This window comes from Grampus griseus (assembly GCF_964374135.1).
Source record: "Grampus griseus genome assembly, chromosome: 3".
NCBI lineage: Eukaryota > Metazoa > Chordata > Mammalia > Artiodactyla > Delphinidae > Grampus > Grampus griseus.
The window spans coordinates 166,189,045-166,261,133 of NC_139019.1; the positions used below are offsets into that span (position 1 = coordinate 166,189,045).

At 39.7% G+C, this 72,089-nt stretch overlaps 2 protein-coding genes and 1 long non-coding RNA gene across 4 annotated transcripts; 2 read left to right on the plus strand and 1 right to left on the minus strand.

Moving 5' to 3' along the window:
- Positions 1-1,798: 1,798 nt before the first annotated feature.
- LOC309821110 lies at positions 1,799-5,214 on the plus strand. Its single transcript, XR_014296569.1, has 4 exons — positions 1,799-1,842; positions 2,475-2,585; positions 2,939-3,006; positions 3,638-5,214. It is a non-coding gene; the product is annotated as an uncharacterized lncRNA (long non-coding RNA).
- A 1,889-nt stretch (positions 5,215-7,103) lies between these two features.
- On the minus strand, positions 7,104-36,377 carry LOC309819970 (zinc finger protein 558-like; the record flags this gene model as incomplete). The annotated part of the gene is made up of 5 exons (XM_082650398.1): positions 36,308-36,377; positions 28,775-28,844; positions 25,929-26,011; positions 7,916-8,001; positions 7,104-7,334 (listed from the first exon to the last, which is right to left on the minus strand). Exons 3-5 carry the CDS (start codon positions 25,984-25,986, stop codon positions 7,104-7,106), a joined length of 375 nt encoding a protein of 124 aa, XP_082506524.1. The 5' UTR covers positions 25,987-26,011; positions 28,775-28,844; positions 36,308-36,377.
- Positions 36,378-42,739: 6,362 nt separating this feature from the next.
- LOC309821236 (uncharacterized protein) lies at positions 42,740-57,709 on the plus strand. 2 transcript variants are annotated; one of them, XM_082652424.1, is made up of 7 exons: positions 42,740-42,973; positions 43,055-43,118; positions 49,106-49,158; positions 50,044-50,170; positions 54,750-54,848; positions 55,237-55,420; positions 55,775-57,709. In XM_082652424.1, exons 3-7 carry the CDS (start codon positions 49,111-49,113, stop codon positions 57,231-57,233), a joined length of 1,917 nt encoding a protein of 638 aa, XP_082508550.1. In that variant the 5' UTR covers positions 42,740-42,973; positions 43,055-43,118; positions 49,106-49,110; the 3' UTR covers positions 57,234-57,709. The 2 variants fall into 2 exon arrangements, with proteins under 2 accessions (XP_082508550.1, XP_082508549.1); XM_082652423.1 differs by lacking the exons at positions 42,740-42,973; positions 43,055-43,118 and having other exon boundaries at positions 46,116-49,158.
- Positions 57,710-72,089: the final 14,380 nt, after the last annotated feature.

The following is a 72,089-nucleotide window of genomic DNA, read 5'->3' on the forward strand; positions in this document are numbered from 1 at the left end:
ATGGACCTTGAGGTCACTATGCTAAATGAAGTCAGACAGAGAAAGACAAATACCATGTGATCATATGACCTCACTTATATGTAGAACCTTAAAAAAACAAACTAGAATGCATGGATAGACAGATCTATGGTTGCCAGAGGAGGGGAGAGTGGGATGGGATAAATGGGTAAAGGTGGTCAAAAGGTACTAACTTCTAGTTATAAAATAAATAAGCCCTGAGTACATGCAATATACAATATGGTGACTATGGGTAATGATACTGTATTGTATATTTGAAAGTTGCTTAGAGAGTACATCTTCAAAGTTCTCATCACACACACACAAATCTGTAACTATGGATGGCGATGGATGTTAACTAGACTTAATTCGGAATAGATATACAAACACTGAATCATTATGTTGTACACTTGCAACTAATATATGTCAATTATATCTCAACTTAAAAAAACTTCAAAATGTGTGACTTTTAAAAACGTGTTACTTTTCAAAAAATCAATATAATGGAGAAATAACGGCCAACACTCTAGGTTAAAGGAGACTAAAAGACACAAAAAAATTGCCGTATATAAACCCTGATTGCATCTCAGATCCAAAGACACTCAGAAGTGTATTTCAGAGCAATGTGGAGGATTTTAGTTTTCACAGAGTAGATAGAAGGTGACATTATTACTTTAAATTTTCTTGGGGTAAATAATAGTTCTGTGGTTTAATTAGCACAATGTCCTTATCTTTAGGAGATGCATTACCAAGTATTTAAAGGTCAAATATTAATATATGGTTGCAATTTATTTTCAGCTTACTCCCTCGAATAACTCACCAAAAAATGTATTTATCTAGAGAAAGAGCGCAAACATGCAAAATGCCCAAAATGGGTGATTCTACTTCAACGGACATTAATTGTACCGAAGCTTCACATTTTATTTAGGTTTACGACTTTTCAAACGAAAAATGTGGGGAAACAATACTTAGACCAAACATCCTGTTAATCAGAAGTTCAATTATCCTAGATATAGGGCAAAAAAGCCTCCATCCGTTTTTCTTGGAATCCCATGTTTTGAAGTTTTGTAGGGAGGTACAGGTTTAGGAAGTTCAGATGAAGAGATAAGGGAGCATCCTTGCTTCTCTTTTGTAGAAAGAGTTGTGGCCTATATAAACTTATATTTCTATACAAAAAAACGCACTCCATAGGCATCCATGAGAGTACATTTCTACCCGAATGTAATGCGCCAAAAACAAAGAAGGCGCAAAGATAATGCCAAATTCTCAGACGAAACTTCTTTTTTTGCATAGAAAAGGAAACGGAGGCCCTTTCCCCCACTGCTCACCGGCATGTGCCGGAATCGCCGGGTGCGTGAAGGACTCGAGGACACGGGGCTGGAGTCAACGGACCCTAAAGGCGGAAATTCTTTACCTCTCGAAGAAAAATCACGAAGGCTGCTTTGGAGGCTTTTGAAGAGGGGAGCACAGGATGAAACCTAAACGACCCCGCGGAAGCGCCCTTAGGATATTTCGCCGGGGCGGCCTCTGGACCTGGCCGTTCCGGGAGGCCCGGAGGCCGCAGCGGAAGTGAGCGGCGTAGGCGTCTCTAAGCTGACCCCAGGGCGGCCCGGGACAAACTCGTTCTAATTCCACCTTCCATTTGCTTCCCTCTCCTACGCGCCGGCCTACCGGACGCCAGATTGGGCCGAACCACGACCAACCGGAAACTGCTCAAGAAACACCCAGCCAGCAGCGGAAGAGACTGCGGCGAACGAAGTTCGCTACTTCCGCTTCCGGCTCGGGAGGGGTCGGAAGAGGCGGGGTTTCCGCGTTGGCACCGCCGGCCACGTTCGATCCCTTCAGGTGGAGAAATTCTAGTTTTCTCTGGCGTGGGTACAGATGGGTTCCGGGTGGGCTAGGTGCGGGGGCTGGGGACCGAATGAGCCCCAAAGACAAGGTTGAGGCTGGAACCAGTCCTTAGATGGGGCTGCTGGTGGGGGACGCAGTCTGTTTCTGAGGCGGGGTTGGAGGTGGGATACGTTTTGTGCGTATTTAGATCGCTGAATACTGGCGCCTGAAGGGCGTGGCTGCGGGCAGGGACCCACCCCAAGCAAGCACATCAAAAGGTCTACGTGCCTCTCGCCTCGTTCCTAGAGCCATAACAGTGATTTTCCCATATCGATAATCCTGCCGATCCATGAAGTAGTCTGTCTCCTCCGGTCAATTCCACAAGGCAGGACACAGTGCTAAACTCAAATGCTGTCCCCTGCATCAGGGGGGTTTTTCATTGTTGTTAAATCAGTAAGCAATCGAAGACAGCATTACGTTTGCTAGACCTCAAAACTACTTGGCACGTAAGATTTAAAGTTTCCCCTTTCTTTTAGTAGGGGGTGGGGGGATTGCTTGTAGCTTCGTAAAGTCCCAGCCTTTATACTTAATTTTTTTCTTTTGGTCTCTTGTGTTTCCCTGGTTTTCTTTATTTCTTTTTTCTTTAGATATTTACCTGCTAAGCTCCTGGTGGTCCCGAGTGACCCCTGCTGTGAGCAGTGGCCTCCCTTTCTAGACTGTCCCTATCAACCTCAGGGGGACTAGAGTCTATATCCAAGGTGGGGGAATCCTTATTTTGTAACAATTTGGTTTTCAGGAGGATGCTCTTACATGTTGATAGGCAGCGGTACTCAAGAGAGCCCAAGCACACTGACCAGGAGATTTATAAACTGATTTGAGTTGAGAAACCTTCTGAGGTTTCTTGGGAGCAAGAACAAAATGTTCCTTCCCCTTTTCCTTTTTCATTAAACATTGAGCCACCAGTCTCTATGGATGAGATCCCTCATATCCCACTAGGTTGGAAATCACTACAGAAGCAAAGCAAGGCACAACAGAGAGATAGGTGAGGGCTGCTGGTGTCTTTGGTGGGGACAGCCACTGGGGAACTACTGATCTCTTTGTCTGCCACAAGGGATGTCATGGAGGAGATCTCTCTTGGTGTTGCAAGGAACATCATAACTAATATGGTGATGAAGAAAGGTAAGTTGTTTCTGGTTGTCCTTAAAAATCTGTAGGCATTAAATGTTATCCACTAGGTCAATAGCTCACATTTATATCAAGTGAATTAATGAACATTCATTATTAGGGGGAAAAGGATAAACACTATATAAGAATGAAAGGACAGTTTACCAGAAACATATAAAATGACTACATTTTTATGCATCCAGTTATACTGCCTCAAAATACAAGATAGAATTTAAAAAACAATCTGACTACCCACAGTCATACTGGGGCATTTTAACATACCTCTCTCAGTAAAGGGGAGATCATGAGATAAGGTTTTTAATGATACAGATTTTAAAAACACAATAAAATTTATCCATCAGATATACTGAAAATCTGTTACACCCAACAAATTATAGAATACACATTGTTTTCAACTATACTTGAAGGATTCTTAAAACTTGACCATATGAGATGTATCAGTTGAGACTGAAATCCACTGAAACAGACTCTTCCCACAAGAGTGTTAAACCAGTTAGTTTATTTTTTTCATGTTACAAGAAGTCCAGAAATAAGCAACCCATAGTTGCTTATACATAGCTAAATAATATGTCCTTATTATATAATCAGTAGTGTATAACTGTCATCCTATTGGTCTATTCTCTAGGAAAAAAGAAGAGATAAGACAAAGGGCAAATGGTAAAGTGAAAACGCCAGATGCGATGCTCCCATTTCCATGGAATTCTTTAGAACCCACAAGCAGTGACCTCTGCCTCCTTTCTCATTGGCCAGGACTGTGGGCTCATGGGCACTCACAGCTACAAGGAAAGCTGGGAGATGAATCCTTAAGAACTGTCCACACTGCTAATTTGAACACAGTTGTATTGTTACTTGAAAGAAGGAGGGGAGGAATGGATATTGGGACAGCAACTTCTTTTGTCTCACACATTAGGCCATGTAGCAAGTCTCTAATAATTTTCTGTTTGAATCTATGTCTTATAGAATCTGTGTCACGAAGACCATGCATTCTGTGCATAATGTAATTAATTTAGAAATCTATAACTAAAAGATAACTAAAATATGCACAGAGTCTGCACATTAAAATATATATTTCTAAATAACCTGTAGTTTGGTCCAAGACATCTTGATGAGAAATGGACAATATTTAGTACTTAATTACAATAAAAACATTATGTATCAAAACTTTTGTGATGTAGATCAAGGGGAATTTAGAGTGCTGTATAATCTTTAATACTCATCAATTAATGAGTTGTCACACTTTAAAGATTAAACACTCACTGATAAATACAATCACAGAACCATAACATTTATAAGGTTGGTCCCAGTATAACGTGACTTAAGAGTTGTGCCTGAAGGCTTTCTAAATTGGTCACAATAGGGTTTCTCTCCAGAGTGAGTTCTAAAATGAGTGAGATGTGAAGGACCTAAGGCTAGCCTGTAGTCATTTCATTCATATAGTTTCTGTCCAGGATGTATTCGTTTGTGCATTATAAGGTTAGTGCTGGTGCTGAATGCTTTTCCACACTGAATACATTTATAGGGCTTCTCTCCTGTGTGAGTTCTCATATGTACCCTTAGGCAAGAGGAATTCCTAAAGGCCTTCCCACATTCTTTACACTCATAGGTTTTCTCTCCAGTGTGAGTTCTCTTGTGCACAATAAGATAAGAGCCTGTACTGAAGGATTTTCCACATTGATTACACTCATAAGGTTTCTCTCCAGTGTGAGATCGTGTATGTTTCTTAAGGGATGACTGATCAATAAAGGATTTCCCACAGTCACTGCATTCATAGGGTTTCTCTCCAGTGTGTGTTCTCATATGTTTCTGAAGGGATGAAGGAACAGTGAAAGCCTTGCCACATTCCTTACAGTCATAGGGTTTCTCTCCAGTGTGAGTTCTTTTGTGCACATTAAGATGAGAGCTCTGGCTGAAGGATTTTCCACAATGATTACACTCGTAAGGTTTCTCTCCAGTGTGTGATCTCACATGTTTCTTAAGGGAGGACTGAAAAACAAAGGCTTTCCCACAATTGCTACATTCATAACGTTTCTCTCCAGTGTGAGGTCTCACACATATCTGAAGGGACAAGGGGCCAGTGAAAACTTTCTCATGTTCATTACATTTTGAGCTTTCCTCCACAGTACACATTTTTTTGTGGAAACTAAGGGAAGATCTTTTTCCATAGTCACTGCATTCACAGAGTTTCTCTCCAGTAGGTATTTGTTCATGTACTGAAAAGGAAGAGTGTAAGTTGAAGGACATAAGATGTTGATTACACTCAGAAGATTTCTCTCCTGTGAGAGTTAAGTGTTTCCTAAGGGATGACTCTTGATTGAAAAATTTTCCACAACCGTTAAATTCAATAATTTTCTCTCCAGTGTGAGTACTCACATGACTCCTAAGAGTTGAGGGATGGCCAGAGTCTTGCCCATATTCTTTATATTTGTTGCATTTCTCTCTCTTGCAATATCTTGGACAAATAAGGTGACAGTTCTTTCTAAAGAATTTTCCACAATGATTAAATTCCATTGGTTTCTCACCAGGGTGAGTTGCTGCCTACAGAATAAGGAATCAGTGGTGACTAAAGGCTTTCTCACTTTCATCACAGAGGAACTCACTCCCATGTGGATTCTGCCATATATATGAAGCATATTATTATAACTAACATTTTTACCATTTTCAGGGTGTGTGTATACATTTTGCGCTATTCTTTCAAGTTGAAATAGCTGAATACTCTTCCCAAGACCCCATGGTATTCATTCCCATCAGAGGGCATCCTAAATATAGTTTTTCTAGTCATGTGTGAAGAATGAATGAATTATTTATTAAATACTTAATAATTGAATCACATTTAAGTAAATGTTTACTTTTTGATATTCTCTGCAAGGCAGCAAGTGTTGAGGTAGGTTTGGAAATTTCTCCAATTTTATGGGATTCATAAAGGCTTTCCTGAAGCAGCTTTCTGATGAGTGAATTCCACTTGCCTCAAGTGTCTCCCCTTGTTTGGGTGCTGCTGCTGTTTTAATTCCTTGAAATTCACAGAGTTCTCCCATTCTAAAAAACCAGGAACCATTTCTAGTGAATCTCACCGTTTTTATGCCATTGGAAGTTTTTTCCCCAGGAACATTCTGTGTAAGAATTGCGTCTTTTGATTTAAGTTGAGTATCCTGGTCTGAAAGTGAATGGGGAAATTTTTTATAATTATTGGGAGAAAAAGTAGGGATGAAAGAAAAAAGGAGTCAGGCACCCTATGGATTTGTTTTCAAATAATAACACTAAATATAGGAGGAAAATGTGAAAGAGAAGATGCAACCAGTGACCAGAGAAATTAATTTAGGAACTTGGCTCTGGAAAAAGATGCCAATGATAGGGACAAGCAATGGAAATGAGAGGTATTTTACTAAGGATTCTGGAGGCTTGAGACAATAAAAGAAGGTATTATCTGGAAAGCAAGTGGGGAGAACTGAACAAAAAGTATTCAAGGAAATGTGAAATTGAAAGAGTAATTAAAATAGTTTTTCCTTTGAGACCAAATGGAAGTATGAATGAATGGAGAGATGGTGAAAGAAGGAAAGCTCATGTAATGGCCTCTGCCTTCTTTCCCACAATGACTGACATTCCCAACAGTATCAACCCTTGCAGGCTGTGGCTATTCCATACAATGACCCCTTTCTGCCTGGGGCTCACCTCTATAAGCACCTTGGAGAATTCGTCTCTGCTCTGGTCTCAGCTCTTCCTGCTCCACCTCAGTGAACAGACTGTGTTTGCAGAGATGATACCCTGCTCATGGGGAAAGACACATGATGTGGGGAGACTGTGAAGGAAACAAGAAATCTTTCCACAAAATTGATTCCAATACTTTGGTTTTAAAGGATTCTGAAGATAGGCAAGTGCAGCTTTAGGAGAAGCAAAACAATCAGATTATATAACTATTTCACAGGGCCCCAAAACAGACACGCATACTCCTTGTCCCACATGACCTGACCCTTGAATTCCAAGCCCAAGATCTGCAAATTACCTAAATTTTTTAAGGATCGAGAAAATACAATCAGTGCATTTTCATGGGAAGCCACAAGACTGCTCCACAAGGGCAGGAACCATCCATTCTGTGTTTACCATGTACTGCCATTCTTTTCACAGTTGCTGGAACAGATATGTGATGAAGAACTATTACGTGTAGGAACAAATGAATACGAAGGAATGAGGTCAACTTTACCCACTGAGGCTAGGTTCCTAAAGTTCTCCAGCATCACGTCTCTGTACAGGATTTTCTGAGCAGGGTCCAGCAGTGCCCACTCCTCCTGTGAAAAGTCCACTGCCACTTCCTCGAAGGTCACCGAGTCCTAAAACATCACATGTACACAGGTTCAGCCAAGGACCATCTCTAACTCTGAACCAGAAAGATGGCGAGTGAGGCTGACAGGACTTGGGAAGGAGACCCAATGTGTAGGAAGCTCAGACATGCTTCAGAGGTCTCATTATTTGACCCAAGGCTCAATTCTTGGAACTTTCCACTTTTGTCCTCACTCCCTGGACCATATCATCCAGCAGCTTAGCAGCTTTTCTAACACAGTGGAACTTATATTTCCACAACTAGGTTGTGAGGAATCTGCCAGTCTTATTGAAGATCAAGACTGAGCATACTGCAGAATGAGAAAAATAATTAGTGAAAAAAGTCTTTATTTTCCTTCATGGCACCCAGCAGAATATGGAACTAATACTCACCCTGGAGGATTATCTGAAAAAAAATTAACAAATGTTGAGGCCTTTCCTAAGACATCCTCTATCTCCTATTCTGAGAAGCCCAGAGAACTGGGGAAGCCTAAGGCCAGCCTGCCTGGGCTGTGAAGCTGTGGGTCATGGGCAAGAGATGTATCCTTTAGCAACAGCAATGCTTTTTTGGAAACAATAACTTCCCACATACCTGTGACCAGGTTGTCAGCAATCCTGCAGCCATTCTTCCTCTTGTGTCTCCCTCCTGGCCAGGCTCCTGGACTGGAGCATGCAGACCTAGAGAAGAAGAAAGAAGCCATGAGAGTCTTGACCTGACAGATATTCAACACTTACAGGCCTGGAAGCTTCCTCACACTAGCTTTAACAACGCACACACAAATGCACACATATGCACATATACATACAAACCATACAGTACAGATTTTATCTCCCTATCCAAGAACAGTTAGGAATGGGAATACTGTATGTACTTATTGTTATTATTATTATTTTGTGGTACGCAGGCCTCTCACTGTCGTAGCCTCACCTGTTGCGGAGCACAGGCTCCAGATGTGCAGGCTCAGTGGCCGTGGCTCATGGGCCCAGCCGCTCCATGGCATGTGGGATCTTCCTGGACCAGGGCACGAACCTGTGTCTCCTGCATCGGCAGGCAGACTCTCAACCACTGAGCCACCAGGGAAGCCCTGTATGTACTTATTTTTTTAACTTTTCCCTAGACTGAACTACCAAAAATGCCTAGAGTCACTCACAACTCAGGAGCAATGAGCGCTCTAGTGTTAAAATTCCTCAAAATGCCATCTGTCTGTATAAGAAACCAGGACTCCTTTGGCAAATAGCTGAGTCCAATATGGAACAAGAAATGTGCAAGATGAGCCTGGAACAGCTTATACCAGAAAGCAAGGAGCCTACCACACAGGAGAAAACTTAAAAAGATTCCCACTGGCTTAAGATGGAACAATTTAATAAAGAATAATGACTACAATCAGTTGAAATATACCAAATGTAAAACAAAGCCATGAGTATATAGTGTTACTAAAACAACCCTCAATGGTCACTATCGGAGGTGGCTAGGATATAATTTTGTTATTCTGAAAATTCGTGAAAAGAATCAAGGCTTCCCTGGTGGCTCAGTGGTTAAGAATCCACCTGCCAATGCAGGGGACGCATGTTCGAGTCCTGGTCTGGGAAGATCCCACATGCCACGAAGCAACTAAGCCCGTGTGTCACAACTACTGAGCCCACGTGCCACAACTGCTGAAGCCTGCGTGCCTAAAGCCCATGCTCCACAACAAGAGAAGCCACCACAATGAGAAGCCCACGCACCGCAAAGTAGAGTAACCCCCTGCTTGCCACAACTAGAGATAGCCCGCACACAGCAATGAAGACCCAACACAGCCAAAAATAAATAAAATAAATTTATTTAAAGAATGTAATTAAAGACTCAAATGTATCACCACGCTCCCTCCTTTATGAACAATATTTTATGATTACCAAATAGTTGCGATAAGGGAAAGCTCTTTATAGAATAATCATAGAAACTTTATTAGGAGCTTCATTTATTATGAAGAAAATGCTAGAATCAGAAAGTCACCATTCTGCAACCACTAGTAAATTAATGGACCTAGGCAATGACAAGAAATGGCTATTAAAATATTAGATGAAAAGTGAATGGGGATGTTTATTTTCAACTTTTAATTTTGAAATTATTTTGAAAAAATTTCAAACTCAAAAGTTGTGAGAATAGTGTAAATATGATGAACTTCCCTATACTCTTTATCAGTTGTTAAAGTTCTATCACATTTGCTTTCTTTCTCTCTCTGTAGGGGTGTGTGTGTGTGTTTCATCAAGAATGATATTGAGACGAATCTACTTGAGAGGAAATTGCAGATGTCATGACTCTTTTCTCCTACATTCTTCAGAGTATCATAGGAACTTAGAACTTAGAACATTCTCTAACACAAACACAATGATTGAAAGCAGGATTTAATATTACTATCTATCATACAATCCATATGCAGAATTTTACCAACTGGCCCAATAATGTCCTTTATAGCAGTCACTTTTTAAACTTCCCATCCAGGATCACGCCCTCAAAGTATGTTTCTTTAATCTTCTTTAATCTGGACCAGTCCCTCAGCCTTTCTTCATCTTCCCAGGTTTGAAAAGTCCAGGCCAGATGTTTTACAGACAGCCTCAGTTTTGGTTTGTCTGTTGTTTTCTCATGATTAGATTCACAAAGTTCATTTTTGGATGATGTATTATGTGATTGATGCTTGTCCTTCTCTGCATCACTTCAGGAGGCTTATGATGCCAGTCTTGTCTCATTATTGATATTAACTTTGATCACTTGGTTAAGGTGGTATGCATGTTTCCCCATTAAGTTACACTTTTTTTCTTTTGTAATTAACAAGAAACCTGAAGGAGATAATTTAAGACTAAGTACATGTGCTGGGGAACTTTATAAAGTAAGATCAAGCTGACACTGGGACCAACTGATAAATCTTAACATATCAAAAGAGACAACTGGACATCATTAGTTCTGATATGATGTAACAAAAAACAACACCAATTATAAAATATTTTTGCCAAAAAAAATCCTAACAAATCCTTTAATTAGCAGTTTATAGAAGAAGGGTAAGAGGAGACAGAGGACATGTTAAATGATATTATATACAGGACATAACCAGACAAATCCAGTTTGGAGGAGAAAGAGGAAGGGAGAACTCTTCCTGATTAAGAGACTTAAGAGGTGTAACAATCCATTGTAAAGTGTGGCCCTTAGATCTTGATTCGAACGACTATAAAAACACATTTGAGACACGTGGTGTTAACAGAACACAGACAGGATATTAGACGATATTGGTAAAGAGAAAAGCATCCTGGGTTTCGGAACCAAAAAAAAAAAGAGAGAGAGAGAGAGAGAGAAAGCAGTTCCTAAAATGCAGGAGCTGACCTGGTACTCTCAGCTAGGCCTTGCTGTTGTGATGAGCTGGCCTGAAACTCACAGTAAAGTCTGGGTGTTCTCTTGTTCAACACCCAAAACAGCAACAAGACAAGGTCACTCTGTGACCATGATATATTGAGACAAAAGCAAGAACACTCTGTAACTGTGTTTGAACATGGACAAAATATAAACATTATTTACACCTCAGAAATGACCAAACATCCCCCTTTTCTGGCTAATATGAGTGACTGCTCCATGTTTATCAATTATAATTTTAGCCTCTGTATAGTTTTTCCCCTTTGTAGGTAACATTTATTAAGATGCCCAACACAGAATAATACCCTTGCACCCTACAACATCCAATCCAGAACTCACCCCAAAAGCACCTAATACGAGCCCCAATTCTTTTTTTTATAGGTTAGAAAAATGTGTGAGTTTTTTGTTTGTTTTTTTATATTAAGGCTTTGTAGTTGCATTTACTAAGTTCCTGGTTTCAGCTGGCATCTTAAAAATATATCCCTTTAAGTTATGATTTTAGGTTCTCAATTGACAAAGGTCAACCAGACAATGACAAAGTCTAAAAAATGCCCAACATTGACAAAGAAATTAGTTTGAAAACTAGAAAATCTGCCTTCAAAAATAGCTATTTCTACCAAAGTGGACAAAAGGTATTGTTGTTGGATTAAACTACAATTTTATTTTAAATATCACCATCCCTCGGGAAATACCACTATAGCTTGAAAAATCACATTCACTTACAACTCACACTCTTGATCCTTGAAATGACATCTTATAATTCCGATACGCAGTATGCTTCTGAGTCAGTAGTTTTACCCTGAATGCCCTTTAAAGAAACCTTTTCAATGTTAAAATGATGTATGACTTTTTATTATACTAGCCAATTTGCTAGTATGTATATCAAGAGCAATGTTCCCCCCTTTTTCTTTTCAATATTTATTTATTTATTTGGCTGCACTGGGTCTTAGTTGTGGCACGTGGGATCTTCAATCTTCGTTGCAGCATGTGAGATCTAGTTCCCTGACTAGGGATCAAACCCAGACCCCCTGCATTGGGAGTCTTAGCCACTGGACCACCAGGGAAGTCCCTCTCCTTTCTTTTTTAAAAGTAATTTTAAAATTTATTTTAATTGAGATAACAATGATTTATAAAATATAAGTTTCATGTGTTCAAAACCAAAGTCCTTAATAAGTCTTTTCTAACACTCTCTTACTGAGATATTCCACAGTTCACCATTGTGTGCATTCTGTCTTGCTGCAGTAAGTAATAAATCCAACTTGTTTAACTCTGTGTGCCCCTGGTGGTCTTCAGCTAAAGACCACTGATAACATCAAGAAATACTGTTAATTTGGGGGGTGTGATAATGGTGTTGTGATAATGCTAAAAATGTCTGTTAAAAGTTTATGTAAGGGCTTCCCTGGTGGCGCAGTGGTTGAGAGTCCACCTGCCGATGCAGGGGACACGGGTTCGTGCCCAGGTTTGGGAAGATCCCACATGCCGTGGAGCAGCTGGGCCCGTGAGCCATGGCCGCTAAGCCTGCGCATCCGGGGCCTGTGCTCCGCAACGGGAGAGGCCACAACAGTGAGAGGCCCGCATACCGCAAAAAAAAAAAAAAAAAAAAAAGTTTATTTAAAAAAATTTTTAAATTGAAGTACAGTTGATTTACAATGTTGTGTTAGTTTCAGGTGTACAGCAAAGTCATTCAGCTATGTATGTGTGTGTATACAGATATATATATATACACACACACATATATATATTCTTTTTCAGATTATTTTCCATAATAGGTTATTACAAAATATTGAATATAGTTCCCTGTGCTATACAGTAGGTCCTTAATTTTTATCTATTTTATATATAGTTTTGTGCATCTGTTAATCCCAAACTCCTAATTTATTTAAATTAGGAATTAAAAGTTTATTTTTATTAAATAATTGTCTTGTCAACCCTCAGAATGGGAGAAAACATTTGCAAATGAAGCAACTGACAAAGGATTAATCTCCAAAATTTACAAGCAGCTCATGCACCTCAATATCAAAAAAACAAACAACCTAATCCAAAAATGGGCAGAAGACCTAAATAGACATTTCTCCAAAGAAGATATACAGGTTGCCAACAAACACATGAAAGAATGCTCAACATCATTAATCATTAGAGAAATGTAGATCAAAACTACAATGATGTATCACCTCACACCAGTCAAAATGGCCATCATCAAAAAATCTACAAACAATAAATGCTGGAGAGGGTGTGGAGAAAAGGGAAACCTCTTGCACTGTTGGTGGGAAATGTAAATTGATACAGCCACTATGGAGAACAGTATGGAGGTTCCTTAAAAAACTAAAAATAGAACTACTATATGACTAAACAATCCCACTACTGGGCATATGCCCTGAGAAAACCATAATTCAAAAAGAGTCATGTACCACAATGTTCACTGCAGCTCTATTTACAATAGCCAGGACACGGAAGCAACTTAAGTGTCCATCGACAGATAAATGGATAAAGAAGATGATGCACATATATACAATGGAATATTACTCAGCCATAAAAAGAAACGAAATTGAGTTATTTGTAGTGAGGTGGATGGACCTAGAGACTGTCATACAGAGTGAAGTAAGTCAGAAAGAGAAAAACAAATACCGTATGCTAACACATATATATGAAATCTAAAAAAAAAAAAAAAAAGGTTCTGAAGAACCTAGGGGCAGGACAGGAATAAAGACACAGACGTATAGAATGGACTTGAAGACACGGGGAGGGCGAAGGGTAAGCTGGGAAGAAGTGAGACAGTGGCATGGACTTATATATACTACCAAACATAAAATAGATAGCTAGTGGGAAGCAGCCACATAGCACAGGGAGATCAGCTCGGTGCTTTGTGACCACCTAGAGGGGTGGGATATGGAGGGTGGGAGGGAGACACAAGAGGGAGGGGATATGGGGATATATGTATATGTATAGCTGATTCACTTTGTTATAAAGCAGAAACTAACACACCATTTTAAAGCAATTATACTCCAATAAAGATGTTTAAAAAAAAAAAAAAAAGAATTGTCTCGTAAGTCTCTTGCTCTGTAACAGTTCTCCTTCTTCTTTTGCCCCCAGACTGGGTTAGGCTGGTTGTATCCTTATGATATCCTTTTCTTTTAGAGATACAACTCAAATTCTGGGTGAAATGACATGATGTTTGATATTTGTTTTAACATGCTCCAGGAAAACAAAACTCAGTTATTATAGTAAGTAAGGGGAAGAATTAAGAGTGCAAAATCATGGTAATCATTGAAGCTGGATAATGGTTACAGGGAGGTTTCATCATACACACTCCTGAGTATGTTTGAAAATCCATAATTAAAAGTTCTAAAGAAAAGAAATATAACTTTCCATACAGAAGGGGACAGAGAGAAAATGTACTGGTCTGGACCTTGGCATCCGATATAGTAGAAAAAGAAAATCTTACGTTTTGGTCCAAATTCACATTACTTGTGTAATCCAAAATTATTCCCTTAAGAGAATAATTTTATTTAAAGAAGGTTCTAGGTTTCATTAAAGAGGGTCCCCCAGGCAATTAGTGTGAGCAAATGGACCTATCTCTGGAAAACTCAACTTCAAGCCAGGCCTCAAAGAATTCCCACAGATAAAATTCTAAGTAAACTGAGGAAGTCACAGTTTAAAAAATTATGAAACACAAATATATAAAATACATAATGTACCATGAGTGAGAAGCAGTCAAAACACAGGCAGCAGGAAGAAGAAAGCACAATACTGCAGGTATTAGACTTTTTAGACATTATGTAAAAAACTCTCTATATTTAACAGGCTTAAAGAAATTAAGAGAAATATGGATGAATATGGAATAAGATACACTAGAAATGATGAAACAGTTTTAAGAAACAAACATAACTTTTAGAAAGGAAACTGATTCGTTGAAGTTAGAAATTCAATGCAACGATTAACTACCAGATTAGAACTTTGTTACACCATTTGATGAGAAACTAGCTAGGAATTTCCTAGAATTAGTAAAAGACACTAACCTTTGGATCCAGGAAGCACAATAAATCCCAGGCTGAAAGAATAAAAAGAAATCCACACCTACATTTATTTTCTTCTTTGGTGTTTGATTTTTTTTCCCCCCACAATCTTAAAAGTAGCCAGGGAAAAAACTCAGGTCACCTAAAAAGGACAGACAAACTGATGTCTTACGTCTCAAGAGCAACAAAGTATGTCAGAAGAAAGGATGACACCCTCAGTGTGCTGAGAGAAAAATAACAACTTAGAATTCTAAATCCAGTTAAAATATCTTCCTTAGGTTCAAGGGTGAATTTATGAAATCAAACCGTGAATCTAATCAAGCTTCTGGACTAACTAATTTTAATAGGAAATACAGAGATAAACAAGTTAAATAACACAAAGCAGCAGCAAACAGCTAAATCCATAATGTAGGACAAACGCCTTGATATCTCCAATAAGTCAGTGGATTAAAAAAAAAAAAAAGGAAAAAGGAGGAGGAGGGGATAAAACAAACTTAAGAGATACATATTCAAAAAAACAAGGTGGGTACCCTGTTAAGATCCTGATTTGAACAAACTGTAAAAAGATATTCTGGAGACAACTGGGGAACTTTGGAGTTTGCCAGGTGGGAAAACGCGGTGATGGTTATGTACCAGCCAGAGACGCATGCTTAAGTACCGATGAAAGGACATGACGTCCAGAATCTGCTGTAAAAACACTCCAGAAAAAAGAAAAAGCAGGTGACTAGGCTACCAGCACTGTCCAACTCTTATGTACACTATCTAATACAATAGCCACCATTTACATATGGCTATTGAGCACCTGAAATGAGGCTAGTGTTATTTAAGTAATTTAAATTTTAACTTAAATTTGAATAGCCACATATGGCTAGTGTATTAGACAGCTCAGGCCTACGGGATCCAAGAATGGTAAAATACTGATAATTGTGAAAACTGAGTGTTGAAGATATGATTCGCTATTTTATTTTCTCTACTTTTGTGTGTGCTTGAAAATTTCCATATGAAAAGCTTAAAGTTTTAAAAGGGGAGTAAAATAAAGACATTTTAAAGTAAAGACCCAAGAGAGCTTACCCATCTAAAGATCATCACTAAAGTAAATTCTCAGTATTCCAGGAAATAGGAATTTTTATGTCTGAAATATTAAGTGAACTTTGATTATATAAAATAATAATAGCAATATCTAATTTGTGAGATGGAAAAGCAAGCTGGAATGCTACTGAATAATAAAAATATATAAACTGGGAGGGATGTGACTAGTCTTATGCTCCTGGTATTCTTCCGTTAGAGAATAAAGGTATTGATTAGCTTTAGACTTTAAGTGTGCATGATAAAATAGCTAGGGCAACTACTGAAGAACACAGTGGGCTTAACTCACAGGCTAGAAGAAACAATGGAATGAGGAAAAAACTTCAATTATTACAAAGGCAACAAAAATAAGCAGGGGAAAAAAACAACAAAAGCAAGTAAAATAAACAGCATGTTGTAAGATGGCAGAAAATGTCTTAATCAATAATCACAATAAATGTACAAATAAATAGACTGAACTCTATAGTTTAAAAACAAAGACTGCCATGTTAGATTAAGGTAAATTTCAGCTCTATGCTGTTTCACGAGATGCACTAAAAACAAAACAACACAGAAAGACTAAATCTCAAAAATGGAAATGATATACCAGGCAAATATTAACCAAAATAAAGTTTGTTTGGCTAACTTAATTTCACACATTTTTAAGACAAAAGGCACTACAACAGGTAACTATATTAGGATATAAGATTCAATTAATGAGAAAGTATAAAGATTCTGAAGTTGTATACACAAGTAACATAGTCTCATAAAATTTATACACAGAAGCTAACAGAATTAAAGTAGAAACTGACAAATCTCCATCAGTGTAAGAGACTTTAACACACTATTCTGAGTAATGGATAATCAGAGGAAAAAAAGAGGATTTGAAGGTCTGAATAGTAAAATGAACATCCTTCATCTAAAACACTTATAGACACTACTCTCAATAGAGAATACATATCTTTCTCAAGCATAAGTGGAATGTTTACAAAACTGACCCCACTGCTATACTATAAAGTTAGTCTTAAGCCTTTCAGAGAAGAGGTATACAGATATGTTCTCTGACCAAAATGAAATTAAGTTATATATTAATTACAAAAGTAAATTATGTTGAAACATATGAAACTGCCATTTTTATAGGTTAAAAAAAAGGTTGAATGTTAGCAGTTTCACCATAGTTCAATCTAATAGAAAAAAGCCATTGACATCTGGAGTTTAGAGAACATTACTACACTTACGAAGAACTCATGGGTAAAAGATATAATTAATGAATTAAATTAGAAATTGAAAAGTACATTAATACTATGGTATTGATCAGTGCTAAGTACCAAAACTTGTAGGTTGCAGCTAAAGTGGGCCTTAGGAAAAAAAAAAGTAGGCTTTATGTACTTATATTAGAAAAAAAGTTAAAAATTAGTCTAAGTTTCCAATTTAAGAATTTAGGGAATTCCCTGGCAGTCCAGTGGTTAGGACTCAGCACTCTCACTACGAAGGGCCTGGGTTCGATCCTTGGTCAGAGAACTAAGATCCTGCATGCCACGTGGCGTGGCCAAAAAAAATTTAGAGGAAAAAAATCTCAAAATAAATTTTTAAAAATTGAAGGAAAGAAAGAATAATATGATGAACTAGAAAACAAAAATCCAGAAAAGATCAAACAAAAACAATTGATTCTTTGAAAATTAATAGGAAAAATCATGCAAGATTATTCAAGAAAAAAAGAGGGAGAAGGTGCAAAGAAAATTGAAAAGCAAAAAAGAACACAATTATAGATGCTGCAGAGAATAAACATGTAAGATACTGTGAATAACTGTATGCTAATCAAGCTCAGAAGTCACAGGAAATAGCTCAATTCCTAGAGAAATAAGACTAGAAATAACAAACTGAATAGTCCTAAAATAATTATCAAAAATGACCTGGACAGTGATAGTTGCACAACCCTGTGACTGTGACTAATGCCACTGAATTGTATGCTTTAAAATGTTTATAATGGCAAATTTTATATTGTATATATTTTACCACAATTTAAAAAAATGTATAAAAGTGGAATAATCTGGGTTGTTGCTGACCCCCTCAGAGAGACTCCAGGTCTCTCCAGCCCAAATAATTCACTGCCTAGATAGATTCTTTAAAAAACAAAACAACAACCAAAAAAACAAAAACAAAATAAAGAACTAGGCATATAAATTTCTCCCATGAAGAAAACACCAGGCTCAGAGGTTTTATATATCAGTTCTGCCATTCAAAGAAGAGAAAATTCTAATCTGACTCAAATCTTTCAGGGATTAGACACACTTATGCAAAACTCCAGAAATGTGCACGATCCAAAACGTCATGTGTGCACTTTGATTAATCTATGACAGTACCTTACATAATTACCATGCGGGGAAAGAAGGGGAGGGGATGGACAGGCCACTTTTAAGATGATGTCACAAAACAGTTTGCCTTATCAAAGGGATTACCTTGATTAAGTAGATAAAGGAAGAGGAATGTTCCTTGAGATTGGTATAATACTGATATCAAACATGACAGCCATTATAAGAAAACAAAATGATACTGAGGTCTCATTAATAAACATAGATACAAAGAGTCTATAGAAAATAAGTCCAAATCAAATACATCAAAAAATGAGAAAGAGAATACATCAGAACCAAGTCGAGTTTATCCCAGGAATGTAAGAGAGGCTTACTAGAAAATCAATTAATGTCATTTGTTTCATGAATAGATCAAAGTAGAAAACAGTATGATCATCTCAATAATACAGTAAAAGTGTTTGATAATACCCAACATTGCATGATTTAAAAATAATTTTGGCCAACTCTATTTAAAAAAACTCAATTTTTAAAATGGGCAAAATATCTATTTTTCTAAAGAAAATACAATGGCCATTAAGCATATGAAAATATGCTTATTATTAGCCACCAGGGACATGCAAATGAAAGCCACAAGATACCACTTGACACTCATTTTGATAGTTATAATCAGAAAGACAAATAACAATTGGTGAGTATGTGGAGAAATCAGAACTCATTTGCTGGTGGTAAAGAATAATGGTGCAGTCACTTTAGAAAACAGTTTGGTAGTCCACCAAAATGTTAAATATACGATTATCATATGAATCAGCATTCCACTCCTAGGTATAAACCCAAGAGAAATGAAAATGTAAGTCTACGCAAAAACTTTAACAAGAATGTTCATAACAGCATTATTTACAATAGCCCAAATGTGGAAATAACCCAAATGACCATCAAATTATGAGTGGATAAATAAAATGTGATGTATCTATACAAAAGAATATTTTTGGCCATTAATAGGAATCAGTACTGACACTTGCTACAATGTGGATGAACCTTGAAAACATTATAGTGAAAAAAGTCATTCACAAAAGACAAAATATTGTATGATTCCATTTATATGAAATGTCCAGAATGGACAAGTCTATAAAGACAAGAAATAGATTAGTGAGTGGTGGCCTGGGGGGTAGGGAAGTGGGAGTGAGTGCTAATGAGTATGGGATTTCTTTCTGGGATGATGAAAATTTTCTAAAATTATATTGTGGATTTCTTTCTGGGATGATGAAAATTTTCTAAAATTATATTGTGATGATGGTTGCACAACTCTGGGAATATACTAAAATTCACTGAATTGTACACTTTAGTTACATGTTAATTATAGTAAACGAGGAAAAGAGGAATAGAAGGAAATGTCTTTAAACCTGAAAATGTATCGAAAACATAGAGCAAGCATTTCAATTTACTAGATACAAGCTGAAGGCCTTTGAGACACAGAAAAAGAAGTGGCTCCTTCTACTAATCATGATACAGACAGTGCAGTAAGTTGGGGAGAGCGGAAAAGAATGGGGAGACATGATAGTTTGGAGGACTGTGAAAGAAGAATAAACCTGTCATTCATGGATGATATGTAAACATCCAAAAGCATCTATAGGTTAAGATTATTTGAAAACTAAGAGAGGTGTGCAACTTGCTGGATGCAAAATACACGTTCTGAGCGCTCAAAATAGAACGGGGGCAGTTGGCAATATCTAGGAATATTACACATGACCCAACAACTTTAGTTCTAAAAATCGACCTTAAAGTCCTAAGTACAGAAATATGAAGAAACATGCACAAGCCCATTCAGATGGGAACAACTCAATCGTCCACCAATAGGGGACTAGGCTGCTTCCACACACTAGAGAACTGTAAGACAGATCAAAGAAAAAAAAAAGGGCAGATCTCCGTGAACTGATGAGTACTTCAAAGAATGTCATAACGGAAGAAAATGAGGTACAAGAAAGGGCATCTTCTTAAGGAAAAGTAGTCAGACTTGGGGGAGGCCTTTTAAAGAGGGGAGGACAGGCGACGGAGAAAAGACCCTGCGGACGCGCCCTGCCCTTATTTCCAGACCCGCCTCCTCCCGGGGACAGACCACCCAAGCAGTCGTCCGGGAGACGGGAAGAAGCCGCGGCCCCAGCAGGCGCGAATGTAACGGGTCGGGGCTTGGAGGACAAGCGGGGCGTCTTGAGGACCCGGGCGGGAAGTCGCGCGTGAAGCCCGGCAGGAGGCCCCGCGGCCCAGGAGCAGCTGGCGCCGTAAACCTTACCCATGACCCCTCCCCACTATCGACCGGCCCTTCCAGACTCGTGGTCGGAACCTGGACTTGGGCCCAGCCGGATCAAACGCCAACGGATATGGAAACGGGTAAGATGCGCGAAGCAGCTATTGAGGACCAAGCCGCCAGCGGACGCGCACCTCCGCTTCGGGTCCCGGGCCTGAGGCTCCCGCCTCCAGTAGTTCAGTACCCCCCCGGAACTCCGATCGGGGAGCGGGGCTGGGAGGCGGGCCCGGAGAGAGTGGCTGAGGCCTGGTCAGGGAGCCTGGGCACAGAATTGAGGCGAAGTGCAGGCAAGTTTATTTTAAGCGAAGGAGGCTTCTCAAGTAGAGTAACTTACTCTTGATTGCCCATTTAAGTAAAATGGTGTGCAGGCACTTGAGCCCGGGTTTTTCACTCCATATGGTCTCCTCGATGGAAAAAGTAGAGGTCCCCAAGGTTTTGAAAAGGAGACTGAGCAGTCAGAAGGGAAAAGGAGTCCAAACTTCACTACTCAGCCGTTATGGATTCTCTTGCGGGGTCACTGCCCCTCCCCTTCCTAACCAAAGCAAGTCCCCCAGAAGTCAGAGAACTTTTTTGTCTGGACTCCAATTTAAACAATGATTATCCTGGTATTAAAAACAAAAAACAGTCTCGATCAGCACTTTAAGCTACCCGCCAAGAAATGGATTTTATCAGGGCCAAAAGAGGGCTGATTCTTAAATATGCATAACCGGAACCATGATTTAAAATGGAAATCTGGTAGTAAAGACAGATTTTAAGGTGCTTTGGGGTTGTTGTTACTACAGTTAGACAGCCCGAAATAAGGATTTTAAAAATTTCAATAGCTTCCTCTCTGTGCCTTTTCTAGACCCCCCATGAATAAAACATCTGCCTAGACATAAAAAAACTTTATCATTAGGAGGATCCTTATTATTTAATGGAATCACCCATATCTGGAGATCTGTATTTAAAAGCTCAACCCCTCCCAGCTGACCATGCCTCTCAGGCAGATCGGTTCTATAAAATATCTGCCCATGTAAAGAGGGGCCCAGGAATCTTAGGCACTTAATTACTAATATTAAAGACTAGAAGCATGTGTTTAAACCGGAAAAATATTAATCTACATTCCATTCCAAAAATATTTTAAGGAGGCTAGGTTCTTTCACCACATAATGAGCACAGCCTGACAAGGCAGTATCATGTGAACTGTGGACTCCAGGCTTTGCTCAAGGAAAAAAAGCAGGATGTTTTGAGGCAGAAGTGCCCACTAGCCTTTCTCAGCTCCACTGTAAACACATGGGGGTTAGTGTCCCCAACCCTCTTCAAAGTTGAAAACACCAGTACAACTTAACAGTTGGCCCTCTGGGTTCTGTACCTGCAAATACAACCACCTATGAATGGTGTAATGCTGTAGTACATATTCATTGAAAAAAATCTACATATGAATGGATCTACATATGAAGTTCAAAATCTTGTTGTTCAAGGGTCAACTGTAATGACGCATATCCATTAGAGTATCATACAGGGTATTTTTCACTGCCCTAAAAATCCTCTGTGCTTTGCTTATACATTCCACCCATCACTCTCACCAATCCCTGGCAACCACTGATCTCCACAGTTTTGCCTTTTCCAGAATGTCATATAGTTGGAATCATACAGTATGTAATCTTTCCAGATTGGCTTCTTTCACTTAGTAATATGCATTACCTAGTATATGCATTAAGGTTCTTCCATGTCTTTTCATGGCCTGATAGTCCATTCATTTTAAGCACTGGATAATATTTTGTTGTTTGGATGTGCCAGTTTATCCATTCACCTTCTGAAGGACATCTTGACTGCTTCCAAGTTTTGGCAATTATGAATAAAACTACTATAAACATTCATGTGCAAAGAAACAAAAAAACCCCAAAGCATGCATGTACTGGTTTTTGTGTGGACTTAAGTTTTCAACTTACTTGGGTAAATGTCAAGGAGTGTGAATACTGTATCACTTGGTAGGACTATGTTTAGTTTTGTAAGAAACCACCAAATTGTATCCCAAAGTGGCTGTACAATTTTGTATTCCCACCAGCAATGAAATGAAATTTCCTGTTGCTCTATATCTTCACCAACATTTATCATTATCAGTGTTCCAGATTTTGGCCATTCTCACAGATTCATAGATTTGTAGTGGTCTCTTTTTTTCATGTGGGCCATCTTTTCAAATGCTTATTTGCTATCTGCATATCTTCCTTGGTGAGGTGTCTATTAAGGTCTTAGTCCATTTTTAATCAGCTGTTTATTTTCTTATTGCTGAGTCTTAAGAGTCCTTTATCAGTTGTGTCTTTTGCAAATATTTTCTCTCAATTTGTGCTTGTCTTCTCATTCTCTCAACAATGCCTTTTTTAGAGCAGAAGTTTTTAATTTTAATAAAGTCCAGTTTATCAATTATTTCTTTTATGGATCATGTCTTCCATGTCATATTTTTAAAAGTATTGCCACATCCAAGGTCTTCTAGGTTTTCTTCTATGTTATCTTCAAGGAAGTTTATAGTTGTGTGTTTAACACTTAGGGCTGCAATGCATTTTGAATTAATTTTTGTGATGAGTGCAAGGTCTGTGTCTAGATTTATTCTTTTGCATGTGGGTGTCTGGTTGTTCCAGCGCCATCTGTTGAAAAGAATTATATTTACTACATTCCATTTCCTTTGCTCCTCTATCAAAGATCAGTTGACCATATTTATGCTCAACATCATTAGTCTTTAAAAGTATGGGTCTACCTTGAAAAAAAACACACAAAGAAAGGCAACTCATTTAAATAAAAATTTACTTGGTTTTCTTTCCCAGTATCAATTTTCTTGTATGCAGTAAGTGAAAACATGTACTCCAAAACTTTCCCAAGGTGTTATTTAAAAACCTCTTTGTAACAAAGGTTTTTCATTAAAAAAAAAAAAAAAAAACTTTTTAGGATTTTTATTTATAAAAAATATATAAAAAATATTCATTGAAAGCATTCTAATTGTTTTTACATTCATACATAATCTCTCCAGTGTGACTTTTACAATAAATTAACATAGCCTTTTCCACACTCCCTATATTTATAATTTATGGTTCTTCTCCAGTATGAATCATGTTTCCTAATGACAAAGAACAATCAAAGGCTTTCCTATATCCCTTTCATTCAGGGGATTTCTCATTATGTGTGCTTTCATACTTTCCCAAAGCAGAGAATAAAAACTAAAAAAAATCCTATACTTTTTACATTCGTAATATTTTCACACCCGTGAACTCAGAGCTGAAAATTAAAGTATAAGGCAGAGCAAAAGGCTTCCCACATTCCTTACAATAAGGTTACCTCCACTATGAATTAGTACATGTTCAGTAAGTGTGAAAGTATCAAAGGCTTTCCCACACTCTTTACAAGTGTTCAGTTCTCTCTCAAATGTGACTGTGTATACATTCAGAAAGGCATGAAGTACTAAAGGTTTTCCCACATTCCTCATATATATGGCTTCTCCCCACTGTGAGTTCTTAAATGTTTAATAAGACATGTGGATCGAGTAAAGGATTTCCCACATCCCTTACATTCAAAAGGTTGTTCACCAGTGTGAGTTCTCATGTGTACTGTAAGGCCTGATGAAATAGTGAAGGCTTTCCCACATTTTTTACATTTATACACTTCTCTCCAGTATGTGTTTCTTTTATGTTGACTAAAGTACGAGGATTATCTAAATGCTTTACCACATTCCTTACATTCAAAAGGTCTTTCTGTGCACTCTTTATTTTTTAATTTTTAAAAATTTAATTATTTTTGGCTACACCAGCATATGTGGGATCTTAGTTCCCCAACCTGGAATAGAACCCGTGCCCCCTGCATTGGAAGCGTAGTCTTAACCACTGGACCACCAGGGAAGTCCCTACACCGTGCATTCTTAAATGTCAAATAAGAAATGAGAATCAAATAAAGGCTTTCCCACAGTGCTTATAATTATAAGGTTTTACCCCAGGGTGAGTTTCCAGGTGACTTTTAAAGCAAGATGAAATACTAAACATTTTCCCACATTCCTTACAATGATAGGCATCTCACCAGTGTGAATTCTTTGTATGTACAGTAAGGTACGAGGAACTAACAAAGGCTTTTCCACATTCTCCAGTTTAAATTCGCAGGTGACTACTGTTTTGAGAAAAGTAAACTCTGGGCTGCACTCCTTACAAACACAGTGTTTCTAGTATAAAATCTTATATGCTTAGCAAGATCTGGGGAATAAGACAAGCCTTTTTCAAGTTTCTTACATTTCACAGGCATCAGTCCTCTGTGAATTCTTAAATGCTGAATAACATGAAGATTGAGTGAAAGTCTTCCCACATCCTTTACACTCATAGGATATTTCTCTAGTGAGTTCGCATATGTACAAAAAGGTTTGTAGAATGTGAAAGAGCTTTCCTACGTTCTTTAAAAGCATACGTCCTCTCTCCACCATGAAAAAAAAACGTTCCCTAAGGTACGAGGAAGAAGGTAAGCCTTTCTTACAGTCAGCGCATTTATAGGGTTCTCTTGAGTGTAAGTTTTCTTGTGAACCAGGTGTAAATTTTGTTTGAAGGCTGTTTCACACCGATTATACTCAGGAGCATTCTCTCCAGAATGGGTTTGCTTGTATAGATCAAGGGCACAGTTCTTTATGAAGGCATTTTCACACTGGTAACACTCACAAGTTTTCTTTCTAATGTAAGTTTTCCTTTGAGCCTTAAGGCATGAGTGTTCACTCAAGGCTTCTTCACAATGGTTAAAATTGATTTCTCTCCAATGTAGTTTCTCTCCTGTTGATGAAGAGATTAATGATGACTTAAAAAGTTTTCCAATCTTGTTATATTCAGAGATTTTCCCCTCTGCCTTGAATTGTTTTTCTATACAAGAAACAAATTAGTATGGCTGAAGTTTTTTATTTGTTTTTGTTTTTCTTCCATTTTCACTGCAATGCATGGTTCCAGACCCTCAGTGCTTTCAAGCAGAATGAAGTGATCATTCTGCTAGAAAGTTTTGTTGTATTCTTTACTTTCAAAGGGATTTTTATAGAGTTTAGCTGATAATTGATCAAGATGAAATTATTTATCAAAAACTTCATCTGGGGCTTCCCTGGTGGCACAGTGGTTGAGAGTCCGCCTGCCGATGCAGGGGACATGGGTTCGTGCCCTGGTCCGGGAAGATCCCACATGCCACAGAGCGGCTAGGCCTGTGAGCCACGGCTGCTGGGCCTGCGTGTCCGGAGACTGTGCTCTGCAACAGGAGAGGCCACAACAGTGAGAGGCCCACGTACCACAAAAAAAAAAAAAAGCAAAAAACTTCATCTGAATGACATATATGGGAATATTCAGCTGAGTGAACTCTGTGTGAAGAAATATATCGTGAGGGGTGTTTTAAGTTTTTGTCAAATTCACAATGCCCAGAGACTATGAAAAACAGGTGAATGACACTAGTCTCAAATAACTGTCATGGTTATCGTGCAGGTTTCCTATCTTATGGAACTGCTAATTTTCCACTAGTGTGGAAGGCAAGGAATTATATCTTGTGAATCTTACCATTTCCACCACACTGGATTTTTTCCCATCCAAAATATTCCACTGAGGTGCTGACCATTTGGCATTAAGACAAATCTCCCAATCTGAAATAAGATTAAAAAAAATTATGTTCTTGGAGAAATAAATGGAAGGAAGATGTTAAAAATGAAGGCCAATGTGTATTTACTTTCAAACATTGACTTAAGATACATTTTAAAACAAAAAGAAAGGGGCTTCCCTGGTGGCGCAGTGGTTAAGAATCTGCCTGCCAATGCAGGAGACACGGGTTTGAGCCCTGGTCTGGGAAGATCCCACATGCCGCAAAGCAACTAAGCCTGTGCACCACAACTACGCCCATGCGCCACAACTATTGAGCCTGCGCTCTAGAGCCTTCGAGCCACAGCTACTGACTGAAGCCTGCACACCTAGAGACCGTGCTCCGCAACAAGAGAAACCATCACAAAGAGAAGCCTGTGCACCACAACGAATAGTAGCCACCACTTGTCGCGACTAGAGAAAGCCCGTGCACAGCAACGAAGACCCAACGGAGCCAAAAATAAATAAATAAATTTATTAAAAAAAAAAAAGAAAAGATTAAGAAGTTTGGCTGGACTAAGAGTTTGGCATGATAAGGTGCTGTGGTCAAATTGGTAGGTGATTTACTAAGAAATGATTCTATAAATGTTGAGACTGACAATGAACAGAAAGCAGCGTAACCAGGAAAACAACGTTGAAAGGAAATGGATAAAGAGCTTAATGCAAATGCAAAATTTAAAGAAAAAAATGGGACAGATCCTACTGTCAAGCCAAAAGGAAGTTTAAGAAGGCGAATGAAAAGCTGAAGAGAAAGGGAAGTTTGAGGTACCCAAGGAACCTCAGAACCCAAATGACCTCAGCATCCTTAGGAAAAAAATTCTTCAAAAGCCTCCTGTTTAACATTTCCAAATGGACTGCAGCTCTCATGGATTACAGCTCTTTCTCATAAAGAATCACATGTGCCTTTTCCCTCACTTGGAAAACTCTTCCATTTTCTTCAGCTTTCCTCTTTGTTCCACCTGAAAGATCAGACCAGGTCTGCATAGCTGGTGCCCTGCTCTCAGAGAAAGATGCCAGATGTAAGAAGAACATGCAAGGGATGACAAATACTTCCATAAATAAGGGGTCAAGACTCTGCTCTTCAGGGATACCAAATACTGTCAGGTATAACTTGAGAAGCAACAAAATTGTTCATGTCCACTTTATCAAACCAGTAAATTTTCAAATAAAACTAAAATGCAAATAAAACTAAAATGCAAACACACACACACACACTCTCTCTCTCTCTCCCACTGTGCACCAAAAGGGTTGCCAGTCTTTTGCCTAAAACCCAAGCTCAAGCTTATATATATAATTTTGAAGTCCTAAGCCTTTTATCCTAGAAAAATTAAAGCCAATACAATGAACAGATCTTCATTTTCAAGAGGAACATCCTGGCATCAGGCAATTGCCATCTCCATCTATGTTCCCTGGAGGAAAAGAAGGGAGACTCAAAGCCTAGACAGGTTTTATGTTCTTCCATAATCAACCCCAGGGCTTGATGGTCCTCAAGCCCCTTCTCCTCTCTACCTGGACGTATTCATGGTGACTTCATCCAATTACGTAGCTTTAAGAGCACCTCTCTCACCTAACTGAACGTATCTCACCACAACTAGATTGTGACCTCTTCTGGTCTTATTTTTCTCTGTTGACAGGTTAGCCATAGTCCTGAGAACATTACAGACACAGTAAATGCTGGTAAATGAATTATTCCTCCAGTGACAGTAGAAATTCTCAGAGGCACATGTTGGCTCCCTGTCTATCATAGCAAAATGAGAGCACACAATCAGCATGGACGAATTGGACTGAATTAGTAAATACTGGAATGAATTAGTAAATACTGGAGTGATAGTATCATTCTCCTGTGTAAATGAAAGGCCCTAAGTAAGACCTGAGGAAATTTAACTGGGGACTCAGTCCCTAAGCAGGCCCTATTTGAAACAGAAGCTCTGTTTCACTAGTAGGAAACATATCCACCTCGTAGGAAGAAGCATGTGCTTTTATAAAAGAATAAATTTCCTACTGACCTGAAAATAATTTGTCAGACACCCAGTCACAATCCTTTCCCCTTCTGACTTCTCATGAAAAGAGAAAAAGTCTTGAGAAAGACAACCTTGAGGAGAAGAAACAAAACCTGAGAATCCAGGCTGCCCACAGTTTCCATACTCACAAGCCTGGCAGCCACTCCACACTAATTCTAAGTGAACATACACACACACACACACACACACACACACACACACACACACACACACACACACACTGCTGCCATAAAATGCCCTATAGCCCGCCTCATCTGAAGTCAGAAATGGGATTTGGGGCTTTGATAAACAAGAAGAAGAGTTTAATAATCTAATCTCATTTTACAGATAAAGAAATTGAAGTCCAGAGAAGTAAAACTGTTGGGGAATTTTTTGGCTAACAATAATAACTCATGTGATTAAGCAGAACCTCTCCCACAAAAATAGGCATACTTACCCCTCTTTCCCAAGCCCCAGGATTTAGACAACAGGATATTGTTATATACTTAAGCCCCCTCCTAGACAGCCCAGAAGCAGGACTGCATAGCCCCAGACCACAAGACAGGCTGCTCACAGGCCAGTTAAAGCACGGTCTCTGAAAGAAGCATCAACAAGGACTTACCACAAGGGAAAAGGTCAATGGCTGGCATCCTGTGAATCTGTTAATGAAATCTGCCTTAACATGTCTTATTCCCAAAGTCTCTTCAAGACAGTTTCTGAATTTAATGGATAAGTTAATCTCAATTCCTCTTGATTAAGTAGGAGTCTTACCTCATACCATCAATCTTTATGCAGGAGGCATTTCTCATCTGTCATCAAGCATCATTCATTAGCCATCTCTCTGCAGAAGATGGAAGTTATATTATGTGAAAGTCATTAGAAACTGTAGACCACATAAATATAAATAATAATTGCCGTTTACTGAGCACTCATTATGTGCCAGAACACACATACAGTGGAAGCTCTCATGATTATCAACAGTTATTATTACTGTCATTCAATAGTTGAGGCAACTTATGTTCAAACAGGAGTAGTAATTGGCCCAAGATCACCAATTAAGAAGTCGTGAGCCAGAGTCTGAATGCAGGTTACTCCGTCTCAAAAGCCTGAACTCCTGAGGTTACCGTTATTCTCCAATATGAGAATTTATCTTCAATTAAAAAAAATGCAATTATCTGTTAAGCACAATAAAGGAAAGCACAATAAAACAAGATATGCCTGTACATTATAAACAGTAATTGCTGTCAACACACTTTCTTGGAAACAGACATTCTCACAGACCTTGAGCCTGCGACCCTCCATAACCACTTGTCCATTATACTTTGGGTCATGGAAACAATACCCCATGAACACAGCATAACTGCTGAGGCCTCCTTATGAGAGGAGGGAACCAAAGCTGGGCCCTTTCATATATTCCACCTTCAGGAGGGGTGGCCTCCCCGTCTCTTGCCAGATGCCATGGTGCTGGAGGATGTCACCCCTCCCCCAGACCCTTGACTACCTAGGAAGCCCCCTGGGATTAACTGAGTAAATAGAATGAGAATTGGAGGACTATACAAATGACACTGTTAACCATCATATGTAATGGAGCCTGATGGAATGTTGCTGCTTTCCATCCCTTAGCTATGATGTCCCTAAATAAAGGATGGGACCCAAGAAACAACACACTTGGTCTAACTTCAGGCAGTCATCTCAGCACTGGATGCCCTAGCCAACAAATGGTCCCATCATCACATTTATTATAAATTGTTGGGCTATTATCTAAAATTTGTCCTATTTCATGGTACAGAACTCTGGCAATCTCTTGCCTCACAGGCACCGAAAATATAAATCAAAATCACATGTCTTTACATATAACTAAGACTACAGAACAAGGCCTTGCCAGGATGCTCGTTATTCCCTTTGGAGTTATAGGCATTACTGCTAGTAACAAAGACACGCATTTCACTGCTTAGAATACACAATGTTGGGCTCTCGGAAAAGGTATTCATAGAACTTTCATGACCCCAATAACTGGTTTAACTGAGATGCTTAATAGTCTCCTGAACAATTCCTATTCATTAAATTCCAGTCCAACTGAAAAGGTCTCTATTTTGCCTCAAACCTTAACCTATATTTATAATTTTTTTTAATCTTGCCCTATCCCATAAGGGCTGGAGGCCAGATTGAGGGGGTGTACTCCACTGGGATCTATTAACCATAGATTATCCCAAAGACCAGGCAGCTGTTCTACTGATATGGGAGCCTAAACTTCATTCAAAAACTAAAAACCCTGTCGAGTTTAGCTACACACCACAGTTTAGGTAACTGTGGACTTATTATTGGTCTGGGTGCTTTCATTGGTTTACAATCCAGAGGCCCAAACCCTCCAAATAAGACAGTGTTTCAACCAAACATGGCAAATGCTGAGATCCACATCAACTGGAGTAGGTACCCACTTGAAAAGGATACTCCAGTCTCACACTCAGCAACATCACACTGGCCCAGGAGCTCACCGCCAGAGATGACGTCACTCCAGGAGACATCACCCCAGTCTGAGATCTCGCCATTGGAGATAACTTTGCCCCCTGGGCTAACTTGACCCTGACGCTAAACCCCAGGGACTGTTTCTTCTAACGCACAGATTGGACATAGGACACTTTGTGCTTTTCTTCCTTTGATATTAGGAATTCTATTATGATTCTGAGTTCCTTGTCTGCTTAGCCCACGATCCAGGTATACTCCTTGCTCTCTGCCAAAACATACACCCCTACACTCCATGCCTACAAGGAAATCTGGTAGAGGTCACTAGTATCGATATCATTCCAAAAATTAATGGACTGTGTGATTCCAACTATATGACATTTTAGAAAAGGCAAAAGTATGTAGTAGTAAGACCAGAGGTTGCCAACGATTGTGGGGGTCAGGGAGAATAGGCAAGACACAGGGTTTTTAGGGCTGTGAAAATACTCTGCATAATACCGTAACGAGGGAAACATGTCATTACGTGTTTGTCCAAGGCCACAGAATCTACAACACCAAGAGTGAACTGTAATGTGGTCTGCGGACTTCGGGTGATTATGAGGTGCCCATGTTGGTTCATCAACTGTAACAAATGTACTGCTCTGGTAGGGGATGCTGATAATGGGGGAGGCTGGGGGGAGAGCAGGGGACAGATGGGAACTCTCTGTACCTTCCCCTCCATTTTGCTGTGAACCTGAAACTGCTCTAAAAACAAAGTTTTAATTTTAAAAAGGAAAAGGAATTAGTGGAGATTACTGCTTTCCCCAGGAGGCACGTGCCTCATATTGGCCAACCCCTGGACCCTCTGGGAAGAGGGCCACCCACTCCCTGATGCTTTCTTCCACTAACCGCCTCCAGCTTTCCACTAAGACCTTCTGCGTTGCAGCCACCAGCACTCCTTCTCCTTGGTTCCACACACAACCACCAACTTTTACATGTACTTTACTAACTTATCAGCTCATCCCCTCCAACACCACCGCCAGATGTGTCAACCTGATATGAGAGTATTTCTAATCTACTCTACAACTCCACTAAGATATTGTTAGGGACTGCAAAAAATTTCAGATTTATTTTCTTGACTAATGCAATATAAATGGGAAACTTAAATTATAGGCTGGCCTACAAGGACTCCTCGTACTTTACCTGTGTTTCTCCTTTCCATTATCACAGTAAAATGTTTTCTGTGTTGGTTAGGGGCACTTATGCCACACTAAAAGTCTCTACTATCATTGCCCTGGTTTCCTTACTCTCATCAAAACATGAGTACCGACTGTATTGGACACTCATGCGCGCGCGCACACACACACACACACTTTTTCTGTATATTATATGACTTTTGACATCTGAAAAAATCCTTTCTGGCTGGGGAGAGACTGCTTCTTGGGGCTAGCCAACTCTGAGAAATACAAAGGACTCAAACCGAAGCATGACTTTGATATGCAAACTAACCAATCGAGAACCATACTTACCTCCAGCAGACCCATCCACTGTAGGAGGCAATATTTCTCTGCCTTAAACATCCCAGGGCCAGGTAGCAGGCAACTAGAGACCACCCATATACCCGAAGCCTGACAAAATTATTCAAAGCAGTCAATCCTGGCTGTTTCCTCTGCCCTGCCTTGCCTTTCCCATAGAAACCCCAATAAAGGCAGTGACCTAAACCTTCCCCTCTCTCCTGTGCCTTCTGCCTCTTGACCATCTTGGTGTTTTCCCACATCAACCTGCATGGTTACATGTTGCCTTGCCTCTAGGACTTAAAAGAGTATAATAAACTTTGTTTTTTCCTGGGCCTCCAGTCTCCCCTTGTGGCAGCACTTGACTGACCATCTCATGAAAGAATATGTAACAGAGTTACTATTGCTTTCTTATTCACTGAGAAACTTTGTTCTGTAAAATCAGAGACAATCAGAGATTCACTGTTTGAAATTGTATCAGTAAGACTGAAACATCCCAATTTTGCCTGGAGGATATACATCATTATTTTGATATTTGACATCAAGAAGCAGTCTTGATTTAAAAACCTGGAACTGAGCTTCAAATAAAGGGTTTCTGGACACAATATTCCACATCTATCTTAATTTTATTGTTTCCAAGGAAACAAGAGCCTGGGTTGTTTGTAGTACAGACCTGATGTTAACCCCTTAACACAGTCCTGCTTTGCTTTGAGACTATCAAATTACTGCTTCCTTTAAATTTCACCTAAAATGTCACAATTCTCAGAATCCATAAGTATACATTTTGCTTTGTTTGGTTGAGACATCCACAGTTCCTCTGCTATGCAGTCTCCCTCACTGCAATGAGTCAAAAAATCTGGGTTTTTTTGCACTACAGGTTTGCTCCTACTGTTATTAGGCTGCTTTGGTTAGGATAATTGGAAGCAACACAAATTCTATCCATAGGACGCTAGTTGACTAAACTACCATACATGCACTAATAAAGGGCTCAGCAGCCACAAAAAAGGATAAGGAAAATCACTACGAACTGATATAGATTGATTTCCAGTATTTAGTTTAATTGGGGAAAGAAGTACATTCATGTGAAGGTAAAAAGGAAGGAAGGAAAGAAGGAATATATATATATATATATATATATATATATATATATGAATTTTGAGAAAGTTTACATCAGAAACTAATAAAATGGAAATGGTTAGCTACTGGTGGTAATGTGATGTAAGACTTCTGAATATACCTTTTTATACAGTTTTACCTTTGAATCGTGAAAAAGTTTTATAAATTAAAAAAATAAGTTAATTCAGAAAGGAAGCAAACCTTAAAACTAAATGTAAACAGAAATGTACATAATAGTGTATCAAACTGATAACAAAACGATGAGAGAAAAGACTTAGAGTTCACACAAATATTTGAGCACAGTACTATGAACTGCATATACTTAATATAAACAATTAAGGACAAAAAAATGCAAAGAAACTTAATACTTTATTGAGCAAGTCTACCATTAGTAATATTGGTATTATAATTTTTGAAACTACTGTACCCATACTGTTGGATAAAACAATATACTAATGGTATTACAAACCATGGTTTTTATAATAAGAGAAAAGAGATACAAGTATAAAATAAAGAAAAAAGCACATATTAAATTTTTACTAGGAATGAGTATGAACTTACAATGTAAGAAAATATATTTTTAATTGGGTTTTTGAAGAATAACAATATGAGAGTATGTTCACGATAATAATTTATATGAAAAGGAGGATATAAAATTATAAATACAATTTGAATTCAATTTTGTCTCAAAAAAATATATATATATATATTTTTTAGATAACCACTGAAAGGCCTAGATACAGTTATATCCCAGTAGCACTGAGCCCATCACAGAGACCTTGGTGTCTATAAGGAAAGAGGAGAAATCATTTATTACAGGTCTGTAACTGGAAAGTACAAAGTGAACTGGGGATTTACACTCAAAGACTAATAGGTATGTGTTGAAGGGACACATGAGTCAAATTAAAAGGACTCCTCCTGGCCAAGTTTGGGACAGCTTGAGCATCAAATGACAGCAACTGTTTATAATATGATGAATGAAAGAAAAATCCACGGATATGTTGTGACACTCCGAAAGGGAAAAAAATATAGAGGGCAGGGGAAGTGGGGAGGGAAAGCTCTTGTTTACAGAAGACTGACAGCTAAAGAATAGAGAAGGAATGACAGAATTAGAAAAAAAAAAATACCATTTCATAAGCTCCCAATGTAAAAACAGGTTGAAGCGAAGATCAACAAGTGATGTTAAAACTACTGATCGAAAGGGGTGGGGAAGAGATTATTCCCCTATTGCCAAGTATCACCCACAGATTACTAAAAAGAAAAATGTGACTACACGAGAGAGATGGGCACCTTGACTAAATGCTTTGCATTCCTAATACACAGTGGGACAACTTGCATTTATGTGCCTCCTGATCCCATATTGATGGGATACAATATGAAGTACACAACATCACCTAGGAAATTTTCACGTCTCTAAACCTGCAGTTTAACTTAGTAGCCATTGGCTCGCTCTATTTGGCTACTGTGAACATGAAATGTGGCTAGTGTGACTGAGGAACTGAATTCTTAATTTTACTTACTTTTAATTAAGTTTAGAAATAAAATTGCTCAGTTACTAAAAAACTTTTCAGCACGTTTGGAGCAATCTGGGTTTCCAAGTCTACTTTTTCAACAGTAAATTTTATGAAAGCTAAATACAGATCAAGAATTTCCAACAAAAATTTAGCAGCCACACTGAGATGTGCTTAAGTATAAAATACATACCAGATTCCAACAGTTAGTACAAAAGAAATGTAAAATTTTTCATTAATAATTTTATATTAGCTACATTAGTCATTAATCTCACCAATAACTATATATTAATAACTGGATAAACTGGGTTAGATAAGATATATTATTAAAAATAACTTCATTTTTTCCTAACTTGGCTACTAAAATTTTAAAAATTACATCTGTACTTCATATTATATTTGTATTAGACACTACTGCTCTAGACACAATGTCCACTGTATGAGATAGACAAGTTAATTAAATGAAATCACAGGAAAACATCATATCAGAATGCCAACATTTTACAATACAAAAATCCTGAAATAGGCAGGAACCAAAAATACAGGCAAATGTTTTAGGTAAAAGAAATCTAAAACCAAAATGCAACGTGCAAATCTAATTTGGATCCTAGCTCTCCAAAAAACCGGACAACTATAAAATATACTCTTGGAAAAGTGGAAAATTTTTGATTTTCTTGGTGGACAATGCAGTTTTGTTCTTAGTAGGAGACTGTCCTCATTCTTAAGAAATGAACGCTGAAGATTAAAGGGGGAAGTGAATGTCTGCAATTTCCCATTAAATGGTTCATCATAATATATATAACGAGAGATAAAATCTTAATTAGTGAATCTAGATGAAGGGTTCATGGATGTTCGTTTTATTGACGTCACAGATTTTCTCTAGATAAGAATTTCAAGATGAGGGACTTCCCTGGTGGTCCAGTGGTTAGGACTCCACGCTCTCACTGCAGGGGCCCGGGGTTCAATTCCTGGTTGGGGAACTAAGATCTCCTAAGCTGCGCAGCGCGGACAATAATAATAATAATAATAATAGTTTCAAGATGAATACCTGGAAGAAAAATCCACCCGTCAAAACTCATCTTACTTACGGTAAATTCAATTCCAACTTCTGCTACTAACAGAAACCAGCCTACGTCGTCTTCCTTCCCTGAGACTCCTATACTTTTGAAGCTTTGGGGCTTTACAGGGCTCTGACGTGGTAAATTTAGTATTTATATGAATTCTTTCACTCCTGCATTTATTTAGATCACACACACGTGCTGCCTAATAACCTGCAAAGGTTTCTCTTTCCAACGGAATATAACTTACCAAACTTCAATAACCGACACCCACGGCCGGAACAAAGCCACCGAGTGCTCACCGGGACCCGGGGACAGGGGGCCATTGGGGCCGGAGTGCCGGGACAAGAACGACAGAGATGCTATTCCTTTCCCTTGTGGAGAAAGGACCCAAAGGTTGCTCTGGAGCCTTTTGAAATCGGGAGCATCGCGGATGAAGACAAGGCCTGGCCGACCCGCCTCCACCCAGAGCTGCCGCCCGGACCTCCGCTGGCCGAGCGGGCCCGGACTCTCGCGGGAAGGGCCGCCGCCCGGGAGCGCCGGCCGGAGGCCGGGGCGGCCAGGTCAGCGCGCAAGGCCACGTCCTCTGACCCTCTTATTTGGTGTCTTCTCCTCTTGCTTGACCGCACAGAGGCGGGACACACCAAGAGGCGAAAATCTTACCTCAGACCCGCGCCGGACCGCACAGCAAAGACAGCCGCCGCCTTGCGCACGCGCAGATCCAAACGCGCACGCGCACGCGCATTTCCAGGCTCCTCGCACAGCGTAAGGGGCAGGGCCTCGGAGGTTGGGCAGACGCCGGAGGCTGCTCTTCTTTCATCTCGGAGCGGAAGAGAGGTATCTTTTTCCTCCCGCGGATTGGTGCTGGGGTGCTGGGTCAGGCCCCGGAAGGCAGGGCTGTGGTCCAGGACCTGTGTAGTGGTTTGTTTTACTCCATAGCCCATGCATCTTACATGTCTTACATGAATAACAATTGCTTTCAAATTTTGATGCATAGTGTCATTGCACAACTCTTGCTGCACTTTCCCCACGGAGATATGTATACAGTTACCGCCTAGATGTACTTGACCTTTCCACATGGCAACATAAATTCCCTGTGCACCATTCATTTTTTCATTATAGTTTAGCTTCCTCTCTGTGATTCCCCCTACCTGGGAAGGGAGCTTCAAACCGCAGTTAGGGCGAGAGGGAGCAAACGCTTCTGCATCTCAGTCTGGGGCCTCTGACACTGGAGGTGAAGAGGTGACCCTAAGTTTAAGATGGCTTCTGCTAACTATGTGGCTGAGGCTGCTGTCCTGAAGCAATGGGGAGATTCTTCAGCCAATGAGTTGCGAGAGTGACTGTGATACCCAGTTGGACTCTGGTTTCCATTATGTTTTTGAGCTTGACGATCCATTTTAGCTACCGACAGATAAAGAAAACAGCTTATTGTAATTTGGGAGACCAAGAAATGTGGAGTTCTCAGTATTAGCCTGGAGTCAGTCAAAGGCTAACGGTGCAGTGACCTCCCACGGCAGAGATTCACGGGTGTTAATAATCATGTCATAGAAGGAGGCAAATAGTTAAGGTGGCTATGCACAGTCTAAATAAGTTTTAGGAATCTTATAAGTCATCTTTCAGTAAAAGGAAAGGGAATTTTTAATGGCTGTTATTCACTCTGGTGTGAGGGACTTGTTTCCCAGCGTTATGGTCATGAGCTATATAATGAACCTACTAAATCTGACTGAATTGTAATTTATCCTCAGAAAGTTTACATCTTCATTATTTATTTATTTATTTTTGGCCACTGCAGCTTGGGAGTCTTAGTTCCCCCACCAGGGATAGGACCCTGGCCCTGGCAGTGAAAGCGTGGAACCCTAACCATTGGACTGCCAGGGAATTCCCAGAAACTTTATGGCTTTAGATAGCAACGTTTTACAGGGATGAAGAGATTCCTCTTGAGAGGAGGTTAGATCAGGTGAGTAGACCTAGAATCAAAGTAGAAGGATAGGGAGGTCGAAAGTCTTGGAGATTTATGGCTGAGAAACTGGAAGAAGTATTAGGGGCTTTTAGTGAAGACTTGTGGCATCACGGTCCAGGTGTATTGTATTGTCTCATGAAACTGAAACGGTATTAGGAGTCAGGATGTAAAGGAATACTGGAGAAAGTAGGCCGCTGATCTCTTGTTCCTAGAGCATTTCCTGAAAACGTTTACCATTGTGAATACGTATCTCTTATAACTCTGAAATGTTTCTAAGGATTGGAGAGCCTTTCCTCTGAAATGTAATCATCAGGAAGGATAGGGCCTCTGGTTCCCAATATCTGGGGCTTCCCTGCACAGTGGCCCAGGGTAAGTCCTTTGCCTACTTTTCTCCAGCTTCTTCCCTTGCTCCTCCTGGGAGATCAGAAAGAGTGTGTATAGCTGACATGCTGCTCAGGGAAAAAAGCAAACAATGAGGTAAGACAGCAAAGGACAACAAACATATTTTTAAATTGTGGTAAAATATACATAATATAAAATTTAACCATTTTTAAGTGTACGACTCAGTGGCATTAAGTACATTCGCAATATTGTGCAGCTACCCCCACTATCCATCTCCAAAACTTTTCCATCATCCCAAACAGAAGCTCTGTAGGGTAACAAACACTTTTATGAGATTGGTTCAATATTTTGGTCTCCAGGGTCTCTGGAGATGAGAAAGTATCAGTTTACTTGCAGTAAAATGAGGATGTTGAATTTGTAATCAACACAGTAAAACTCTAACGAGGTCTCATTCCACAAACTCTCTACGCCCCACGGTGACCTCTGAAGTGGATGCCCACATGTAGACACTTCAAAGAGCCTCCCGGAAGGAGCAGCCTCCCTTGAGATTGAACTTGAAATGACAGGACAAAATTCACTTTCTGGACACTATTATTCCCTTTAGCCTCATCCTATTATTTTTGGTGCCTATTTTGTATATTTTCCACAGATGATGACATTGTTCTAAACACTCTGTTATATGGGACTTTCCTGGTGGTCCAGTGGTTAAGACTCTGAGCTTTCACTGCAGGGGGTGTGGGTTCGATCCCTAGTCGGGGAACTAGGATCCCGCATGCCCTGTGAGTGGTAATGAACAATCATATTACCCTGGACTTCTTGCTGGCCAGTCAAAGCAGGGTGTGTTTGGCTGCCAGCATCTCTTGCTGTACCTAGTTTAATATTTAACTGGCTTGGTTCTGGATGGGGAGCCTGGCTGTGGTATATCCTCCATTTACCTCGAATCACCCTACTGGGAGTCATGGTCCCAGTCACTCTTGTCAGATGTTCCCTAAAAGGAACAGAACCATTTTGGTCCAAGCTCTATCAGGACAGTTTGTTAGGGTATCTGTGTTAGTCCCCTATTGCTGCTATGATAGGTGTCGACAAAAGTAATCAATAAGCAATCTACAATAGGAAAAGAAAAGAGTTTTATTTGAGCCAAACTGAGGACTATAGCTTGGAAGCCAGCTTCCCAGATTACTTTGAGAAACTGCTCTAGAGAAGCCTTGTTTTCAGTACAGCTTTATGTCTTGTGAGAACAAAGAACATCAAGAAGGTCAGGGATACATTCCTTCAAGGTTTAAAAAAAACAGATCAGCACGTGCACAGCTAGTCAGTGTGGTCTTGGCACCTGGAAAGGGAGTCTTAGTATGGAAGGAGTACCAGCATTGGCGTCCCAGGAAGGGAGGCATTTAATCTTTATTTTTTTTTTAAATTTATTTATTTATTTTAATCTTTATTTTTTATTTTTTTTATTTTTTTATTTTTTTTTATTTATTTTTTTATCTTTATTTTTAACATGGACATTCTTTACTTCTGGTCAATGGACACTTTTCTTTAATAATTAAAGCAGACTGCAGTGCATGTTTGATAGGCCACAAACAGGCTATTTTTCTTAGCATAAAATGCAAGTTAACTCATGTATAGGCCAGAATGACTTCCCCATACCTCAATATGTGAACCTCTCTTTTTATCACAGGTTACCAGAAACTTAGTATCTTAAGACAACACAAGTATTTTATCTTACAGCTGTAGAGGTCAGGCATCTGGACTGGGTCTCACTGGGCTAAAATCAGGGGGTCCACAGGGCTGTATTTCTTCCAGAGGCTGGAGGGAAGAATTCATTTCCTTGTCTTTCCAGCTTCTAGAGATTGCCTCCATTCCTTGGGTCATGGCTCCACATCGCTCTGACCTCTGCTTCCATCCTCACATCTCCTTCTCTGACTCCTGCCTCCCTCTTTCACTTACAAGGATCCCTGTGACTACATTGGGCCCACCTAGGTAACCCATGGTAATCTCCCCATCTCAAAAGCCTTAATTTAGTCATAACTGCAAAGTCCCTTTTGCCATATAAAGTAACATTCAGAGGTTCTGCAGATTAAGACATGGGTAATTTTGGCAAGGGGCACTATTCTGCCTACCACAAAAAGTACCTAAAAAGAATTCTTAGCTAGATACATGAAAGATTGGGGGCTAGAGGTGTGGAGAAATGGTGCCCTTGAGACTTTGCCTCTATCCACATAGACTATGCAGGCAAAGACTTGACCTGTGGTGAGTCTGGGAGTTGGCCCTGTGATCCTCCCAGAACATGAGAGGATGGGAGGCCTGTCATGAGAGTTTCTCATTGCCTCCTGGGTTCTGATGCTGTAAGAGGCTTTCTTCTCTGCCACCTTCAGAATATAAAACTGCTTAGCTGTGTCTAGATTTGGCTCTTCGACTACAGGGAAGAGGCCCAGTCACAGATTAGGGGTTAAAGTTGGTGGTCATTTGGAGCCAGAAGTAGAGGATCTGATTTTCCCCAGAGTATTGCTCAAATGGTGTGGTCTAATACAAGGTTTTTTCAGGGGGCGGGGAAGGGTGGAGGTAAGGGATAATTAGGGAGTTAGGGATTGACATGTACACATTGTTATTTAAAAAGGATAACCAACAAGGACCTACTGTATAGCACAGGGAACTCTGCTCAATGTTATGTGGCAGTCTGGATGGGAGGGGAGTCTGGGGGAGAATGGATACATGTATATGTATGGTTGAGTCGCTTTGCTGTGCACCTGAAACTACCACAATATTGTTATCGGCTATACTCCAATATAAAGTAAAAGTTTAAAAAACATCAGTTTATATAAAAAAACTAAATATAGATATTGAACAGCAAAAAAAAATAAGGTTTTGGTTTTTTTGTTTGTTTGTTTGTTTTGGTTGTGCCACACGGCCTGTAAGATTTTAGTTCCCGGACCAGGGACTGAATCCTGGCCCTCAGCAGTGAGAGCGTGGAGTCCTAACCACTGGATCGCCAGGAAATTCCCAAGTCCAAGGTTTTTAGTTCCACTTCCTGGGTCTCCAGAGCAGATTCGAGTTTGTTCCACTTTGCCTTCAGTGGAGCAAAGGATAAAGTACATGGGCAGTAGGTGAGGGTGTCTCTCTCTCCTGTGAAACTTTTACTGAATAGAATGCATTTAGCTAAATCTATAACTCCAAACCATTTACCCATGTTATTTTGAATGTCATCCATTAAGGTGATGATATTTGGTAGCGATGTTATAAGAAGGGAGTAGTCTTGTTTAACCCTCTATAGTCTGTAGGCAGCCTCCATATATTCATACTGGCTCAGGACACACCAGGGAACTGAAAGGTGACATGGTAGGAATCAGTACCTTCTTTCAGTAAGTCAGCTATGACAGACCGTAATCCTTCAGCGCCTGTCCTTAGCCAGTACTGTGGCGTATTGGTCACCCACATGGGTAGGAGAAAGTTAACTGGTTCCCACCAGGTGACACCCACCATAGCAAAAGCTTTAGGCTTATTTCATGAGGTTGACCAAGGCGGTCCATTCCAATAATGGGAAAAGGGAGAGTCTGGGAGGAACAACCAGGACAGAAGCATCTCTTAGCAAAAGTGGGCTGATTTTAATAGTTAAGCAGGTAATTGCCCTTTTAACTCATTCTCCTCCCAATTCATTCACTTCCTGGGGTGAAGGGGGAGTGCTTCTTGGGGGGAGGTCCTTAAGGAGAGAGATGATGTGTATTTCCTCCTTCAAGAGAGAATCAGCGCCTCTGTTTTTGGCCTTCTCCTTTTGCCCTTTTGGTCTTTTGTTACTTTTTGGATGGTCACTGGCAAAGCAGAGGATAAAGTATCTCAATTTCTACACAGTATTCCTATTGTGGGACACCGTGCTGCATTTTTTTTCTCCAGTAGAGGGCACCAGACCTTTTTTTCCAGGATCCTCCACTCCATCACTTCTCATCTCCCCAAGAGTTTGGGCTCCTACCTCCTCTCTAGGTGTCCTCCTGGTGAGAAGCTCCCCTAAGCAGGGCCCAACGCCCATCTCGTGGTTTGGAGCATTCTTTTAGTAGGGTAAGCCATCTCCTTTGGGCTCCTAGGGAGGCAGGGATATAAACTTTCTTGACTTTGGTTACTTTAAGCAGTGTTTTAGTTGGGCCAACCCAAGGGTTGGGGATGGGGTCTCAATATCCCTCTGGGGAGCAGTGAGAATGATGCTGTCCTTCACAGCAGATCTGATTGGGTCACAGCAGAGGCGTGCTGGCTGTGGACAAAGATGCCTCCCCTAACTGTGCTTCGGAGACCGGCCTTGGCTTGCCATTTCTGCCTTATTGGCTAGTTAACCTGCTATAGTGGTCCCCAGGGATGAGGACATCGTCTTGTCTCAAAGTGCCCCAAATCACCAGCCTGACTGTGGGACCTCCTCTTGCTACAGTCCCACCCCTCGACCTGATCCCACCCTAAACTCAGCTCTTTGGAATATTCAACTAAGCCACGCCCCTAGGCCTGGTCGCGCCCCATCTCCGCCCCACAGGCCTAGTAAACCAAGCCCCGCCCATAGCCTGGTCCCGCTCCAGGCCCTCTCCAACCCCAAGTCCTAGGTTGACACAGCCCCAAGACCCAGTCGCGTCTCTCCGTGGAAGGAAACTAGTACTTCTCCTCCACTTGCGGCTGGAAGCTGCCACCGCCCCTCCCAACCCAAATTTCCCAGCTCCCGAGGCCCGGCCCCTAACGCTGTGCTTGGCGCAGAAACCGGAAGCAGCCGTGCACTTCTGCGCGTGCGCAAGCCGGCGGCCATGTCCCCTTGCAACCCCGTCTAAATCTGATGTAAATTTTAGCCTCGGTCCGCGTCCTACCTGGTTCAGCCCAGCCCGCCCCAAGTCTGGTGCGCGGGAGGTGGAGAGCTTGGCCTTGGGGTCAGAGGCCAAAAGGCGGCCGCTTGGGCTGTGCCCACCGCTCCACGCTGGGACACCCGCGCCCGGGGCCTCCAGCAGCCGCGGCTGGTACCAAACTCACTGAATCAGGAACTCTGTGAGAGTCCAGCAGTCGGGGTGAGTCTGCTGCAGGCGAGAGTTGGAGAGCCATCCTCGTATTTAATCGGCCTCCAAAATCATCCTCTGCTCTCTTTCCAGAAAGGAAAAGCATCCCTGCCATTCGGGTTACGGGGACGAGAGTCTCAACCTCGTCTCTGCGCAGGTCTGTGGATTTCGGCTTGTTCTGTGAGAATGGGGTGACATTTGCCTAACTCCGTCCCCACCTCTCCCTTCCTGATGCGAGAGATATTATTTTTAACCTGTGATTTTTTTTTTCTCTTCCTGTGGGCATCAGTTTGCTACATTATATTCAGCTGCATAAAAGTGAACTGATTACTTAGTATCTTTTTAACCGCCCTTGCCAGTTGCAGCTCTAAATGTTAGTCATTTATCTGTAGATTTTTTTTGAATTTCACACCAAAAGTGTGATCATATGTCAGTTTCTGCGTTTTCTTTCTAATTTTGTGTACCTCATATTCTTTTTATTTATTTAGTGCGTTTGCCAGGACTTTCAGTTCAATGTAGAATAGCATTTAAGTTGCATCCTTGTCTTGTTCCTGATCCCAGAGGGAATTATTCTGCCATTTCACCATTAAATAGAATGTTTGCTGTAGGTGTTTGTAAATAATATATATTTTTTCTAATTAAAGCCTATTTCCCTCTAGTCCTAGTGGGTTAAATTATTATCATCAATGCATATTGATAGAGATCAGTCACTATTTTGTATCGAAGGGGATGAGTCATGTGATCTTTTTCTATTAATGTGAATTATATTAATCATTTTAATTATGTTAATCATTTTAACCACACTTCATTCCTAGGAGGAAATGAACTTATTTTGTGATTATTATCTTCATTATTCATTTCTGGACTGTACTAATACTTTAATATTTTGCCCTTGTATATATGAATGAGATCTTTCATATATTTATGTACGTGTGTGTGTGTGTATACACATATATTTGAGTTTTGAGTACTTTTCTGGTCTTGGAAATACACAGGAAAACAGCACCCCCCACCCCCCCAAAAAATGGAATTATGAATCCTTTACTTACTTGGTGAACCTGTCTGTAAAACAATCTGCAACTTCTGTTTCCTTTGTAGGTATGTTCTAAACTGCTAATTTTTTTCTTTAATGACTGGATGTAAACAGGTTTTGTGTTTATATTCATTTATTTATTTTATTTTATTTTTTGGTCCTGCAGCATGCGGGATCTTAGCTCCCTGACCAGGGATCGAACCCGTGCCCCCTGCGTTGGAAGCGCAGAGTCTTAACCACTGGACTGCCAGGGAAGTCCCTATATTTTTTAATTTTTTAAACATTTTTTTCACTTTATTATTTTTTTAATTGAAGTATAGTTGATTTACAATGTTGTGTTAATTTCTACTGTACAGCAAAGTGACTCAGTTATACACATATATACATTCTTTTTTAATACTCTTTTCCATTATGGTTTATCCCAGGATATTGAATATAGTTCCCTGTGCTATACAGTAGGATCTTGTTGTTTATCCATTCTATATGTAATAGTTTGCATCTGCTAACCCCAAACGCCTAGTCTATCCCTCTCCCACCCTTTCTCCCCCTTGGTAAACACAAATCTGTTCTCTATATCTGTGAGTCTGTTCCTGTTTTGTAGTTTCATTTGTGCCATATTTTAGATCCACATATAAGTGATATCATATGGTATTTGTCTTTCTTTTTCTGACTTACTTTACTTAGTATGATAATTTCTAGTTGTATCCATGTTGCTGCAGATAGCATTATTCCCTTCTCTTTTTTATGGCTGAGTAGTATTCCATTGTGTATATGTACCACATCTTCTTTATCCATTCATCTGTTCATGGACATTTAGATTGTTTCCATGTCTTGGCTATTGTGAATAGTGCTGCTTTGAACATAGGGGTGCATGTATCTTTTTGAGTTATAGTTTTCTCTGGGTATATGTCCAGGAGTGGGATTGCTGGGTCATATGTTAATTCTATTTTTAGTTTTTTGAGGAACTCTATACTGTTTTCCATAGTGGCTGCACCAACTTACATTCCCACTAACAGTGTAGGAGGGTTCCCTTTTCTCCACACCCTCTCCAGTGCTTGTTATCTGTAGACTTTTTAATGATGGCCATTCTGACCAGTGTGAGGTGGGGTACCCCATTATAGTTTTGATTTGCATTTCTCTAACAATTAGCATTGTTGAGCATCTTTCCATGTGCCTATTTGCCATTTTTTTTTTTTGGCTGTGTGGCATGTGGTATCTTAGTTCTCCGACCAGGGATCAAATCCGTGCCTCCTGCATTGGAAGTGTGGAGTCTTAACCACTGGACTGCCAGGGAAGTCCTTCTGCCCATTTATTGATCGGGTTGTTTTTTTGTTGTTGTTGAGTTGTATGAGCTGTTTGTGTATTTTTGAAATTAAGCCTTGCTGGTTGCATTATTTGTAAATATTTTCTCCCATTCCATAGGCTGTCTTTTCGTTTTGTTTATGGTTTCCTTTGCTGTGCAAAAGCTTGTAAGTTTGATTAGGTCCCATTTACTTTTGTTTTTATTTCTGTTGCCTTGGGAGACTGACCTAAGAAAACATTGGTACAATTTATGTTGGAAAATGCTTTGCCTATGATCTCTCCTAGGAGTTTTATGGTGTCACACCTTATGTTTAAGTCTTTAAGCCATTTTCAGTTTGTTTTTGTGTATGGTGAGAGGGTGTGTTCTTTTTTTTTAATTTTTATTGGAGTATAGCTGATTTACAATTTTGTATTAGTTTCAGGTGTACAGCAAAGTGAGTCAGTTTTATATATATGTATAGTATATATAGTATATATATATATAGTATATATATAGAGTTATATATATAGTATATATACTATATATATAGTATATATATACTATAAATATGTTATATATATATAGTATATATATACTATATACTATATATGTTATATATATATAGTATATATATACTATACATATAGTATATATAGTATAGTATATATATATAGCATATATATGTGTGTATATATATATATATATACTCTTTTTTAGAGTCTTTTCCCATATAGGTCATTACAGAGTACTGAGTAGAGTTCCTGTGCTATACAGTAGGCCCTTATTAGTTATCTATTTTATATATAGTAGTGTGTATATGTCAGTCCCAGTCTCTCACTTTATCCCTCTCCCTCCTTGCCCCCTTGGTAACCATAAGTTTGTTTTATACATCTATGACTCTTTCTATTTTGTAAATAAGTTCATTTGTACCTTTTTTTAGATTCCACGTATAAGCAATATCATATGATATTTGTCTTTCTCGTCTGACTTACTTCACTCAGTATGACAGTCTCTAGGTCCATCCATGTTGCTGCAAATGGCATTATTTCATTCTTTTTTATGGCTGACTAATATTCTACTGTATATAGATATTCTAATATAGATATACTAATATTCTACTGTATATATAGATATTCTACTGTATATATATATGTTCTTTATCCACTCCTCTGTTGACGGACATTTAGGTTGCTTCCATGTCTTGGCTATTGTAAATAGTGCTGCAGTGAACTTTGGGGTACATGTATCTTTTTGAATTATGGTTTTCTCCAAATATATGCCCAGGAGTGGGATTGCTGGATCATATGGTAGTTCTATATTTAGTCTTTTAAGGAACCTCCATACTGTTCTCCATAGTGGCTGTACCAATTTACATTCCCACCAACAGTGTAGGAGGTTTCCCTTTTCTCCACCGGCGAGGTTGTGTTCTAATTTCATTGATTTACATGCAGCTGTCCAACTTTCCCAGCTACACTTGCTGAAGAGACGGTCTTTTTCCCATTGTGTATTCTTGCGTCCTTTGTTGAAGATTAATTGACCGTAGGCGTGTGGGTTTATTTCTGGGCTCTCTGTTCTGTTCCATTGATCTGTATGTCTGTTTTTGTGCCAGTACCACACTGTTTTGATTACTGTAGCTTTGTAGTATTGTCTGAAGCCTAGGAGGGTTATGCCTTTCACTTTGTTCTTTTTCCTCAGGATTGCTTTGGCAATTCTGGGTCTTTTATCGTTCCATATAAATTTTAGGATTATTCTAGTTCTGTAATGTCATGGGTAATTTGATAGGGATGGCATTAAATCTGTAGATTGCTTTGGGTAGTATTGCCATTTAGCTTTATCTGATTCTGTTTAAGTTTTTTAAAATATTGTTAATTTTGTCACATACTCATTTTTTTCCCTAAACCTTTATGCTGTTCTTTTTCTGCCCTTATAAGTCAATGGTTACCCCATTGATACTGATTTTTCTTCTACAGGAATGGATGATATTTGTAAATACAATTAACCCTTGAGCAACATGGGTTTGAAATGCACGCGTCCACTTATATGCAGATTATTTTCAGTACTAAATACTACAATACTACAGGATCAGTGTTGGTTGAGTCCTTGGGTACTGGGGGCTGACTATGAGTTATACTCATATTTGCTACTGCTGGAGGGTTGGTGCCCCAACCCCTGCAATTGTTCAAGGGTCAGTTGTATATAAATATATGTACCACACCAGCCATGGATTTCTAGTGTTATCTGAAACAGTTATTTTAATTTCCTGCTTCTACCCTGTCACATAAGTAGTCCTGATTTGCTAAAGATAAATATGTGTGTATCTCCTTATCCCTATAATGTGATGCATTTTTATATAGCATATACCACCACCTGATAATATTTTGTTAATTTAGTGGTCCTCCTTCAAACGATTATAAGACCCAGGCACTTTAGTATTTTTCTGTTTTGTTCAGTGCTGTGTCTCCTGTGACTGCACATAGTAGGACAGGGTGAATATTACCGAAATAAATATGAGATGAAGGAGCAGGAGGTCAGGGCCTTAAGGGAAGCATCCCTGCTGAAGACATAGGGCTTAGTCAAGAGAAGGAGCTCAAAGATAAAACACTTGAATAGAATACTTCATTTGTCTACTCTCCATAGTGTGCCCAACAGGGTTCTAGGCCAGACCCTGGTAATGTTAGGGCATAAGGGCCTCACTGACAACTAAATTGTAGGGTATATGTTCAGAAATACACTCATTGGGCATTTAGGCTTTGAAGGTAAATACAGCTGCATACACACAGCTCCTCAGCAGCTTTCTAATTGAGTAGCATTGAGCACATAGTTAAGTGACTCTTTCCAAGATTCTTCAACTATAAACTGGTTTTGATAGGATCTGATTTGCAGAGTTTCTATGAATAATCTTTTTGCAGAGGTATAGGCATCTCTTTGCCAAGTCATTCTCATATCTTGGTTGCTTAAATGGAGCATGTTAGTAAAGAATGTTACAGTTTGTATTGGCTTTAAAATACATACTTCATCCACGGCAGTGGAAGAAACTGTTGCATTTTCGTTATTTGAAATTTGTGCAGTAGTGCTACAGATATCACTGTGAGAGATGACACACACTGCTAACTTCACTCCGAGTGTTCTTGTTCTGCTGCTGCTGTACCTCCTGTACAATTCCTGCAGAATTGAGTAGGAGAAGTCTTCTCTTGCCACCTGCATGTGGAATTCAGTCAGTTGATGCTCTTTCTCAAAAACCAGGTTTTGGGGACCCTGCAGCCCTTGTGGGAGAGGATCTAGTAGTCAGGGACTGAGGAGTAATACATGTTAGCCTGCCAAGCAGTACAGAAATAAATATTGGAAGTGGAACCCCCGGAAGTCTGGCATACAGGTCACACTTTCCTGGATTTGAGATGGTGTGTATATTCTTACTATTGAAGGCATTCTCTGATTTTTTTTTTATGTTTTCATTATTATGGTCAAATTGACAGTTAAATTTTTTTAGACTACAGTTAACTTGCTTACAAAATGGGACTCTTAACCTGTTTTTTTTTATGATCTACAAGAACCAGAGGACTGTTTTATAGCTCTAGAGGAGATAAGATTGCTCTAACTTCTTCCCCCCTCCCTCTATTTTCTTACAAGATTGATGTGTGTTTGCTTGGGTGTCTTGGGGCTATGCATGTCTGTGTGTGTGTGTGTGTTTTGAGGGGAGTGATCACTCCTAACAGATATGCTGCAAAATCCACAGTCTTGATTATGGAAATTGTGGGGAGACCCAGATTCTCGTGTCTTCTTTCTCCTGCCTCAGCTCTAACTTCTCAATACTCTGTCTTTCTTCATGAAGGGAACATGGAGGAAGAAAGAACAGCTGCTGAGTTACAGAAAAATATGACACAGGTGAGTAAGAGCTAATAATTCTCCAAAAGAATATTTCAGTTCCACCGGGCCATCGATCTCCTAATTGTTTAGAGCAGGGGTCAGCAACCTGTTCCTGCATTGGGCCACATAGTAAGCATTTTAGGCTTTGAAGGCCATAGAGTTTCTGTTTTACTCAGTTCTGCCATTTTAGTGTGAAAGCAGCCATATACAGTGGATAAACAAATGTTTTATTGTGTTCCAATAAAACTTTACTTACATAAATAAATGATAGGCTGAATTTAGCTCATGTTGTATAATTTACAGCCCCTGGCCTTGAGTGCAAGAAAATGTGGCCGGCTGTGGGCCTGGGTTGAATCTTGTGCTTCTTGCAGACTCCTGGGCCCAAGGTTTGTGGGGAATGAAAAAAAAAAAGGAAAGCTCTCTGTCCCTCAGTGTGTTTTTATTCATTAAAACCTCATCCAGATTTGACCCAGTGTTTCGTGTTGTGCTGGTTGCTGTGGTGGGATATAAGGAAGCAGTGAAATTGTTTCTGTAACAAGGAATTTTTGCTGGTTTCAATGTAGAAATTATTATTTCATTTCTAGAGCATTTCATTTCTGCTAAATCCTCTGGATGTTCTGGATTATTGTAAGACTGGAATTGGTCACCATCAAACTGTGGAAAGATAAATTTATTGTTTCAAAAGTGTTGTTAAATCTGTGAGAAAATTTGATCAGTCAGGATGCTTATGTAGAACGAAGAAGATCTGATGACTGAATCCTAGGGTAGATGTTGGGAGAATAGAATCTTCTGAACTTCCTATGAATTGATTCTCAGTTCCTCAGTATTTCCAGCCTCATTCATCCTCCTGCACACATTGGGGGAGTTGGCACTTTTCTGAACAAAATATGTGGAATGTTTTAGGAACCAGTGGTCTTTGAGGATGTGGCTGTGGACTTTACCCAGGAGGAGTGGGCTTTGCTAGATCTCGCTCAGAGAAACCTCTACAGAGATGTGATGCTGGAAAACTTCCGGAACCTGGCCTCATTAGGTAAGGGTGGCAACATTCCTTCATTTAGTCGTTTAGAAAACAGTTTTATCTTACTAATTGACTTTGTTCTAGGATTTGGGTTGAGGAATTGGAATAAATTGGTAAATAAGACAGACATGGTCACTGACCCCAAGGAACTTACAGTCTAGTGGGTTCACCATGAAAATAAACAATAACAATGCATATTGTTGAAATATTCTACCAGTATAAAACAGCAACAAAAAAGAATCAGTGGAAATCTCCTTATCCATTCTGACACTGGCACTGAATGCAGACTTTTCATTTCATCCAGTGTTATAAAGATGCTGTTGGTCTTATTTTTCTTCATTCAGTCATTCTTTCATTCATTAAGCATTTTTTTTGAAGGTGAACTCTATATCAAACCCTTTTGAATGTATACTATAAAAAACAAGATGTGACTGTATTCAAAATGCTTAGGTGTAATGGGCAAGAAGATAAATATGAAATTAAGATTAAAAAAGAAAGAAAATAAACATGTATTGAACTGACTTTCTCTTTTTCTTGTGGTTGGAAGCCTCAAGGCTTATTAAGTGTAGAAATTGTGGGCACAGACTTCGGGGGTCACTTTGGGGCACAGGGAGAAAATTGGTGGTTTGGGACCTTTTGAGAATTTTACAGCGTTAGTGCTCTGTACCCAGAGACCACCAGTTAAGCAAGTTGGGTTTGTTACTTTGAGCAGTGAGGGAGAACACATGCCATGGGGAGCCATGGCATGTCTCAGAAAGAAGGTGTTAGAAAGTAAATATTATAGGATTTGTGTACTTAGGTTGAATGACTTGGGGGTAGGTCTGTGGAAGCAGGCTGTATTGGTTTCCTAGGCCTTCCATAACAAAGCACCACAAACTGGGTGGCCAAGAACAACAGAACCTTATTCTTTTAAATTTCTGGAGGTTGGAAGTCTGAAATGAGAGTGTCATGACCCTTCCGAAGGCTCAGGAAAAATCTCTCCTTGTCCCCTTCCTAGCTGTTGGTGGTTGCCAGCAATCCTTGGCTTGCAGCTGCATCACTCTGATCTCTGCCTCCATCTTCACATGGCCTTCGTCCTCTGTCTCTAAGTCTTTCTGTCCTTGTAAGGACGCCAGTCATTGCATTTAGGGCCTACCCTAATCCAGTATAACTTACCTTAACTTGATTATATCTGCAAAGACCCTATTTCCAAATAAAGTAACATTCTGAAATTCTGGGAGGACAGGGATTTTTTTCTCAGTACACTTTATTTTTCTTAGAGCAGTTTATAGGTTCACAGCAAAATTGAGTAACAGGTACAGATAGATATTCCCCATATACCCCCTGTCCCCATACACTCACAGCCTTCCTACCAGAGTGGTATATTTGTAACAGTTGATGAACCTACACTGACACATCATTATCACCTTAAGTCCAGAGTTTATATTAGTGTTCACTTTTGGTGTTGTACATTTTAAGGTTTGGACAAATATATAATGACATATCCACCATTATATTATCATAAAGTAGCTTTACTACCCTTAAAAATTCTGTATCCCCTTCACCCCAATTTATCTCTCCTTCCCCACAACTCCTGGCAACAACTGATCTTTTTACTGTCTCCATAGTTTTGCCTTTTCCAGAATGTCAAGTAGTTGGAATCACACAGTATATATATATATAACCTCTTCAGACTGGCTTCTTTCACTTAGTAATATGCATTTAAGGTTTTTCCACCTCTTTTCATGGCTGGATAGCTCATTTCTTTTTAGTGCTGATTAATATTTTATTGTCTGGATGTACCACAGCCTGTTTATCCATTCACCCACTGAAGAACATTTTGATTGCTTCCAAGTTTTGGCAATTATGAATAAAGCTGCTCTAAACATCCACATGCAGGTTTTTGTGTAGACATGTTGTTAACTCCTTTGGGTAAATTCTAGGGAGTGCAATTGCCTGTCTGTATGGTTAAGAGTATGTTTGGTTTTGTAAGAAACTGCCAAACTGTATTCCAAAGTGACTGTACCATTTTGCATTCCCACCAGCTCCACATTCTCAAAATTCTTTGTTGTCAGTGTTCTGGATTTTGGCCATTCTTATAGGTGTATAGTGGTATCACATTGTTTTGATTTGCATCTTCCTGATGACATATGATGTGGAACATCTTTTCATATGCTTATTTGCCATCTGTGTATCTTCCTTGATGAGGTGTCTGTTAAGGTTTTTGGCCCATTTTTTAAATCGGGTTGTTTATTTTCTTTATTTTTGAGTTTTAAGAATTCTGTGTATATTTTGGATAACACTTCTTTATCAGATATGTCTTTTTCAGATAATTTCTTCCAGTCTGTGGCTTTTTATTCTCTTGGCAGTTTTTTCTCAGAGCAAAAGTTTTTAATTTTAATGAAGTCCAACTTGTCAATTCTTTCTCTCATGAATTGTGTCTTTCAGGTCATTATCTGTTGACCTTAAAAATAAGATAGTTATTTTACCAACAAAAATGGTTTATTTGGGCATAGCAGAGGAATTGCAATTTAGGACAAGAAAGCTATAACAAAAGCCATAGGCAAGTCCAAAAAACAAGGGAGAAGAACATAATTTTATAGAGAAAAAGGAGGAATTTGGGAGAGGTTGTTTTGGATGAAAGTCTATTGGAGAAAAATGAGAATTCAGGGTGATGATGGTTTCATATTGGCTTAGTTGCTGGGGTAGTTGATTTCTTATAGGGGATGCAATGTACATCTTTTCCTGTCAGGATTATAACTGGTGATTCTTGATGATTCTTTTTTTTTTTTTTTTTTTTGTGGTACACGGGCCTCTCACTGTTGTGGCCTCTCCTGTTGCGGAGCACAGGCTCCGGACGCGCAGGCTCAGCAGCCATGGCTCACGGGCATAGCCGCTCCACAGCATGTGGGATCTTCCCAGACCGGGGCACGAACCCGTGTCCCCTGCATTGGCAGGTGGACTCTCAACCACTGCGCCACCAGGGAAGCCCTGATGATTCTTTTGTTGGAGTCTGTAATCGACAATTCTTCCTGTAATTTGTTTTTTTATAAATTTATTTATTTTTGGCTGCATTGAGTCTTTCTTGCTGCACGTGGGCTTTCTCTAGTTGCAGTGAGTGGGGACTACTCTTCGTTGCAGTGCACGGGCTTCTCATTTTGGTGGCTTCTTGTTGTGGAGCATGGGCTCTAGGCACATGGACTTCAGTAGTTGTGGCACGTGGGCTCAGTAGTTGTGGTTTGTGGGCTCTAGAGCACAGGCTTAGTAGTTGTGGCACACGGACTTAGTTGCTCCATGGCAAGTGGGATCTTCCTGGACCAGGGCTCGAACTGGTGACCCCTGCATTGGCAGGCGGATTCTTAACCACTGCGCCACCAGGGAAGCCCTCTTCCTATAATTGATGTCCTGTGGAACTGCATGAAAGCTTCTCCTTCCAGCCTCTCAACTCCATTTTAGTGAAGTTTCCCCTGATTAATTTTCACCTATCTAACAAGTCATCGCCAAATCTTAGGTCACCTACATTTTTTCCTATGTTATCTTCTAAGAGTTCTATAGTTTTATGTTTTACATTTAGATCTGTGATCTATTTTGAACTAAGTTTTTACTCCCTATTGATGGGGCCCCAACTTTTCCTGAAGCTTTGTATGCCTCCCCCTGTATTTTGAGTTAATTTTTGCAAGAGTGTAAGGTCAAGATTCTTTTTTTTTTTTAATGTATGTTGATGTCTAGTAGTTATTTTAGCACTGTTTGTTGGAAAGACTATATTTTTCTCCATTGTATTGCCTTTGCACCTTTGTCAAAGATAAGTTGACTATATTTATGACTATATTTATATTGACTTATTTATGGACTGTGTTCTGTTCCATTGATCTGTTTGGACATGAATTTTTTTTATATTATGCTGTCATTTATTTATTTATTTTTATTGGAGTAGAGTTGCTTTACAATGTTGTGTTAGTTTCTGCTGTACAGCAAAGTGAGTCAGTTATACGTATACATATTTCCACTCTTTTTTAGATTTCCTTCCTATTTAGGTCACCACAGATCATTGAGTAGAGTTCCCTGTGCTGTACAGTAGGTTCTCATTAGTTGTCTATTTTATACATAGTAATGTATATATATGGACATGAATTTTTTAGGGACACCATTCAACCCAGTCCCTAGGTGTTCACTTTAGATTGGATGCTGACAGAAATCTGGATGCAGGGGAAATTCTGTTAGTATTTTGTGGATGGCACAGTGACATTTTTTTGTCTGTCCCTAGGCTAAATTATGAAGTAGCCTTATTTTGTTTCATCTTATCATGGTCTCAGAGTAACCTTGTCTGAGATTGGTATTCTGAGATTATTTATCTTCAACAGGAGAACAGTATGTCCTGCCTGTGAATATTGGACCAGTTTCTAATAATACTGAGGTTTAGGTGTGAATGTCAGATCAGTTCTAGACATCACACCACCCCCTCCCACCTTAAAAAAATAAATTCAACATTTTGTTGCAATTAAGCTCCTACTTGCTTTAGAGTAACAGAAGAGCAAAGTTTTTGCCCTGTCTCATGGAAATGTTTATGGTTCCTCATTGTTTTGCCTCATGATATACCTTTCCACATGAACAGGGTATCCACTACACACACCCTATCTGATCTCCCAGTGGAAACAAGAGGAGGACCTGGAGATAGCAGAGAGAGGACCCACCCAGGGGGAGCATCAGGAAGGCAAGAATCCTTGGGAGAAACTGACTTGGTTGGGGGATATTACATTTGGAAAAATCAAATAAAAGCAAAGTGAAACTTTGCCATGTCTGAGGAAGCTGATCTTCCACAGATACCTTCGATTACTATTTTGACTTTTCATCAGTCCTTGTTCTTGGGAAAGCCCATATTTCCTCTTTGTAATGTAGTATTCGGTCATGTGCATTTTACCCAGTTCCTTTTTGTTTTGCTCCCCTAGGAATACCCTATTTATGTTACCATCAGTCTCAATCTTTGTGGGATTATTTCTTAATTGCTTTGCCATTTTGACCCTGTGCTTATTGGGAAAGTCCTGAACCAGCCACACTGCCAAAAGTCCTTCTTTCATGATGCCTTTACTTTTTTGTTTCAGGTTTTGAGACTCAACTTAAAACTAATGAATTAGTCGCCGCACAAGATACTTATGGAGAAAAAATATCCAGTGAACAGAATGTAGTAAGATTCAAAAGGAGTGCTTCCTCGTTGTCCATTTTACACAAAAGCTGGGAATACCATGGTTTTGATTATCAGAACAAAAACCATGAGAGACATTTGAGGTGAGTGCTATTCATATAAGAAAGAGTAGTGTCTCAGGAGAGAATCTTAAAATGTCACGAAATTAAAAAAACATGTATATAAAACTTGGTCAAAAATTGTGATTTCATATGGAATTTTCATAAGATATTTTTTCCACAAATGAGACTGAGCTCTTCCATGTTTGACACATAATTCATTTGTAAGCAACCATCAGAAAAACCCATAAGCCAAAAACTCAGTGATAATATTGGCTATCGTAGAGCCCTCTGTGAGAACTTTCAGCTTATCATTGGACAGGGAAGGAAACAGATGTAGTCACTGAAAATGGTAAAAATTTACTTGCTGCTAATAATGTGATTTTTATTTTTTAAAAGAAGTCACATGGTGGAGAACATCTATGAACATAACGAAGAAAATCAGTGTAGACAAACTTTCAGCCATATCTCAAATCTTAATATACTCAAGAGAACTACTGAAGTAAAAGCCTTTGAATGCCAAGCGTGTAAAAAGGCCTTCACAGATCATTTATCCCTTAAGAATCACATAAGGTCTCACACTGGAAGCAAACCCTATCAGTGTAAGGAATGTGGGAAAGCTTTCCATTTTTTTGCTTGTTTTAAGAAGCATATGAAAACTCCCACTGAAGAGAAACCCTATGAATGTAAGGAATGTACCAAAGCCTTCAGTTGTTCTTCATTCTTTAGGGCGCATATGAAGATTCACACAGGAAAGACAAACTATGAATGCAAGGAATGTGGGAAAACCTTTAGCTGTTCTTCATCCCTTACAGAGCACAAAAGAATTCACAGTGGAGATAAGCCTTATGAATGTAAGGAGTGTGGGAAAGCCTTTAGTTGTTCCTCCTCACTCTCCAAACACAAAAGAATTCACAGTGGAGATAAGCCATATGAGTGTAAGGAGTGTGGGAAGGCCTTCAGTTCCTCTTCTCACCTTATAATACATATAAGAATCCATACTGGAGAGAAGCCTTATGAATGTAAAGAGTGTGGGAAAGCCTTCAGTGAGTCCTCAAAGCTCACCGTACATGTCAGAACACATACGGGAGAGAAACCCTATAAATGTAAGGAATGCGGGAAAGCCTACAATTGTCCATCCTCCTTAAGTATCCATATGAGAAAACACACTGGGGAGAAACCCTATGAATGTCTGGAATGTGGAAAAGCCTTCTATCTTCCCACTTCCCTGAATACACATGTGAAAAATCAAAGTAGAGAGAAACCCTACGAATGTAAGGAATGTGGAAAAGCCTTCAGTTGTCCCTCGTCCTTTAGAGCACATGTGAGAGATCACACTGGAAAGGTGCAGTACGAATGTAAGGAATGTGGGAAGGCCTTTAGTCGTTCTTCATCCCTCACTGAACACTTAAGAACTCACAGTGGAGAGAAGCCTTATGAATGTAAGGAATGTGGGAAAGCCTTTATTAGTTCCTCCCACCTTACGGTACATACAAGAACTCACACTGGAGAGAAACCTTATGAATGTAAGAAATGTGGAAAAGCCTTCATTTACCCCTCAGCCCTTAGGATCCACATGAGAACGCACACTGGGGAGAAACCCTATGAATGTAAGGAGTGTGGGAAAGCCTTTCGCCATTCTTCATACCTTACTGTCCACACAAGGATGCACACTGGAGAGAAACCCTTTGAATGTCTGGAATGTGGGAAAGCATTCAGTTGTCCTTCATCCTTTCGAAGACACGTAAGAAGCCACACTGGTGAGAAGCCCTATGAATGTAAGGAGTGTGGGAAAGCCTTTGTTTGTCCCGCTTACTTTCGAAGACATTTGAAAACTCACACTAGAGGAAACATATAAAGTAAGGAATAAGGAAATGTCTGCAAGGCTTTTTCAGATCTTAGCACGCAAGGTCTCACACTGTGGAGACACCCTGTGAATGTAAGAAATTGTCGCTCATCATTTTGAAGACTTGAGAACTCACAACTAAGAGGAACCCTGTGTATGTAAATCATGTGGTAACACCTTCATGAACGTCACTTACTGTGTTCTAAGAAAATTCATACTAGAAGCAAAGATTGGTGCCTCATCCTTAAAGTGTACTACTGCTGGCTTGTTGATTTCCAGTTTTAATTTTCTGATGAATGTTTAAGGTGATAAATTTCCCCTAATACCATTCAGCTGTAGCTGCATATGTTTTATGAGGTGCTTTTGTTTTGGTTTGGATGTAAATGTTATTTCCATTACAGAGTTTTTTGGACCCATCGGGGAGTTGAAGTGTATTTTTTTGTATGCAGGCATGAGTGGTCTTTTTTTATTATTATTATTAGTTTCTAATTTACTCTCATTGTTCTCTAAGTATGCAGTCATTGTGGTTATCAACACTTTGGTATTTGTAATTTCTTTTGTAAATGGTAATTTCATTTTGATCTAGTATGGCAGAAACTGGAAATTGCCTACCCAATATTCCCCCACCCCCCCCTTTTTTTTTTTTTTTTTGGCAGTATGCGGGCCTCTCACTGTTGTGGCCTCTCCCGTTGCAGAGCACAGGCTCTGGACACGCAGGCCCAGCAGCCATGGCTCACAGGCCCAGCCACTGCGCGACATGTGGGATCTTCCTGGACCGGGGCACGAACCCATGTCCCCTGCATCGGCAGGCGGACTCTCAACCACTGCACCACCAGGGAAGCCCTACTTGTCCTTTTTTAATGTATGTGTATCTCTGTCTATATCTAGTTACATACATATAAGTAAAATATGTTATAATACACGTAAATTATGTGTATTTTATATATGTGTGTGTGTGTGTGTGTATTGCAGATAACTTTTCCCAGTCTCTGACATGTCTTCATGCTTTTCATTTTTGTAAACTATAAAGGGAATTTATTGGTTTGATTACTGAAAAATCCTTGGGTATAAGTAACTTCAGAGGTGGCTGGGTCCTGGAGCTAAAAAGATGTTATCTGGATGAGTTCTGTTTCCATGTCTTGTCTGTGCATCATTCTGCATTAGCTATTCTTCCTTGTGGGCTCTTTTTCTTCACAGTGGCCCTCAGAAGATCCAGGCTGCTTTCTTTCTGGGTTGAAGTCTCAGGGAGAAGAGAGTGATTGTCTTTCTGAACAATTCCAATATGATTATTACAGTTAAATCTGATTGGCTCACTTGCCAACTGTGATCAAATCACTGTGGCCAGAGGAATATAATTCTCTGGTTTGTTTAGGACTGGCTCCCATACTCATCCAGAAAAAGAGAGTGGAGTCAGTCCTAACTGAATCATAGGGTCCTGGCAATTGTGATGTATATGGCGAAGGGAAGGAGGCAGCAGGGGCAGGTAGGGTGTAGAAATAGAGGCAATAATAACATCAGCTAGCACAATATGCTCATTCTGGTCTTAGCAATGGTAGGGAACTATGAAGTCTGGGAACTCTCAGCCAAGGCTAAGTAGTTCTAGAAATCCTTTCAGAAAGGTTTGATTCCATCTGTTACCATCTCTTTAGATTGCTAAGTGGTTTCTCAATCTTTACTTGGCTTTTCAGTATTTTTGGATATCCGGTAGCAAGAGCCTTCCAACTTTTTTATTCATCAGGATTGTCTTCCTTCTCTGTTCCTGATTTGATTCTATATTAATTTTAGATCTTACCAATTTTCACAAATCTTCTGGGACTTTGCTTGGGATTGCATTGACTTTAGAGAATAACCTGAATAAAATTGACATCTTTACAATACTGAGTCTTCTAATTGATGAACATAGTATAATTATCCATTTATCTAGGTCGTCTTTAATTCCTCTTAACAGTGTTTTGTAGTTTTAATTGTAGAGGTCTTGAAGTAACTTTAATTTATTTCTAGGTATGAGATATGTTTTCCTTTGTAAATATTTTTATTTATTTTTCGATTTTGGGGGCTAGCACATAGGATTGCAATTTCTTTTTGTACATTGATCTTTTATCCATGATATTTATAAATTCAATTATTTATTCAAATAGTTTATGAATTATTTTGGATTTTCTGTGTATACAATCCTGTCAGTGCCAATAAAAGAAAGTCTTGCTTGATTTCTAAACTTTACCTTTTATTTTTCTTGCCTCATTGCTTTATAGTGATAAATAGAAATGGTAAAAATGAACATCTTTGCCCTGTTCCTGATGTTAGGGGAAAGTATTCTATATTTTACCATTAAGTATAATAATAGTTGTAAGTTTTTCATAGATAACTTTTTTAAATGAAAGGAATTCTATTCCTCGATTATCAAAAGAGTTTTTTTAATCATCAATGATATTGAATTTTATCTAGTGCCTTTTCTGTCTATGTCAGAGTCTTTAAAAACTCCTTTGGTCTCAATGTGGTGAATTACTACATTCCTTGATTTTCAAATGGTAAAACAAGATGTATTCCTGGAATAAACTATACTTGGAAATGGTATATATATTAGCTTATTAGCCTTTTCATTTTGCTAGATTCAAAATGCTATTTTAAAAAAATTATTTCTGTGTCTGTGTTAATGAGGCTTGTCTTGTAATTTATGTTAATATACTTGTATGCTTTGTATCAGGTTTACACTGCTTCATAAAAGAAGTTGGAAATTGTTTTGAAAAACTTTATATGAAATTTAAACTATCTACTATTTTTTATGTGTTTGGAAAAATTCACCTGGGAATCTAGTTTTGGGTTTTCTTCATAGGAAGCTTTTGTAAGATAGTTTCACTCATGAATTACACCAAACATAAATAGACAAAAGGTTATTTAATTTTTTTATTTGTTTTTGTGTTAGTTTTGCTAAATTGTATCTGTCCATTCCATAACTTTCCAAATTTGTTGGCATAAAGTTATTCATAATATCCTATAATTTCTTTTTAATGTCTGAAAGCTGTAATTATATCCCCTTTTTCATTCCTGATCTTGGTAGTTTATGTGGTCCCTTTCTTTTTCTTCATCTTGGTAGGGATTTTGATATGTTAATTATTTTTGAAGAACCAACTCTCAGTTTATTATGCTTCTAATTCTTTAATTTTTGGTCTTATTCCTTCTACTGAATTTGGGTTTAATTTTCTCTTATTTCCCTAGCTATTTGTGATAGTCACTTGTATCAGTGCCTGCCTTCTACTGTGTCCAATTTGCTTATATAACCATCCAATCAGAATATTCTACTATTAGCATTATCAGTTGAAATGCATTTGAGATATATGCAGAGGATCACCTTTATGTGCCTGTTATCATAAGGCCGTATGGTTTCCTTGTTGGAATGGAAAGAAAACTGGACTGGAATCAAGGCACCTGATTTCTAGTCTTCACTTCTCAACTTTACCTCTGTGACCTTTGAAAAAAGTCATTTAAGCTTTCTGGTCCTTTGTGTGTGTGTGTGTGTGTGTGTGTGTGTGTGTGTGTTAAAGTCTTTATTATGTAATAATTACAAGTTCATATTTTTGTAAAAAAAAATGTATATGGAAGTCCCATGTATTCATCACCCAGTTTCCTCCAGTGGAAATCCACAGAACTTATTCAGATTTCACCAATTTTAAATGTGTGTGTGTGTGTGTGTGTGTGTGTGTGTGTGTTTGCAGTTTTAGCACTTGTGTAGATTAATGGAACAACTAACCTGTTTTACCCTTATAAATGACATCCATAGCTCCTCAGTAGTTAAAGTAAAATTTATGACTAGTCCTGGATTCCTTCTTTTAAAGTGACTGACACTTCATAATGACTCAAACATTTGTTGAATAAATACATTTACCTGTGCTTTCTGCTAATAAGGTATATAGGACACAGTGTTCTGATCAGATCTATCCTGCAATTCATCATACACATTGTTTTATGAAATATGATAAGATGTGGCACATATATACAATGGAATATTACTCAGCCATAAAAAGAAACGAAATTGAGCTATTTGTAATGAGGTGGATAGACCTAGAGTCTGTCATACACAGTGAAGTAAGTCATAAAGAAAAAGACAAATACCGTATGCTAACACATATATATGGAATTTAAGAAAAAAGGGATGTCATGAAGAACCTAGGGGTAAGGCAGGAATGGAGACACAGACCTCCTAGAGAACGGACTTGGGGTTATGGGGAGGGGGAAGGGTGAGCAGTGACGGGGCGAGGGGGAGTCATGGACATGTACACACTAACAAACATAGTAAGGTGGGTGGCTAGTGGGAAGCAGCCGCATGGCACAGGGATATTGGCTCGGTGCTTTGTGACAGCCTGGAGGGGTAGGATGGGGAGGGTGGGAGGGAGGGAGACGCAAGAGGGAAGAGATGTGGGAGCATATGTGTATGTATAACTGATTCACTTTGTTGTAGGGCAGAAACTAACACACCATTGTAAAGCAATTATACCCCAATAAAGATGTTAAAAAAAAAAAAAAATTCTAAACCCAGCACCTCCCTCTGTGAGGCCAGATTATCCAGAGAAGCTCTAAATTACCTGCTTTTCTGTTACCTTTCTCAATCATAAAATATATTTTAAGGCTAATATATTTTTTAAAAATCTGGAAGGTGTTAAAAAATAGACAAGGGACAAGAAACAGTTTTTGTGTTTAGTCTAGGACAGATATATTATCAACACTAGCCATAAATTAATCAAAGCCATTCAGTAGCATCAAAGGTGCACATAGGAAGTGCTACTGCAGTGGCTGCGGTGGGACCACATCCTTTCTGTGGGATCAGAAACACTTCCTTTTCTGTCCCAAGTTTTTAGACCATGGAGGAGTTTAGAAGACAGATTTAGAGAGGGCTTTGAAGAGAAGGGACTTATTTGGTTTTATGATATCATAAAAGTAAGAGAAAATAATATTTAACATTTCATGAGTTTCACTCTGTATCATTCACTATCTTAATATTTAAGATATTTCTATATATTAACGTATTTGATCATCACAAAAGCCTTATGAGGCAGATACTTATTATCCACCTAACACACCATAGTGAAATAGCAGAAATGAGCTCAAATAATTGGCCAGCGTTGTATATTTAGTACATAGGGGAACTATGCCTGAATCCAGAAACCATGGTTTGTATTACTATACTATACTGCCTCCAGAGATCAAAGAATTCTGAAGAACCAGTTAGGACAATCAGGCTTGTGTGTGGTTGGACAGGGAACTATTAGGGTAAGCTGTGGCTGAGAGCATTTTCATATAACCTTCACTTAGCATCTTCTGGGCAAGCACCAGATATCTTTTCAACCATCCACAGCATATGGGCTCCTTATATTATGGAAGGAGTGTGATTACAAGGGAAGGAAAGAATCCAGTCAATAAAGTATGAGACCAACATTGCTTTATCTTTGCGTGAAAACATATGGCTTGTTGTTAGCATTACATAAATATTATTAGTTTGATTCAACTGAACTAGTTAAGGTTTATTGAGCTCTGTGTCAGGCACTGTTTGAAGGACTTTACAGCTCTAATGCATTTTCTCTTCACACACACAAAACACTTTGAGATAGATTCTGTCATTATCCACATTTCACAGATGGGGAAATTGAGGCAGAGAAACTAAGGAGTTTGCCCAAGGTCACACAACTGGCAGCTAAAATCCGCCTGGCCTCAGAATTCACACGTGTAACCACCATGTGTTACTACAGTTGACCCTTGAACAATGCTGCAGTTAGGGGCACCAACATGGAGCAGTAGAAAATCCATGTATTACTACAGTTGACCCTTCATGTAAGTGATTCTGTATTCGCAGATTCAACCAACCAATCACATAGTACTATAGTCTGTGTATAAGTGGACCTGCACAGTTCAAACCCATGTTCAAGGGTCAACTGTACTCAAAAGAGGAATTTGTGGGAATAGTATTTTTTCTGTTGCACAGCAACAAACACTGACAGTCTAGGTCCATTTTCTAATTCAAAGTACACTTCCAAATAGTAATAACTTCATATACTTAACATTTGTTAAACATTTACCATGTGCCACACACTCATGAATCATCTTTTTATTATTTAAGAAATGAATTGCAAGATTTAATTTTATGTATTGATTATGCTTCTGATTTGAAGATGAACGTCTGCCTGCAGTAATCCTTGTATTTTTGTTCTGTCTTGTTTTCACTTAATACACTAAAAAAATATATTGGGCACTTTCCTGGTGGCGCAGTGGTTAAGAATCCTATCAATGCAGGGGACACGGGTTTGAGCCCTGGTCCAGGAAGATCCCACAGGCTGCAGAGCAACTAAGCCTGTGCACCACAACTACTGAGCCTGCGCTCTAGAGTCCGCGAGCCACAGCTACTGAGCCCGCATGCCACAACTACTGAAGCCTGCGCTCCTAGAGCCCGTGCTCCGCAACAAAAAGAAGCCCCTGCTCACTGCAACTAGAGAAAGCCCGCGCCCAGCAATGAAGACCGAACACAGCCATAAATAAATAAATAAATAAATTTATTTTTTAAAAATTGAAGTTAGTTGACATACGATATTAGGTTACTTTCAGGTGTGCAACATAGTGATTAGACAATCAAACCCATTATGAAATGATCACCATGATAAGTCTAGTAATCATCTGTAACCACAAAAATTATTAGTGTTATTGACTATATTCCTTATGCTATATATTACATCCCTTTGACTTATTTTGTACCTGAAAATTTGTACCTCTTAATCCTCTTCACATTTTTTGCTCTTTTCCCCACCACCCTCCCCTCTGGCAACCACCAGTTTGCTCTCTGTATCTAAAAGTCTGTTTCTGTTTTGTTTGTTCATTTGTTTTTTAGATTCCACATATGAGATCGTACAGTATTTGTTTTTCTGTTTCTGGCTTATTTCCCTTAGCATAATACCCTCAAGGTCCATCCTTGTTGTTTCAAATGACATGACTTCATCCAAATCTCCACAACTTTTGATAATTGAATGACGTGTGTCTTATAAAAGGAAAATAATATGTTCATAGAAAGCCCATGACATAAAAACACCCAAGCCCCACTGTATCTTGTCTCTAGTCTGATGGGATATTGTTGGAAGGATGAAAGTACAGGCAGAAAAGTACCCAGTCGGGGCTTCCCTGGTGGCACAGTGGTTAAGAATCCTCCTGCCAATTCAGGGTACACGGGTTCGAGCCCTGGTCCGGGAAGATCCCACATCCTGCGGAGCAACTAAGCCCGTGCACCACAACTACTGAGCCTGTGCTCTAGAGCCCACGAGCCACAACTTCTGAGCCCATGTGCCACAACTGCTGAAGCCTGCGTGCCTAGAGCCTGTGCTACACAGCAAGAGAAGCCACCACAATGAGAAGGCTGTGCACCGCAACAAAGAGTAGCCACCCCCGCTTGCTGCAACTAGAGAAAGCCCGCGCCCAGCAATGAAGACCCAGTGCAACCAAAAATAAACAAACAAATAAATAAATAAAATAAAAGTACCCAGTGGGTGGAAAGAGTATTGTCTACTCTGCATTTATGTGAACTAAGGGTCTATTTAATTTTTTTTAACAGAGTTTTGTTTGTTTTTGTTGCCTACTCTGTGCCAAAGAAGTATAGGCTCTGAGGAATCAGAAATGAATGAGACTCAGTCTATTTCCCTCCAAACACTCAGTATCTACTTGGATAAGGACAAAATAAAATACCTCCTCAGATCCAGAGATATTCATACTTTAGATGACAATTTATTTTAATCAAATAGTATGAAGCTAGCCTGTTAATAGTATCTGAAATTTATTGTCCCCTGTGTACATTCATTACATATGTAATTAAATATGTAGTTTCCACTATACTGTTTAATTCTTACAACAAAGCAGTTGTATCAACTAGGGATTGACTCAGATGACAACACTGAGGTTCAGAGATACAAAGAGCTTGCCCCACATCACTCAAGATAATAAATAGAGGAGACAAAATTAAATTATCAGTCTCTGATGCCCATACACTAAATATCTTCACTTTGTTTCCATGCACTTCATAAAGTACAACAGAAGTACTTCAGAAGTACGGTGGTCTTAACTAAAAGCACAGCTAAGGAATATCTTTTAACTGATTTCCATTTCCTAACTAAGAATGGAACCCAACACTCTGCCTTTATGTCTCCTTTAGAGATTGAGAAGGACTAAAGCACAAGAATAAAGGAGGACATGGACAGCTGAAGCAAAATCTAGGGGCAGGAGCAAGAGAGACATCTGTGCTACATTACAATCTGCTAATCCTCTATGAGTCCTCCCTTGATCTCAGCTCTCCTTCCTAGAGTCAATGCAGCAAGGGTACCCCTTACCCTCCACTGAGGTCTACCGGGAACCCCTAAAAGGACAGAGGGCAGTGAACATGGGGTCTCTGCCTGAAGTGACCAGGCAAATAAAATGACAGGAGAGAATTCTGGCTAAGTGCCCTGTGTCTGGAGGCTGGATGCCTGGATTCAAACGTGAATTCACTCCTATTTTACCCCATGACCTAATACAAGTTATATTTAAATGCTGTGCTCCCTTATTCATCTGTGAAGTGACAATACTGTTCATTCCTCTTTCCTGGTGGTGATTACGCAGTTGAAATGAAACAAGCTACATGGAACACTTAGAGCCTGGAACCTAGGAAATCCTCAATGAAGAATCATGATACCATGTTTACTGTCTTATCCTCATCCACGTCCTCACTTCATGATTTTGGAGTACTTAGGGGACAGTTTAGAGAGAACTGCTTCCTGCTATCGTGGGGGTAATGCCCATGGGAACTAGAACTAATGTGGGAGGAAAGCAGAACTCTGAATGAGAGCTCTTGGACCCCACCAGAACAGATGGTAGGTGCCCTATCCTCTGTCTATCCCAACTGTTTTGCTTGTTCTGACCATGAGGAAACACCACTCCCACAAACCCTCCTCCATCCACTGTCTCCCATAGCACTCACTGGGCTGTGCTGAGACCCTGCTGGTGCATGCCCAAGGGGGACCAGTCTGCTGCCCCTCATTGCCTGGTGAGCAATGATGGCTGAAGCTCTATCCTCAGGATTGGCAGAAAGACAGACTCCAGCCAGAGCCTCCTGATGGGGATGACTAGTCTGGGAGGAGGAGGCACAGGTGTGAAGCCTGCTAGACATGGACCGGCAACCTGAAGGGCTGGAGACACAAGCTGACTATTTACAGTTGCGGGGCCTTGAATGCTTGATGCACAGAGCTCCTAATTAGCTAGATTAGTCCAATGCCTTCCATTTTCTGAAGACTTCACAACTTTGGGAGAACCACAAGAAGAGAAAAGTCAGTGTCCATGGTTCAGCTCAATTACTTCTGAGCCCCACGTCTTCCCAGGGGAAAGTTCACTTGGCCTCCTCTCGGCACATATCCAAAGGGCCCTTCCTGTAAAGATCAGGTTTATCATTTCCTCACCTTAAAATTCAATTGCAATATTGATGACTGAAATTGCATTCATGATGAAATAATATCAGGAATATTGGCGTCTTTATTGTTAACATTTACCATGCTAGAATCCGAAAATATTTCCATGTTTGAACACTTTTATATGAGCAAGAAAACCTTCACAGTTTTCTCAATATAAGTCCTTCTCATTCCGTGTAGAGTTTAGTCCGTATTAATTTTTTGTTGCTAATTTAAATTATATCCTTGTTTTTGTTTTTGTTTTTTTTTTTTGCGGTACGTGGGCCCCTCACTGTTGTGGCCTCTCCTGTTGTGGAGCACAGGCTCCGGACGCGCAGGCTCAGCGGCCATGGCTCACGGACCCAGCCGCTCCGCGGCATGTGGGATCTTCCCGGACTGGGGCACGAACCTGTGTCCCCTGCATCGGCAGGCGGACTCCCAACCACTGCGCCACCAGGGAAGCCCCTTGGTTTTATTTATTCCTAATTGGTTTATTTTGGCATAGTAGAAAATAATTAAATTGTATATTTGCATTGTCTAGAACTCTTTATTCTAAGAGTGCCTCTAGTTGTTTTTCTTGAGTAGAAGTATATTATCTGAAACTATTCATCATTGTGGTTTTTCCCTTTTGCATAGGCTACCTCTCCTTGTAACACAATAAAATGGTGATAGAATGGCGACATCCAAAAAAATTTTAAAATGGGCAGAAAACCTGAATAGACTTTTTTTTAAAGGCAATATGCAGATGGCCAACAGACACATGGAAAGATGCTCAACATCACTAATCATCAGGGAGAAGCAAATCAAAACCTCTTGTCAGAATGGCTATTATCAAAAAGACAAGAGAAATAAATGGTGATGAGGATGTGAAGAAAAGGGAGCCCTCCTGTACTTTTGTTGAGAATGTAAATTGATGCAGCCACCATGGAAAACAGTATGGAGATTCCTCAAAAAATTAAAAATAGAAGTACCAGCAGTTCCACTTCTGGGTATGTACTCAAAGAAAATAAAAACACTAATTCAAAAGGATACATGCACCCTTATGTTCATTACATTATTTACAATAGCCATGATATGGAAGCCACCTAAGAGCCCATCAACAGATGAATGGATAAAGAAGATTGCTATATATATATATATATATATATATATATATATATATATATATATACACACACACATAAGTATGTATATATATATACAATGGAATATTATAAAAAAAGGATTAAATCTTGCCATTTGTAACAACATGGATGGACCTAGAGGGTATTATGCTAAGTAAGATAAGTCAGACAGAGAAAAACAAATACTGTATGATTTCACTTGTATGTGGAATCTAAAAATCAAAACAAATAAACAAACATAACTAAACAAAACAGGCATAGATACAGAGGACAAACAGGTGGTTGTCAGGGAGCTGGGTGAGGGGAGATAGAAATAGGAGAGGGAAATTAAGAGATACAAACTTTCAGTTACAAAATAAATAAGTCATAGATATGAAATGTACACTGTGGAAAATATAGTCAATAACTATGTAATATCTTTGTATGGTGACAGATGACAACTTGTCATGGTGATCGTTTCAAAATGTATAGAAATATCAAATCACTATATTGTGTACCAGCAACTAACATAGTGTTGTAGGTCAATTATACTTCAGAAAACAAACAAACTCATTGAAAAAGAGATCTAATTTGTGGCCACCAGAAATGGGGAGTGGGGGAGGGAGAATTGGATGAAGGTTGTCAAAGGCATAGACATTATGCTATAAAATAAATAAGTACTAAGGATGTAATGCACAACATGACAAAGCTAATTGACACTACTATACATTATATATGAAAGCTGTTAAAAGAGTACATCCTAAGAGTTCTCACCCAACCATAAGTACATTTTTAAGAGCTTTGTTGAGGTATAATTGATATACAGTAAGCCACATGATTTAATAAGTTTTCACATGTGTACATACTTATAAAACCACCACCTTGGGCTTCCCTGGTGGTGCAGTGGTTGGGAGTCCGCCTGCCAATGCAGGGGACACGGGTTCGTGCCCCAGTCCAGGAGGATCCCACATGCCATGGAGCGGCTGGGCACGTGAGCCACGGCCGCTGAGCCTGTGCGTCCGGCGCCTGTGCTCCACAATGGGAGAGGCCACAACAGTGGGAGGCCTGCGTACCGCAAAAAAAACAAAACAAAACAAAACAAAACAAAAACCCACCACCTTACTCAAGATAATAAACGTATTCATCAGCCCCAGAAGTTTCCTCTTTGTCCAACACAATTCCTCCTTGCCATCCCTCTGCCTTTCCCACCAGGCAACCACTGATTGGATTTCTGTCACTATAGATTTTTTTTTACATTTTCTAGAATTTTAAATAAATGGAATCAGGAGGAGCTTCAAGATGGCAGAAGAGTAAGACATGGAGATCACCTTACTCCCCACAAATACATCAGAAATACATCTACATGTGTAACAACTCCTACAGAACACCTACTGAATGCTGGCAGAAGACCTCAGACCTTCCAAAAGGCAAGAAACTCCCCACGTACCTGGGTAGGGCAAAAGAATAAAGAAAAAACAGAGACAATAGAATAGGGACGGGACCTGCACCAGTGGGAGGGAGCTGTGAAGGAAGAAAGGTTTCCACACACTAAGAAGCCCCTTCGCGGGCGGAGACTGCAGGTGGCGGAGGGGGGAAGCTTTGGAGCCGCGGAGGAGAACAGAGCAACAGGGGTGCGGAGGGCAAAGCAGACAGATTCCCGCACAGAGTATCGGTGCCGACCGGCACTCACCAGCCCGAGAGGCTTGTCTATTCACCCGCCGGGGTGGGCAGGGCTGGGAGCTGAGGCTCGGGCTGGGCTTCGGTCGGAGCGCAGGGAGAGGACTGGGGTTGGTGGTGTGAACACAGCCTGCAGGGGGTTAGTGCGCCATGGCTGGCCGGGAGGGATTCCGGGAAAAGTCTGGACCTGCCGAAGAGGCAAGAGACTTTTTCTTGCCTCTTTGTTTCCTGGTGCGAGAGGAGAGGGCATTCAGAGCAATGCTTAAAGGAACTCCAGAGACGGGCGCGAGCCGCGGCTAACAGGGCGGACCCCAGAGACGGGCATGAGAAGCTAAGGTTGCTGCTGCAGCCACCAAGAAGCCTGTGTGCGAGCACAGGTCACTATCCACACCTCCCCTCCTGGGAGCCTGTGCAGCCCTCCACTGCCAGGGTCCCGGGATCCAGGGACAACTTCCCCAGGAGAACACACGGCACCTCAGGCTGGTGCAACGTTACTCCGTCCTCTGCCGCCGCAGGCTCGCCCCGCATCCTTGCTCCTCCCGCTCCCCGGCCTGAGTGAGCCACAGCCCCCGAATCAGCTGCTACTTTAACCACGTCCAGTCTGAGTGAAGAACTGATGCCCTCAGGTGACCTACACGCAGAGGCGGGTCCAAATCCAAAGCTGAACCCCAGGAGCTGTGCGAACAAGGAAGAGAAAGGGAAATTTCTCCCAGCAGCCTCAGGAGTAGCGGATTAAATCTCCACAATCAACTTGATGTCCCCTGCATCTGTGGAATACCTGAATAGACAACGAATCATCCCAAACTGAGGAGGTGGGCTTTGGGAGCAACAATATATATATTTTTCCCCTTTTTCTCTTTTTGGGGGTATGTATGTGTATGCTTGCAGTCTGTATAGCTTCGCTTTTACCATTTGTCTTAGGGTTCTGTCTGTCCGTTTTTATTTTTATTTTTAGTATAGTTTTTAGCACTTGTTATCATTGGTGGATTTGTTTTCTGGTTTGGTTGCTCTCTTCTTTCTTTCTTTTTTTAAATATTTTATTTTTTTTTTAAATTTTCTTATTACTTTAACAAAATTTTTAATAGTTATTTTTTATTTTAATAACTTTTATTTTACATTATTTTATTTTATCTTCTTTCTTTCTTTTTTTCTTTCTTTCTTTCTTTCTTTCTTTCTTTCTTTCTTTCTTTCTTTCTTTCTTTCTTTCTTTCCTTCTTTTTTCTCTCCCTTTTATTCTAAGTTGTGTGGATGACAGGCTCTAGGTGCTCCAGCCAGGTGTCAGGGCTGTGCCTCTGAAGTGGGAGAGCCAAGTTCAGGACACTGGTCCACAAGAGCCCTTCCAGTTCCATGTGATATCAAACAGCGAACATCTCCCAGAGATCTCCATCTCAACGCCAAGATCCAGCTCCACTCAATGACCAGCAAGCTACAGTGCTGGACACCCTATGACAAACAACTAGCAAGACAGGAACACAGCACCTTCCATTAGCAGAGAGGCTGCCTAAAATCATAATAAGACCACAGAGAGCCTGAAACACACCACCATATGTGGACCTGCCCACCAGAAAGACAAGATCCAGCCTCATCTACCAGAAGACAGGCACTAGTCCCCTCACCAGGAAGCCTACACAACCCACTGAACCAACCTTAGCCACTGGGAACAGACACCAAAAACAATGGGAACTACGAAACTGCAGCCTGCGAAAAGGAGACCCCAAACACAGTAAGTTAAGCAAAATGAGAAGACAGAGAAACACACAGCAGATGAAGGAGCAAGGCAAAAACCCACCAGACTTAACAAAGGAAGAGGAAATAGGCAGTCTAACTGAAAAAGAATTCAGAATAATGATAGTAAAGATGATCCAAAATCTTGGAAATAGAATGGAGAAAATACAAGAAACATTTAACAAAGAACTAGAAGAATGAAAGAGCAAACAAACAGTGATGAATAACAAAGTAAATGAAATTTAAAATTCTCTAGAAGGGATCAATAGCAGAATAACTGAGGCAGACGAACGGACAAGTGACCTGGAAGATAAAATAGTGGAAATAACTACTGCAGAGCAGAATAACGGAAAAAGAATGAAAAGAATTGAGGACAGTCTCAGAGACCGCTGGGACAACATTAAATGCACCAACATTCGAATTATAGGGGTCCCAGAAGAAGAAGAGAAAAAGAAAGGGACTGAAAAAATATTTGAAGAGATTATAGTTTAAAACTTCCCTAATACAGAAAAGGAAATAGTTAATCAAGTCCAGGAAGCACAGAGAGTCCCATACAGGATAAATCCAAGGAGAAACGTGCTGAGACACCTATTAATAAAACTATCAAAAATTAAATACAAAGAAAAAATATTAAAAGCAGCAAGGGAAAAACAACAAATAACACACAAGGGAATCCCCATAAGGTTAACAGCTGATCTTTCAGCAAAAACTCTGCAAGCCATAAAGGAGTGGCAGGACATATTTAAAGTGATGAAGGAGAAAAACCTACAACCAAGATTACTCTACCCAGCAAGGATCTCATTCAGATTTGATGGAGAAATTAAAACCTTTACAGACAAGCAAAAATTAAGGGAATTCAGCACCACCAAACCAGTTTTCCAACAAATGCTAAAGGAACTTCTCTAGGCAGGAAACACAAG

Bases quoted from the DNA above. Each gene is read 5' to 3' on its own strand.
- LOC309821236 (XM_082652423.1), top strand. From the start codon at position 48,937: ATGCATGTCTGTGTGTGTGTGTGTGTTTTGAGGGGAGTGATCACTCCT. The intron at 49,159-50,043 runs GTGAGTAAGAGC...GGAATGTTTTAG, and splicing joins TACAGAAAAATATGACACAG to GAACCAGTGGTCTTTGAGGA. The intron at 55,421-55,774 runs GTGAGTGCTATT...ATTTTTTAAAAG, and splicing joins AACCATGAGAGACATTTGAG to AAGTCACATGGTGGAGAACA.